The sequence below is a fragment of the Oxyura jamaicensis genome, chromosome 7, assembly GCF_011077185.1.
Source record: "Oxyura jamaicensis isolate SHBP4307 breed ruddy duck chromosome 7, BPBGC_Ojam_1.0, whole genome shotgun sequence".
NCBI lineage: Eukaryota > Metazoa > Chordata > Aves > Anseriformes > Anatidae > Oxyura > Oxyura jamaicensis.
The window spans coordinates 9622185-9678107 of NC_048899.1; the positions used below are offsets into that span (position 1 = coordinate 9622185).

Below are 55923 nucleotides of genomic sequence, written 5' to 3' on the forward strand. Positions count from 1 at the left end.
ACTTGCCTCTCCTCTGTAGCTTTCTCTTAGTAGTCATCAAGGGATCATAGATTCCAGCAGTTATTCATAACTCCACTTCTCTTAGCTCCCACAAACTTACTGGCCAGCCACATTCATTCCTATTGACAGAAGGAAAAGATACATTGCACATAAACATAATGTATATGAAGAGCAGAAATACAGAATAATATTGAGCAACTCCAGTCTATATAAGTGAGATTTTATCCTAAGACAGAAACGAAGATCTGAAAAACGTTTGTTTGGCAACCTTGGTCAAACTGTTCCCTCTCCTGTACTTTGAAAAATAGATGTTCCAGACTTCAGATACCATAAAATTTCTAGTTCCACAGCTACTAACCTGAAGAAATACAGCAAAATACCTATAGTTTCAGAACTGAGAAAGTTCTGAAGTTACAGGATTTAAAGGACAGTTTAACTACCGCAGTAGTGGGAATAAAGGTCTATATAACTGAAGCAGTATCTTGGGCCATAAATGTCCATGCCTCCTCTGAGCAAACACACAAAGCTGTTATGTGGCAGTTTAGGCAATTCAAAACTGACCTATTGTCTCTCTCTGCAATGTCGGCAGGAGGGTAAGCACCCATAATGTCTATACGAAGGATTTACGTCTGTTTATATAGGTCATTTTTTCAATTCCTTTTTGTCTCTCACTGAGACTTTGTTGCTCTTTATGCTTCTCCTTTATCATATTGTATGACTGTCAGACACTAGAAGACTTGAAAATCTTATGTTGTGTATTTTGCCATTTTACTTTTTTCTCAGTGTCAGTTCTGACCTGATTTCATCAGTTTCAAACTGTTAGAACTAGAAATACATGTTATATTTCTAATCCTATCACCTAGAAGCTTGGAACCTCAGCTTTGAAATTGAAAATAACATTATTCTCTAATGCTACTGCTTTGTGAGACATTGCTTGCTAAGATAATTTGAACTTGACAAAAAGACAGCATGGTAAAATATTAAAATCTGATAAGCAAATATCTGTTGCAGACATTTCAGTTTTCTCAAAAAAAAATCAACTAAAAGTCATGGAACACTTCTCCCCATGCCATCAATATCTGCAGTAATTTTACATTGCTAGTCCGTCCTCCAATGATCACAAAGATTTCAATCAAACCATGAGTTCTATCTATTAAAATGTTTCATATACAAATGGCTATTAGGGAAGTATTTGGAATGGTGGGGCTAGAAATGTAGTGCAACTAGTGAAAATAGAAGGCTATTGCACAAAGCGATATAAATAGATGCAAGCCCCACTCATGCAGGGCATGCTAGCTGCCATCATACTGGCTTCTATCTCTGGAGGGAAAATTGTAGGAATGGGCTGGTCCCTCTCAAATCTTCCTACAGTGTAAAAAGAAAAATAATACAAATACCAGCACTCAAAACTTCTCATTCAAATAACTGTTTATCCCACTATTTGTTTGTTGTGCTGAAGGCTACAGTAACAGGTGTTGCTAGAAATGAGACTACAGATGCTGTAGGAGCCTCCTTTTAGACCTATAATGGTACAAGTAAGTGTGAAAAGGATCATTGATCTAACAATTCCTGGATTTCCATGTTCAAAATAGTTTTACTTCTCCAGTCAAGAGAAGCAAATAGAAAAAGAAAAAAAAAAAAAAATCCTTCCGTTCTTCAAAGCTCATTGCAGATACAAGACTCCCACCCAAATGGAAGGAATCTCAGGTAATGACATAATGAAGGCATGGTCTCGGGAGTAGTGTTTCAGAATTCCCTCTTTGCCATTGCAAAAAATCTATACAGCAAGAGCAGAACTGTGCTTTGTTTTTTTCCTAAAGTAGCACTAGCTTCTTTCTTCAGCAAATAAAGAACACATAATGCTGTAAGCATTCCTCAGGTAGGGGGTATGTGCTCCATTTAAGGTTGTTTTACAGTTTGAGCAGAAGAGATCAACCATAAAGGAAATCTATATCAATGGGAAGAGCTTGACTTCCAGGTTGGTTTTTGTTGCTGCTGTTGTTTCTAAATGGTGTGACAATAAGGGAGGTGTTCCATGTTCAATATCTGCTATTTTTAGATGCTTTTCTTCCAGTGAAGCCTTCCTCAAAATTGTATGGAGTTTTCATATTTTTGAGACTTTCATAGTTTCATGGAAAAGATAAAATTTTTGCCTAGAGTAAGTTTAACATGATAGTGACTGTGAGCATGCCTTTTGCTTTCCTTAGAGCTGTAACAGTTCAGTGTAGCTTTGCCTGATTGTATACATTTTGTATTGCTGATGTAGGAGCAGCTTCTAAATGCTTTCTGCTCACTGACAAATGACAATATGTATCAAAGTCTGAGAACTTCAGGTATCACTAGAAAGCTTATTCATACAGATGGGACCTAAGCTTGCCTCACTGCTGCTACACGCTCTCCTGTTCTTGTCTGTCTTCTCTAAGGACACGTTTCAGCAAGACTACCTGAGGCAACCTCATAACTTAGCTCCTGTTGCAAGGAGCGGTCCCCACTCCTAGTTACATGCTCCTCCACTTCCCTGTCTTTGATTATTCAGTGAGCCAACTCACCCCACTGAAATGCGGAAAAAAAACACCACCACCATCACAATAAATAAATATAATTAAAAAAAAAAAAAAAAATGAACTGGCTTTAGCTAGTTTAGCATGCTGGGCTGTCTCACTGAGATACCAGATGCGTTCCAGGACCAGCACGCAAGTACCCGGGATCAATAAGCCAGGAGCATAATGGAAAATAAGAATCACTAGATTTTCTTGATTAGTTGGCAAGTGGTAATGATTAAGAATTGTTCCACAGCACATAAAGCCACCGTAAATCAGAGTGGCCCACACTGCAGCCTCCCAGCCACACATTAGTGCACTTGCACTTTCTTGGGCATCAGCACTGGCATTCATTTGGTCTCACAATGAACTGTTCCATGGAATTAAACTAGCACAAAATTATTATTACTATTCCCCCCCCCCGTAGAGGTAGTGTGTTTATTTATTTATCTTCGGGTTTGGGTCTTCAAACTCTCTCACCATGGATCAGATAAACACAAGTGCTGAAAAAAGGACACCTACTTGTGATTAGACCAGGACCCTAACAGCACAAGCCTGACTAGCAAAAAATGCTGTTAACTAAATAATCTCTTAAGATTGCTCAGATAGGAAAGTCTAAGGAGTTTGAGCCTAAACCCAGAAGTATCCAGTTGCTATACTTTAACTAGAAGCATATTTCTATATTGTTCTAGATAAGGTTTCATGTATTAATGAACCATACCTCTGACGTTTTATAGACTGTTACAGGCTGTTTTCACCTTTCCAATTAAAAGCATAATGAATGTTATGTCTTCCTTAGCATGTCTTTTGCTTTTTTTTTTTTTGGAGCCCAGCTAAAAAGTGATTTCTCTAAAGCTGCTTCTCAACATGAAGCTCAGGACAACTCAAAGCACCACTGGTCATCTCAAACATTTCAGAGGATTTGCCAAATGTGAACAAAATACAGTTATATACATGAGGAATAAGTGACATTTTATTTTGGTAACAGGACTTGAAAACAGCAGAGTATGATTCTTCGGATTTACTGTGTTAGAATATTGAGTCTCTCTCCTTTTTCTGAGATATTCATCCTTGTTTCATTGGTATAAACTTCCTAACAAACCTAAATCTGTTATTTGTATTCCTTAGTAAAAGGAGAAAATTCTAATCTAAGTACAAATTTAAGACTACCAAATAATGACTGTTGTTAGACTTTAAGATTAATCCAGAGATTGCAAAAAATGCAGACCAGTTGTTCTCTTAGAAGGTAAAACAATTGAGAAGACCTTTGATCAATCTTCTCTTGGTTTCTGATCTGCAAAAGGAACTGGTCCAGTCTAACCACTAACTGCAAGTATTTGTGAAATAACGCTTAAGGACATGGTAATTACAAAGGTGGCAGCACCGTGATTCTAGCATTTTATCCAATTCTTGCATTTTCTTATGCCATCAACCCATTTTCAAGCTGTTACAATATGGAATTACAGTCTTATAGCAACAGACAAAAGCCAAATATTTGCTTTATTTTCTCTCTCAGTGGCCTTTGATTCTCTCAAGCAGGAAATATTTGACTCACGTAAGATAGGTGAGACTAGGTTAACTTAGGGCATTTTGTTTCTCTCGTTCAGCAACAGTTCAGGAAAAGATGATAGTGAATTACTCATCATCCATGTCTACTTTTATGTGAAGTATGCTATTCTCTACAGGCACACATAAGCACTCCCACGCCAGCAGACATGTAGTTACGTATGCGAAGCAGCCATAATGTGTGATTGCTTTAAGCTGTACATCATCATAGTACCAGTCACTGGGTATCTGCATTCCTAAAGCCTTGCCAAGAGGAAAAATAAGATAAGATGGTGCCTGATGAAATTCAAACTCCTGAAAAACCATACTATGTTGTTGAACTAGCTACAAGGAAAAGACTTGCTCTGCAAATTAAATGTGTACGTACCTCTCACCAGGGAGTAGCTGGTAATGATGCTCATGAGGTGTAACTAGGCAGCTTAGGAATGCTGTTTCTTGACTTATTTCTAGCTCTATTTTTCTTCTGTTAAAATCCTATCATAGTGCCCTCACTGAATAACTGTCATGAAACGTGTTAGTTGGTGCGGAATGTGGCTGTACAAAGTGAATTGTTTCATTTTTGGAGGCAGTGCAAGATATTGTATCGATCTTTAAACTGCTGTGTGGTCTGGATATAAGCTACATGATAGGCCGCCTATCGTGCTGTGGCAGCTAATCAGCCGATGCACTTGTGCTAGTGATGCCTACACAGGACCACTGAGAAGACCGCAGCACCTTTCTTTGTTATCAGAGAACTGATGGTATTTGCTCTTTAAAGGCAAAAAAATTCTTATAGTGTAACTTTTATTTCATACATCTTTCAAGCTTTTTCCAGAGTAAATAATGGGGGTAAATAGCATCACCATTCCTATCTGCCTTGGGCTTTGAGTCTGTTCTTGTTAATTGTCATTTATACCTAAAAATATTGGAAAGACACACTCTAATGAAAGGTTTGCTCTTTTAGATCCTTTTGAAATACATAACAATTGGTTGTGCTGATGAAACTGAGAAATATTTGAGTTTTAGGGTTCAAGCTTTCTCTTTCATATTCTGCATATGTCTCTACAGCAAATGGAACAGCAAAAACTTACATCAGCATTCTGGACTGTGTGGTTCATTCTTCTCTTCACAAAAGCTACTTTACTACAACGGAATTAAAAAGTACAGGGGGAAAGAAAAAATTTTAAAAGAACTCTGATAAAACGTTGAGGTAACTTTAGCACTCGGGGAGCGACATGGTTGCAGCCCTCCTGAGACCGCCGGCCCCCGTGGCGGTCTCGCTGCTGGAAAGCTGACAGACCGCGGGGCGTTACGCCTCAGCTTCACCGCGCAAAACTCGGCACAGCGGAGAGCTGCCCTGCGCGTTTCACAGACCCCACAGCGGGCGGGCGGGGAGGGGGCGCTGCCGCCCCGCTGCGCCCTGACTGGGCTGACGGGCGCGGCGGGCCTCGCCCCGGGGGGAGGCGGCGGGGCCTCGGCGCGGCCCTGCCCTAACGGCCGCGGGCGGCACTCGCCTTACGCAGCGCGCGCGCAACGGCCCCGGCGCGAGGCAGGACGGCTCCCGCCTCAGCCCGCCTGCCGCGTCCACGTGATCCCGCCCCATGCGGCCAAGATGGCGGCGCCCAGAGCTGTCAACGTGCTGCGGGGCGGAGGTGAGCGCGCCGCCGCGGGGCGGGGAGGGAAGGAGGGGGGCGGGAAGCAGGCGCCGCCCGTTAAACGGAGCTGCGCGCGCCAGCCCGCTGCTGGCTGGCTCGCTGGCTGTCCGGTGGGGAGGCTGACGCCAGTAGGAGAAGCTACCAGAGAGCCGTATCCGCCGGCCCCAGCGCACGGGGCGCGAAGGGCTCGTCCCGCGGGCGGTGGGAGCCCCGCGTACGCAGCTCGGGGCCGCGCGGTGCCGGCGCTGCGTCCCCCGGCAGGGTTGAAGGGTGCCTGCTGGAGGAGAGCCCGGCCGGGCCGGGCCGGCGGCACCGGGAGCGTGGGGCTCGGCGCCGTCCGAAGGGGCAAGGCGGCGAGGAGGGCTCGGCCCGGTGTGCGCTGTACCGGGAGCATGAGGGCTGCTGGCGGGCCGCTCTGCGGCCGCGGGAGTGTGTTACGGCACTGTTCCTGTCAGAAGTTTAGTCTTCGATTAATAAATAAATAAAAATAATAATAACTTGACTGAAATTAATACGTTTCCTGTACTTACCGCCTGAGTCACGTAACTTTTGCGTGCATGTAGAGGCTCTTCAGCTCCTGTCTTCCCTCACAGCGAGGTCCTCCTGAAGGCGCCTTTTCTCCCACAGCCCAGCAGAAGCGATTCAGCCCCGTGTGCTTTACTGCCTTGGTAACACATCAGAGCAATTGTACGCGGTTCTGTACCTCGCTGATAAATGTGTTTTCTTACTGGTGTTACGTTATTTACTTCTCATTCCTTCCCCTCAGTGTTTCCTTGTCTCAGATTAAATAAGACTGGAGGTTATTTGGGGCATACAGTTAAGTGAGTGTTTCTTTTTGGCTTCCGTTGTAAAATCTTAAACGTGTGAATAGAAAGAACCGCATTACAATGGTATCAATGAAAGACTTGTATGAGTTGATTTTTTTTTAAAAAAAAAAAAGACTGTAAATTCTTCATCTTTCAGCCAAAGCACAATATTGTAATTCTTTGCAGCTGACATAAAATTTCAATCCGTTTTCTCATGTTGTTGATAATGATCTTCTGCTGTACTTCTATTTTTTGTTCTGTTCAAGTCTTTTCAAACTTTTGAGAATATAGCGGCCTTTTTTCACAGTTAATCCTGAGTTTTGCAGGGCACAAGAGCCACGTCAATTTTTTCATTGATGAAGGCTCATATTCATAAGGAAATTTCAGTTTGACTGGAATCTTAGAATCTGAGCTTCAGCTGAACACTGGGAAGATCTGTGGCATTTGGCCTTCAGAGTCTCTTATTTGTTTTATTTCTGACACCAGTCAAAACCTTTACGCTTTCACATGTGCCAGTTAGAAACTGAATCACATCTGTAGTATGTAGTACCATAGAATGTCTTTTGTTGTTGTTTTGTTTTGAATCTCAAATTAACTGAAATTTATTGTACAAATTCATACTATTCTTGATTTCTTGCTTCAGCAGTTCTTCATCTGCAGACTTTGTTCTGGATATTGTTGTGGTCATGTGTGACCAGTACAACTGCCTCCAGCTGCATCCACACCTGGAAACTGTGTCTATCATCCAGTTAATAGACCCAAGCCATTTAAATTTGTTAAGCTTTCATCCCTCCCTCCAGACATCAAAACTTACTCAGTTCCCCTAGTGGATGCATATTTCCAGAAGTTGAAAAAGCAAAACTGTCATAGTTCAGACAAGACTGATTAAGCTAAATCCAATTTTCCCTGAATTGGGCAGTTCAGTATAATTTAATTTGCAAATATTGAAAGACAGAAGTAATTTAAATTAGATTTCTGCTCACCTAAGGGAATCTATTCTACCTAAATAGAATGAAAATTACTTTCTGATAGCCCCTTATGTGGTATCTCTTCATACCTCTGATGTTACATTTCTGTAAATGATGAAAAGAAAATTTTCGTAATTATGGAACTGTTTCTAGCACACTTGAAAAGCAGAGATCTTGGAAGTTTGTATACTGTTTAAATACTTTAAATAAGGAATTAAGCTATCATAAAAAAAACTTTAATATGTTTGAAAAAGAGAAGTTGAATGATTGTGCTTGCAGAAAGTTAAAAAGACAGTTTGTGATTTTTTGTTAGGCATATCAGACAATTTATTTGAACAGTCCCTGTCTTGCTAGTGTCAGAATTGCAATACCGTCAGCCTAAGGAGAAGGTACACAACTTGATAAGAGTGTGAGGGGCATAGCAGCGCCAATTGCATTTACCATTTGTAAAAGAAAACTAAGAAATAGACGGAATACAGACATCAAATGGTATGTTGGCCTGTCAGGGTTTGTACTTATAAATGATAGTGATTATATGGTGATTTATGGGCTTGTAAATGGTCTACTACGATAGTCTTAAGTATTACAATAATTGCATTTGTGATGTTCATTGGTAATAAAATAAAGTAGAAGACGTCAAAGAACTGCATGTCTCCAAATAAAATTTCTATGATTTAAGGCATAATAATCTTTTATTGATCTATTAATTTTAGGCAAGTAAATTATTGTAGAGTAGAAGCCCCTAATTGCTTGTAATGAAGTTTCAGGACTTGGAGCCATGGGAAAATAATTGATGAGAAGACATCTCTTGTAAAACAAGTCACTTACTGTGTTAAATACTGATAGAACTGATTTCTTATCTTGCTTCCCTGTCTACCAATGAATGAGTGTTCCATCTACACTGCATGTTATTGCCAGACTTTTAAGATTAAGTTATTGTAGATTGAAGGTGTGTGATACATCTCTCAGATATGTAGTCTGTGTACACAGGCTGTATGTTTGCTTGTGCTTTACCTAGTCTGCATACTTGCAGAAAATTGTGCAAGCATCCTAAACAGGTGCAAATAAGCCTTCATCCCCTGCTCATGTGTAGAAGCAGTAGATTTCTTCTTTGGGCTGTTTTTATGTCCAGTACCAGAGTTATTGTGAGATATTTTTCTTATTTGTATGCATAGCCATTTCAAAATGTTAGTTTTTAAGATTTTTCTGAGAATTTTATTATTTTCACCTCCCTTAGTAACATGAAGAGGAGATACATAAATATATGCTTTTAAATCTTTCCCCCCCAAAAAAGCAGAGAGGGGGGCATAGCTGGAGTATGATTTTGTTGCATTGTGGCTTCAAAGCCATGCAAATCCAAGTTTGCCTAGAACTGCTGAATCTCATTAGAGGTCTTTTTAAATTAGTATCATTTTCAATATTACAATGCATTTTGTTTGGGCCATATAGATCTGTTCAGTTTGCGAGTCTTGTCAATGATGCGTGGCTGAGTGTTGTCTATCCTTCAGAGCTACTCTAGGCAAAATTGAGTATTTCAAAGGAGTAACAACCTCTTCTCCAATAAGATATTTTTAAGAAAATAATCTATTCTGAAGCACCACAGAAATCAGAAATGTTAGCTCAGACCCTGCAGAGAGTGGACTAATAGGAAAAGATGTAGACAAGTAACTGAGGCATTATGAAGCAATTAGTTTACATTCTCTAGATAAAGCGTATATATTTAATTTCACATGTGTTTTTCTGTGTGATCAGATATGGCTTTGCCATTTAATATGGTAAAACAGACAGTCAACTTTCAAAGTATCATTTAATGGTGAACTCTACATGCTAGCATACAGAAACATTCTATAGAGTTAACATCTGAGAGGTGGTTAAATAAATAGATTAATAAAGTACCTGCTGGAAATATCCCATTTCATGGCTTTTTGATTTTAGGAACACCGTCAAGGTCAAATCTGTAACTTCACTGAGTAATATATTTCTGAAACCTCTTTAGTTTCCACCACCTGCAAAGGCAGAGGACTATTTTCCCTCTCTGTCAAATCGAAACATGAATGCCAAGTTTTTGAATTGTCATATGCTACTGAATCAGTCTGTTTCCATCTTTTTGGTAATGAGATTTGAAATAGGAGTAAAATTAAGAAAGCAGCTTACCTTTTCATAAGTGTACCCATAAACTTTAGCATATATGAGATTATTCTCATATTAAGAATGAATCATAAAAAATTTCTCAGCACTGTTGATATTCAAATATAAAAAAAATCTTTTCACCCATATCTTCATCACTGTTAAAATTAGAAATGTACAGTGCAAAAATTTACGAATATTTAGTCCTCATCTATGGTAACTTCTAATACTTTAAAGCTATCTAATTCATTAAAAAAAAAAAAAAAAAAAAAAAGTACAATATACAGATATCAGTCTTGGGGGACTTGACTAAACATTGCCTGGTATTCCAGACTGGTAATGAAATATGTCCGATAAGTCTGAAGGTTTTTTGGCAGATGAGAAAAAGTGATTGAAAACTTTTGTCAGAGAGTTTTCAAGATCAAATGATGCTTGGCTGCACTGTGCAATATATGAGCTGGGCAATTAGCTGGAAGCAAATGTTAATTCACATTTTCCATTAATTTGTAGACAGACTCATGTCTCCAGGATTTAACATTAGCATTATCAGCTGCAAATGATGCACGGTGGAAGTTCAAACCATTTGATCGTAGTACACTTTTAACATTTTCAAATGATCCTGAGGTATTTCCATCCCTGTCTTGCAAATAAGCAGGCAGACAAGGAATTATTCCCATTTCAACAGTGCAGCAATGAGTAACTCTCAGGGAGACATATACTTTCATGGTTTGAGGCATGAGAGAAAAAATATTCCCCTTTCAATAAAGTGTTTAATTGTTCTCTTCTTTCAGCTGAGAGGTAATGTGTTGTTGGCAGCACACAGAGCCTTTGTTCTGACAAGATATATCACTTCTAACTGGGGGTGGATTGGTAGGGCGCGGTTTCCCTGATAGCTTCTTTTTCTCAATCGGCATCAGCCAAGACAATATTCAAAAGGAGCACTGTCCTCTGCAGGTGTCCAGCCGTGGCTGAGAATTGGATCACCTTGTCCACCTCTCCACAGACCAGCCACTGCAGTGGAGGCCATGCGGCCTTAGCCAGTTCCCTGGGCCTTTTGGCCCACAGCTGCAAATGTGGGTGGGAGGGGGAAGAAGGTTGCCGTCGCCATGCAGCAGCTGGCTCACCTAGCAGCAGAAACTTGGAGCTTTCTGCTACAATCAGCTCTGCTGATTTGTGCCCCCTCATGAAGCCATTTGCCCCAGTATGTGGTCATCTTCTCTGTGGAAGGCTACGCATTGGCCTGGTGCCAGAGCGTCACCACTGTGGCTATAGCTAATATCCACACAAAGACAAAATTCATAACTAGTCCCCGAAGAGTGCGTAGTTCCAGCAGTTTTATGAAAGCTTTTTTTGCTCTGTGCACCTTGTGCCTTGGGTGGCCAGGTCCCAGACAGTATCCTGTATCAGCCAGTATTCAGTCTGTGATAAATATATTGGACAGGTACATTTTTAGATACTGGCAGTTGTGTGGTAAGCCCAGCTGTAATCCTGGCAAAATTGAACTGTTTGGGAAATACATGTTAGATGTATCCTTTTCCTTTTTGCAGAGTATCTCTTCTTAACATTGCGCTGGACATTTTCCTAGATGGAAGGGAGCTTCTTTCTCTCTATTTCCATCACAGAGCTCTGAGACTTTTACAGCCTGCAGCAGCTCAGTGCCCTGGTGCAGTGATTTACTGTGAAGGCTGGCGCCCAGCTGTGTTTGTGGGCTACTGACCCTGAAGGAAAATGCCCAGATGTTCTGGGAAGGCCTCTACTAAGAAATTGATGTGGCCCATTACAGGAACTTGGCTTTCAGCTGTGTTTTACACAGTCAGTTTTACAGTACTCAATCTTCAGAGTTAGACATTAGGATGAGCACTCCCTGTTTGCATGCACCACTTCCACTTTGCTTTCCTTGCGTGCCATTTCCTTGCCTGGCTTCAGATATATAAGCAAAGGCTTAAAATAATACTGTGTAGTAGAATGCAAAGTCTGAAACAAAGTTGTGTCTGTGCTTTGTATTTCAATGTTGTCTTGGGACAGGCAAACTTGTTCTGACCTCTTTTGCTCCATCTCTTTCTAAAGCGGTCAGTCTCTTCAGGCTGAAATCTATCCTCAGAACAGAAGTGGTGTTAGCATGTGAGCCTTAGCATTGCTCTGCAGAGATCTAAATGACTGATTCAGCCTTCTCTGCATAGATATAGTGTATCGGTGATATCACAGATACTGCTTCATGAGCTTTAGGGAATCAGTTTAATAAAAAAGATCCAGGCCTCTGAAGTCTGCATCATAAGATCACCCTGACAAGCCTTTTTGCAGGGTTAAACTGCAAGTGAAGTCTGGCTTTTTGGTTCTTGCATGTTCTTTTACTTAAAACATCAGGAACAGTGGTATAGTATATGACAGGTCTCTGGTTGTCTCTGAGCTTGTTTACTGCAATATGTAGCATTTGAAGAGAAAGGATAAAGGACTGAAACATTGCTGAAGAAATTCTGGATCTCAAATTGTGAGTGATACTGTATTTTAAAGCAGATAGCTTCTCTAACTGAAGTAACAGGATGAGATGCCACGTGAGCATATAGTGTAACAGGTTTTGCCTCAGAGAGCTCGCAGCCCAGGTATCTACAGCAGACAAAAGGGACTGAAATTGTTAACAGCAGTTGATGGATGGAGAAACTGTAGTGCCAAGGGAGTAATTTGCGGAGGGTCTTGTGTAAGAGTGTCATTGGGAGAATTAAATGGAGTCTGAAGCCTGCACTAATGCCTGCTATTTCTAAGCTGCCAGGTTAACACATAGTTTAAAAGTGGATGTATATGAAGTGGCTTTCCAGATTTTGATAAAGTAATAAAGCCGAATTTCCCTAAGCAGACCAGAAGATGGATTGAAGATGTACACAAAAATGACATCGCACATAGTAGCTATAAAGGTCTGAAATTCTGTGTTACAAGTGGTTAACAGTTCTGCAGGGGAAACTGAACTATTCTATTCTGATACAACACCAATTATTTCTTGTGTGATTTTTTACATACAGCTATAATTGGAGGATAAGGTTGAGGCTACCCTCAAAAAAAAAAAAAAAAAAAAAAAAAAAAAGTCTGTTTCAGTGAATTGCCCCAACATAGCAACATAGAGCTGTGGTAGTTTCATTTCTTTTTCTGAAGTTTGGGTTTCTGCTGAATTCAAATTGAAGATAGGCTCCTTCTGGTTTTGGATTTACAGCTAAAGCTGCAGTGGAGATCGATGTTGTGAAATCTAAGCTGTGTTTCCTTTCCATTATATTTGTACATATGAGATATGATGCTCTGTTTTGGACAGTTGTGATCCATGAGCAAATTTAAGTGAAAGCTTAGGAATTTTCAACAATGTTCAGACATAATTTTGCAGCTCCATTGCAAGCTGTTATTTTAAAATAGCGACTGATCATGTACACAGTCTGTACAAGGCCTTCTCTGTGCTAAAATTGCCTGTACGATCCCTCATTACAATGATCTCTTCAATTGCCATTTGGGATTGTATATTTTTTCCTCTTTCTCATTCTGCTCTCCTTCTCCCACTCCTGAACAAGCACAGTCCCATAGCCCTTGGAAACTCACACGTGGAGAGACACTCACTCGCTCTTCCTCTCTGTGACAGTTTGGGGTGATGAGGTGCCAGTGCTGGATGGCTTGCAGTGCTTCTGAACACCACACCCCAGTGCTGTTGATCTTGCTATATTTATTAGCATTAAATTTTAATTTGAAAATATTCTGAAGTAATGAAGTGTGAGAGGGAGTAGGATACAGTAAATTTTATTTATTTATTTCTGCTTTGTCTTTTCAAGCTGTGTGCATTTGTCACAGTGGTTCCTTTCCTAAGTATTTCTATTTAAAATCAGAAATGTTTGTTTAAACATACTTGTGTGCTTAGTCTAACTCTCATATTACACAGGTGAAAAAGGACGAGAAAATATATAGGTAGTGGTCTGTGCTCTGTGTGTTCTCTAACTTAGAGTTGCTGCATCCGGTAGAAAGGGGCTGTTTGGCTACAGCAGTGTTTTAATTTCATTTTGTAGTTTTTAGTTACACATTTCTGTAGACTCCATGACCACTCCTGTTACCTGATGGCGCCTATATTTCATCAAGCAGTCTACCTGGATTTAGTCCCAGATGAGTTGTTGTAGCTGATGAACATGATCCCCTCTGCTTGGGAATCCAAGATCTAGAGTACCAGGATTCCCAAGGGAATTGAAGGAAAGCTGTGTTCAAGCATTGACTTCTCTTATTATTTTCTTTGTTGTTTTTACGTAGTATCACCTTATGCTGATGGATAATGTACTTCACCACTAGTAAAATCTGGTTTTACTCTGCTGATGATGAGGGGAAAAGATTCTTTTTAAAATAGAATGAAAACAGGAGCAGCTAAAAGTACAGGCAACAAAAGAAATTATTTTTGCATCTGTTGATTACTGCTTACAAATAAAGTGACAAGTTATTAAACAAAATAACAAAAAATGTTGCAGCATTAGTGCTACTCTGATGTGTTGTGTTTTTTTTTACTACATTGTCATTTTCATGTTTTCAGAGTTTAGTGAATACAATGCATATTGATTTTTTTTCGTACGTCTCTCCTTTAATCTATTTCATTCTGTTAGAAAAGCTGCATTATACAAACATTGCATATAATTTTATCAGCAGAATGTTATCATGGTGGATTTTTTGTATTTAAAAATGTTTTTACTTTTTTTTGAGTGCAGAGAGAGAGTTACTGGTCAATCTAATTAAATTTAATTGCATTTCCTGTATGTTTTATTTTTAGTTTGCTCTTATATATCCTTCATGTCCACGGGAAGCTGTACTTTTGTAATATTTTTTTTTTAAAAAAGAATTATCTTAAAATTCTTCTAAATGTGGCAACTCGTAATTTCTGCTCAATGGTCAAGAGTTGTTTCCTCATTGCTTTGAATTGTATGACCTTGTTTTTTTTTTTTTTTTTTTTTTTTTTTTTTTTTTGTACAATTTTGAAAATTAAGATAGGAGAAGGGTAATTAACAGCTGCTGTGTTGTTCCTATTCTAGTTTTTATGACCAGGTTGATGGGACAAGCAGACAGAACATGTTAGTTATTATTCTACCTACATACACTTCTGCCATTATTCGTTTGTCTTTTACTGCTCACATTTACCTATCTAACTTTATATATACACCATTACTTGGAGAAAAAGGTTTTTTTTCCCTCATATCCTGAGAAAAAATGTGGAAAAATTGGCCTTCAACAAATTCTTGTTCTTCTGTTGTTGTAGCAGTTTGTCTGAAATTTATTTTTCTGAACATGAGCTGTTTACCTGTTTACTGTGGGAGGAACTACAGTGGCTGGAGAACATGTTAAGCTCTAGCATCGTAAATGTGAAAAATGAACAGATAAGGATTCACAGATTTATTTATTTAAATCTAGTGACTAACAAGCATCTGAAATAAAGATGCCTTTACTAAAAATTCAGTGATTCTGTTCCTGTGATAAGGGAATAGAAAGTCTGCTGTAGCACGTGACATGTATTGTATTACAGTTTACATCTCCCAGGCTTCTTTTCTGTTCCAGGTTTGACATTCTTGGTGCTTCTGAGGTTTAAAAAAAGGCATGAATAAAATCATATCGGATATTTTTATGCATCAAAAAGTAGAAGTATAATCATGTGGTAAAATCCCATTAAGATTTTTTTTCCAGTTGCCAGCAAGGGAGAGAGTTACTGCCAACCAAAGTTCATTCAGAGTTTTGAGTCATTAGACTGCCTGAGGCAGGAAGCTGAAGTTGTTTTCTTGTATTGTGGCTGTACCTGGAGGCCACAAATTTAAGTTTTCTGTTGGTCTGTATTGTATGAGTCTCCTGCCACAGAAAATGTGTGGCAGTTTGAGAAATAAGTGAGACACCAAGGCTTTTGCTGAAGTAGAAGCTTTGCCACCTTGCTGTTTGGTGGTGAATCAGCTTCAGAGTCTGCATCATGAGTCTCACTTTGGTGTCTGGACTTCATACGTCCCTGGGTTGATATTTCTTGTGGGAGAAAACAGCCCTAAGGAGCTGGCCAGCATCAGGAATGGTAGGCTCATCTGCTGGCATCCTCTTGTCAGTGAGGCAAGTCCTCCTGCAGCTGTATGGCTGAAGAGTTACAGTCTCAACACAAGACTGTGTTCAAGTTATTTGTAGGACTAGAAGCCAGGAGCTAGGGACTTTGAGGCTGGTGGTGCATGGCCTTGGATAACCAGTGAACTTCCTGTCTCTTTCTCCACCCACAGTACAGATATTTATCTACTTTGCAGGTGCGTTGGTTGAGATTAATGAGTTGTTTGTAAAGCACTTTGAAGATGAAAAGCTCTATAAAAATGCTAAGTATTATTATGTATGAGCTCTTGAGTGTATAATGGCTGTTTGCCTGCCAGTATTTAAAGCAATTTGTAATGCACTAAGTATGAAAGGCACTGTATGAAGTCAAGCTCTAGTTTCCATTTAAGAAAAGTTACTCATACTTTCTGTTCAGCAGTTCAAGTCACACCATTGGTCTTCTGTGTTCTGTAGTGATAAAAAGATTGTAGAAGACTTTTTAAAAGGAACCATGTCAAAACTTTTGAAGTCAGGTCATTATATGGTAAGGGTTTCTTCTCATTCAGTCGTATCTTATGGTGTCTGTATGTCTTGGGTTTTGTTTGTAAAACATGTAGATCATGTAGATTTCTTCCTTCTTCTCTTTTGCCAAATGCTCCTTTTATCCCTTCTTACACTTCTGCCTGGACAGCTGTAACTTTTATCTCCCCGTGTAGGGAACTAGAACACACTGATAATAAACTTTTTTTTTTTTTTTTTTTTTTTTTTACTTAAATAAAGTCTTTTCAGTCTTTGGATATGGGCACAGGAAAAGGAAATATGGAAAGGGTATGAGAGAAAACATCCAAGGTAGTGTTTACAAATGGAACTGTTGGCAAAGGGCTCTATCCATATGATAACATATGATACTACAGAGATTCCTGGACAGAGGAAGTTTGAAATTAGTTTTTAAGTTCCTTTAACATAGTGCATATTAAAAACATATTATTTGAATGGAAAACAATCTGGAAATGTTTTATGACATAGAAACAAAGTATGGAAAGTTCATTTGTTTGTTTTGTTAAATGACTGATTCCCTGGGGAGTTTTCCTTTTAGAGCTGTTGTCCTTTCCAAATCAGTAGATGTCTTTCCCTATATGTCCTAATTTCTAAACAAAGAGGAAAATGTTGGAAAACAAGTGTTCAATAAACTGCTATGCTGCATGGAAGTCTCAGAAAATTGTAATAAAGGACTTTTCAGTGCTCCTTAGAAGTCTTTTGGCAGACTTACACTGTAGAGTGCAGCCTGACAAAATTTTCATGAGGGTTTTTGAAGGTCGTGTTGTAGTCTCTCTAGTTTAGAAGATAAATAACCAGCCACTCTAACCAGCTGTGTAAAGTCTCCAACTTTCACATTTTAAGGATGTTTACTTTCATGTATTTATACTTAAAATACCTGTTTAAAGTGACATTTCAATTTTAGATCAAGCTTATTTTGAACCATGAAGGACTACTGCAGTAATGAACATGATCTATATTTATACATTAACACTTAGGGCATATCAGATGTTCTCAGATTATCTGATTCATGTTGAGATGTACATGAACTTAAATTTAGGTCCTGCATCATGTATTTTTTGGAATTACGAAAGTCAACACACATGGTATAACACTTAAAGAAAATGACAAAGAAATTATTTTTCTCACGTAAATCCAGCTGTTCGGTCCCAGATCTTCTCATTGGAGTTGGAAAAAAAAAACTACAGTGAGCTCCTGACCTCATTCCACAAGTCATAACAATGAGGTACTTTATTTAATACATAATGCAGTCACTCCAGGTCTGTTTGTATGTTGCTTGAGTTCATAGCTCTTGAATGCGCTTGTAAGCTCATCTAGACTTGTTGAGTTGATCTTCTAATAACCAAGTGGACAGTCATCTTGCAAGGCCATCCTAGTTTGACACCAAGATGAGATGTTGCCCGCATTGATTTGAGAATTGAATTACGCTCTTGCATTATGGGTGAAATAGTGGGTGGTGACAAGGCTTAATTTCATTGTCCTGTGCTTTCTGAATTAACACTTGTGAGGTGACTAGGCAGGTCTCATTTCTGAGAGTTGTTTCTGGTTATTGTGTACTGATTAGTATTGGCATACTTCTTATGGCTCAAGACAGAAACCTAAATGAAATGTGTGTTCTTAAAAGAAATAAATCAAGTAGTGGGACTTGTCTAGGTTTATTATTTAAAGATTTGTTAATGCTCTAGCAGACTCTACTAATTCAATAGAAGCTCAAGTCATGAGATTTCTCTTCTGGGAAAACTTAAATCAGTTCCTCAAAAAGATCACGCTGTACCAGCCAGAATTATTTTGCTGGGATGTTTATATCTTCTGGGGTGGCTGAGGTAAAGGCACACATTCTCTCCTGTCACCTCTGGTGCAACAGGTGATGATGATGGGCTACCGATACACTGCACTGTGAGCAGTGGCTGGGGCATGGGCACGCTGCTTCTGCCGACTGTACCATTGCAGTTGTAGCAAACAAGTCAGAGTCAATTTCACTGTAGTTGTTTTGTTAACTGAGTAGGATTCAGGACCCCGATGTTAATAAAGTTGTGATCAGAATCATAAAATCAAAATTCAAGATCATGTTACTTTGCAATAGGCCATGCAAGTAATTTGAAATGGAATTTGCGTTGTCCATGATTCAAGTGTACAGCAGGGATTCTAGCACATAATTTACTGAATTTGCTGATTTGGGGATTATTTTAGAGATAAAAGGAATTGATACCTTCTCCAGTACATATCTCAGGTATGATTCTGTCAATACACATAACTTCTGTTATCACATCCTTTATATATTTTAGCACCCAACTTCCTCACCCAAAAAAAAGGTGTTGGGCCGAAGTCTGTCAAGATCCGGACCAAAGACAGGTTGAATGTGGAAGGTGTCTGGTTCTGTGGCTGGACTGCTGCAGAAAGCTGCGGGAACACCAGTGCTCATTCTCCAGATGAAGCTTTTGTACTCTTTCTGTCCAACTCTCTTTTACAATTGTCAGAATAATTTATAGTGCATCATGAAATACATCTGGATGGAGCAATAATACACTAATTGTTATTGTCTAAAGAAGAGCTTTACTAGCCTGCATTTTAAATTAGAAAGATGGTGGTTTCAGCTGCAGTGGCACTATTGAAGTTAAGACATCAAAATTTCCACGTATAGATCTGTGGTTCTAGCATAGTACTCTCAAGATGGGTGTGCACTGTCACTGGATTTACCAGGGGCTGCCAGGATCACTGACCTTCCTTGATAGCACCAGTGTGTACTATTTGCCACATGCATAGCTCTACTGGTAGACTGTTTTTTATTTATTTCTTCAGTCTTTCCCATGAGCATCATGCAATGCAATATGTGCCTATGTCTCACGTGTGAGAGACAGCTCACAAGGAGATGGCTATACAGCCTTCTCTTTCAGTCATGTTAAGGTTATATATGGCTCTGCCTTTTTACTTAAAGGTAAAAATGCCTTTTTTTGTGTCAATTTGAATGGGAAGTCTTTTGCAAAATTGTTCTTTTCATGCAATTAGTATCTTCACAAATTGTGTCTGATCTGTCAGATTTGCCTCCAGAGCTCCTTCTATCTAAACAAAGTTCTGAATAAATAAATACGAAAGTGAGCTGGGTTCTAGTTGAAACTTTTCCTCTACTGTAAGCAGACAAGTCCAGTCAGAGCAACTGGGAGATCCAGCTGTGGGCTCAAGTTGCTGCCCCCATTAGTCTGTATCTCCAGTGGGCAATACTGTTGTAAAGCTGTATAGTTAAACCACAAACCTGTAGCGACAAGAACAAGAGAGCTAGAGTGGATGTTTGACAAATCATGCAAGAAAATCTAAGCGTTCGGAGTTGAATATGTGAATTAGTAATTGGCTAAGTGGGATGTCCCCATGGAGAATTTCATGGATTGCTGCCCAGCTTTGCAGACAAGGTAGCTAAGCATGCTCTGAAGAAATGCCTGTCATATTTAGCTGGCAAGTTAGATTATCTTCATCTTAGGGAAAGCAAAACATTTACTGCTGCTTATAGATTCACTATCTGTGCAGAAAAAAAAAAAAAAAAGACGTGCAAATCCTTTTCAGTTTAGGAAAAGGATTTGGAGACCTACTCTCTTGAGAAACCCATTGCTTACTTGATCTGTTTTAGAAATTCGGATGGTGGAATAGCCCAATAAAATGTACGCAGTGAGTGAACAGACTGATTAAGATAGTTTAGAACTTAATTATTAATTTGCTTATTTATTTATTTAACGTCTGGTTGTGTGGGAAATAGTAGTCATGGGCAATTCTGTATCCATCTTTAGAGCACCTGATAGAACAGAGAGGTTTTTTTGGGGTAACTTACACCTGTAACATGTGCAGCAGGAGAAGTGACGGGGAGTGAGGTCAGAGTTTTGGGGGTGAGAAAGCATTTCCTAAAGTGCAACTGGACTGCATGTTCCAGTCTTGAGGGAATAACCGAGTGCTGTAGTTTGTGTTACATTGTCTTTGTTTCAGCAAGACAAGCGCTGCTTGTAGTTCCTCCACGAAATCTCTTGTAATAGTAGCTGTGGTGTTGATGGCAGGATATGGAGTAGTGAGGAAACCCAGAGGTCCTTCCTTACCACCCAGTTTTTGGGATCTGAATGTGTGGTTTGCTCATTGGAGAGTAACAGGGCAGATGGGCAGGGCTGGAGTCCATCCTGAAGACATGCATCGGAAATTCACAGATGTTGCATGTCATCTGGCTCAACTCCTCCTGATGTGCATTACATGAGATGGGCACAGGGGAAACAGGTGTGTCAGATCCTGACCTGCATGTAGGTTGTCATTCCAGTGAAATATGCTGAATTCCTTCATGTTCCTGATACCTAGGGAAGGTCATGGACAAAACTGAACCTGTAGTCATTGTTGTGGTTATTATCGTTTAATTTACTGTAAATCAACCACCAAGCTGGTGCCCACAGATGCCTTAGCTCTTACCCAGTTAAGGTGCCTGCTGTACCCAGCTGTTTATTAGATACTGGTGAAACATTTGTCCAGGGACACAAGCATTGCAAATATAGCCTGGTGAGATCCAAATAGTTGTAAACCTCATATTGTGCCACATGTCCCTTAGTTTACTTTAAAAGCTGAAGCTCAGGTCCTACTCCTGTTCATCTATGTCCATGAACTACAAGAGGAAACGTGGCAAAGTCGTGAAGTGAGGAGAGTGGTGGCTGCAAAGCCCCTGGGGTCTCCAGCAGGGCAGGCAAGGGGGCACACCGCCTGTGTGCCCAGAGCGCTGCAGCCCTCTCCCCCAGCCCCATGCTCTGTGCAAACCCAGGGGAAGTTTTTCCTGATGCTTCCTTGAACCATTTCCCTCCTGCTCCTGACAGAAAAAAGCTGACACATCCCAGCATTTGTGTAAAGAGCAAGGGGGGCACCACAGAAAACTTCAAACCATCCTGCTCGTGCTGGAAAGGATGGCTGGTGCCTTCAGGAGGGAGATTCCTGGATGTAGCAGTGCTGTGGGGAAGGGGTGGTGTTGTGTCTGGAGCCAGAAAATGCGCTTCAAAACCACTGCATGGAAAATGCAAAACACCTTATTACCCTTTCTCTACCACAGAATAAAGCTCCTTTCTGTGTCTGACATTCATGAAGGCTTATTAAAGCTCAGCGTCTGTGGGGGAGGCAGTTGCCATCCTGACTCAGGACAGACACCTCCCCCAGGCTGCTGAGAGCACAATGTCAGCAGATCTGAATTTCTGTCCTTTCTGAGGCTTGTCTGTATCCAGCGGAGGAACTACCAAGGCAGCACAGGATGCAACCCAAACCTTCTCCCCTGCTCAGGCTGCCTTTTTGATTCTTCCATGAGGCTTAGCTGACCTCGCTGCGCAGAAGCGCTGAGGCGCGGGGCCCAGTGAGGGGCCACTGGCAGCCCTAGGCAGCTGGGGTGGCCACGGGTCATCCTATGGGGCCTGACCCTCGGGGTGAGCCTAGGCCAGCACTGCCAGCCCCACTACACGTGTTGTCTCTGGCCTCTTGCACTTGTGTGCTTTTCCTTTAGCATGCATGAGCATGGCTTGCCTTCCTGCAGAAGCACTACGTTATTTATAAATAGCCACTCTATTTGCAAGGTGCCATATATGATAAAGAAGGCCTTTGGTTAACGTTATGTGGCTTGAGAACAGAGCCTGTGCTTTGGATGTGCTCTATAAACAACTGGCAACAAGTGGCCTTATCCGGTCTCCTCTGCCTTCAGCGGGAGATCCCTGACAAGTGTGCTAGGCAGGAGGCGCCTCGCTGCCAGCGCCACGTCAGCGGGCCGGCTGCCTGGGCATGCAGCGCGGCCGCCTGTCCCCGTGCCAAGAGTGAATTTTGCCGATCCAGATCGGCTCAGTTTGTCAACACGTGGCTCCTGCTGAGCTCCACGAGAGGAGAATCATTCTTGGCATGGGGAGGCGTGGAGCTGGCCTGGCTGTGCCCGCCAGGGCCTGGCACCTGCCCCAGCAGGAGCCCAGCACCCAGCCTGGCTCCCTCAGCCCTGCGGCTGGGGCTTGTGGCGATGGGCTGGTGGGAAGGGTTGGGGACAGAGGGAGAGATTCCCTGGGTTAGTTTTCAATTTTTTATTTTTTTTTTTTTGTGGCTGTCTGGATGATTAATGTGAATAGGAAAATACTGTTGACCCATTTAAATCACGTTATACGACATCCATTGCTCATCTGCATAATGAAATACACACTGAACATTACAACCTCAGTATAAGAGCCAGTGAACTACAAAAATAATATTTTACTCATTTAGATTATGAAGTAAAATATAGGACATTAGTACTAATCATAGTATTAAATTTTAAGCCATGCAAATTGTAATTGTCAGTGAAAAAGAATTATAAGTAGAAAAGGCTATTAGCATTTCAGCTTTAACAGTTAATTTGAGTAATTTTTTTTTCTTTTCTGCTGTGCAGCTCAGGAAAGTCCGTATGCAAAACATTTAATAATAAGTTCAACAATGTTTGTTTGATATCATTATTTAATTTTGATCATTAAAGATGTGCTAGAAATATTAATTTGTGGTATTAAAATACCGCATTTGTGACATTTTATATTACAAAGGATAAATTGTAATCTTTACTTGAATAAAATCAATTCTGAAAGGCAAATTGTTAAAAACGGAGAGATGAAATAATTTTAAGCATTTATTTAAGTATCAAAGCAAAAACTGAAGCCTTTAAAATATGAATTTCATCAAATATAAACATAATTTTCAGCATTTTAAACTAAATACAAATTTTAAAATACTGAATTTAGGCTGTCAGGTTTCTATGGTTACCTACCTTTCCAGCGGTTTTGTGAGATGTGCAAATAGGCCTATGAGTCACTTGTAATTATTTGTTTTTTGTTTGTTATAGTTGTAATTCTGTGTTCAGTTTGAATCCAATATAGTTCACACCACATGCTTTGGTTTATGTATATTTTAGTGCATATGATTGACAGTGATTGAGCATTTCTTATGGAGTGCTTGTTTTTTTTTTTTGTCATAAGTGATGTATGTTGGTACTTCTGAAAATGTAAACAACTTCTTCCTGTATCAGTGTTTGATAAACAGGGACTTTTATGATAAGAAAGAGGTCTTTGTAAATGTTAAGCAAGGAGATAAATGAAAGGTATTTTAAAAAAATATTTTAAACAGCCCCCAAACATTATACCATACTCTTCCAAATTCAATCCATAATCCTATCATTATAATTCATTCAGTGACCCAGTGTCACATATTTATGAATAAGCTTCCAAGCTATGCATTAAAAGCACATTCTGATGACTGTCAGGTTTAAAAATAAATGCTTTGTCAAGGATACTAGAAGTTATCTGCAGCAAGCTCTTGACTGGAGCCATCTTCCTTGTGCAAGGCATCTTCTTGAAAAAAAAAAAAACATAGATTGTTTCCAACACCACAATAGTACAGTAGAAACAGCTGTAAACTCTTACACCTATCTACTAATATATTTTGAAGTCCAGTGTACAGGATATAATGCCTCAAACTTGTACTCCACTCCAGCAGAGGACACATACATCTTTTCTCAGTAAAAGACTCACTGTCCTAATGAAACTTGCATTTTCAAGTGGAAACAGGATAATGCAAGTAATTAACAAAATTCAGTACAAAGCAAGAAATGCTGCTAGCTGTCATTTTTACCAAATGAGAAGTAATGTAAGCATTTTATTAAGATGTTCATCCAAAAATTGCTAGCAATGTACACTTTTTTTTTTTTCTTTTTTTTTCATTTTGAGATAAGACTGGGTTATGATTCAGGAATCATCATGTATCCTTAGAGATTTGGCTGCAGGTGTTTATTGCATGGGGCCTTGAGTTCTGTGTGGGGAAAAGACTGCTAACTGCCAGTACTCTTCCCGTATATCAAGCTATGGAGAAAATCCTGATACAGTGTTCAGGAGAAGTCCTAAATTTTCTGTGCAAATGTTACTTTTATTTCAGCAGCCTTGCTCATCCACTGAAAAGATTTGTTGAAAACATTTTTTGTGGTGATTCAGACATATTTTTCCCATTTCAGCTGGAAATTTAAGTTATTAAAGTAAGATTATTTTTAACGTGCCACCAGTAGCATTTTGTACTGTATCAGGTATGCACACAGGACATAAACATGCCAGTTGAAAAACAGTTGTTTCACAGAGCACCTGAAAAGATTTTATCCCAGTAGGATTCGGTGAATGTTAAAGCTGTGGGTGGGTGCATATTAACAACAAGATCCTGTATTGTGCGTGTGTGTGAGGACTATTTGAATAGCTTTTTATTTTAATCTGAAACAACTGCTATTTTTTAAACTGACGAACTTGTTCCAACAGTTGTTACTTCCCTACAAAATGAAAATAGTGAGTACAATAACTAACCTGTCAAGCATAAGTAATTCCTCTGATGTTTTACAAAACCTTAAGATAGACAGAAGGTGTTTGAAAGGTGTATTTAAATATGCAGACCTGAGCAGATATCTTTCTAGTTCTAATTTATTGACTTTATGATAAATTAATTTACTCAATATAGCAATGTAGTAACATAAGAGGAATGTTTCTTTTGCTAGTCACAGAAGTTGAAATTTGCCAGATGCTGTGATTTGGAGCCTAAATTCCCCTAACTGTGTGTGAAACTCTTAATATTGCTTTGTCCAGCTTTTGTATCTGACTTGTTTCATTTTGCTGTGATACTGCTTTAGGCAACACTTTCTTTTGTTTTCTACTAGTGTTGTGCTGTTGGAGAGAGATTTGGTAGAAATCACACTGGGATGGAAGACTGTAGTGGAGAGCTACAGTTCTCTGTTTCCAAAGTTAAGTGTTACAGCCCAACCACAGTTTATGTAGCAGACAATTAATTTCCCTTGGTATATGAATTAATATCATTTAGATATAGCTAGATGGTACTCTATTTTTTTAAATCCTGTAATAAAATGACAACGTGCTGTTTAACGACACCAGAATTTTACTCAGTCACTGGCTTGGTGTGACTATGTGTGTACACACAGGAACCCAGGGAAGTGGTTGAAGGGGGTTTTGAGAATATAAAATTAATTTTTCCTTTTCTTCTTGTTTGTTGAAGTTGCACTCGGTTGCTGCTGATAAAAGGTGGCACCAAGCCAACTTCCTGACGGAGCTATGGGGAGGGTCATGGCTTGTCATGACCTGGGCACTATTACTTGAATGTTGTTATTATTGGGATGAAGTACCCTTAGGCTGTCATCCTTCCTGTAAATAGAAGAGTTTCTGATTCTCTGTGGTTTCCCAGTTTACCAACTTGCAGAACAGCTATTTTGTTGGCCATAAGTTTGATTGAATAATGAATTAGAAGAACTGTATTATTCAGAAGGCTCCGATTCATCATTTTAGCGTGCTAGTCTAGAGCATGTAATAACAACAAAAAGCCAAACAAGAATGCATTTCCATATAGTTTATAAATTTACAACCAATTAAAACACTCGTTTGTATTAGTGCATGGCAAACAAATTGCCTGTCTCCACTCTCCATGAAGTAAGGGCAACATTTTAATTAGCAGGGAGTGTCACTGGTCCTGAGCGCCCAGCTCGGCTTTGTTCAGCATCGTGGGGGAATCCCAGTGGCAGCGGCACCAGGGCTTGTGCTGCTGCGCTGGAGCCGGTCAGCATTTGGCCATTGGCTTGCTTTACCGGCTCTCGGGAGGTAATAAGGACAGCAATCCCCTCACTTCCTTTATTAACTAAACAACTTCTATCATCAATATCTAGCTAATTTCAGTAATTGAATAGAACAGTGACAACCTGAATATAATGTTTGCAATATACTGGTCTTGATTTTGGTTGGTCAGGGTATAGTCATAATCATATTGCTGTCGAGGTTTTCACCAATGTGTTGCTGTTATAACTGAAGTCACATCTACCCTGATGAATATTTCATTTCCCCAGTCATGCTATTAAAAACAGAGTGTTTTTACCCTTTCATTTCTGTTTTCTCTTTTCCAGTACCATCGTGACGGCTGTGGCTGTGTCCTGTTTACAAATTGCTGCTAGTCACATTTTCAGTAGTCCTTGTGGGTTTTGCTTTCCCCTAATATGGGCAATTAGGAGGAAATATTTCTCAAGAGCATGGGTTTGCTCTTCTCCCTGTAATGACATAGTCCTGTAATCCAGGAAACAGTGCTGCATGGTGTCCATGTCCATGATTTCCTGATGTGGGAAAAAAGTGTGGAAAGCATCTGGAGAGGAGGAGACCCCCTTTACCAGCTTGTTTCCTGTAAGCGAAATTGGAAGACCTTGTCTGTGCAAATAGATTTCAAAATAGAGTCTGCCCTTTGACTGTCTCCATAATTACACAGCTCTCTCTGTATTTTATTTGGCTGCCAGAGCAGTTAACCCCTGGAAGTAAGGGGCTGATGATGGCGTGACCAGCACGGGTATGCAGACATGACCATGTGAATACACTCTTGTTTAGAGAAGCCTGTCGTTAAGACCTTGTTACAATATACTTTGACCAAATTTTAAAATTATTACATGTTGGGTTGTGTTGATTAAGATATGTTATATCCTTAATGTATAGAGAATGCAGAGGTATTAGTTGCAAAAAAGGGGAAAAAAAGAAAAAGAAAAAAGTTCTTTCGCGGCTTTGATGTAATCAACATCTGTCAACAGAATGAATTTGCTTTTGTTTAATTTCAAGGGCTCTTGTCCTTCTACTTTGCCCAATCAGTTTCAACTTCTGCCTGAGGCATTTCCCTATGTTGTTCTTTTTCTTCTTATTATTATTTTTTTTTTTTTAGAAAATGCACAGGTTATTGCTTGTGAAATGTGAGCTACTCTTCTGTTACACAGGTTACACAGAGTTGGAGAGAACCTTTAATCTTTCCCATTCTATTTTTGAGGCTTATATATACCCCTGCAACACTGGGATTACAAAGTCAGTGTTTTATTAAGACAGCTGTAATTACAGTTACAAATAAAGATCTGCAAAACCACAACCGTTATTTCAGTTTGAAAAATGTGAGCGTTTAGTAATTAACAGTAAAAAGCTGTATAAAATCTTACCTAGTTGCATTGGTTGGATTCCATATATTATTACCTATTGTGTTTTTAGTACCTTACTCTGAACTTCATTGCTCTGAAGTTTCAGAAAAAAAGGAAAAAAAGGAAATTTAACAAGACGCAAAATTATGATATAAGAAGACCCGACAAGCCAAATTAAGGATCTCTAGCATTTTATCCTCTTTATCCTCAAATATCTATATACTAAGAACATCTCCTTGGTCATTATTTTACAGTTTAAAAAATAGATAAAATTACATATTTAAAAATGAGTTATCTGAGCAATGCTTTTGATGTTATTAATTGAGTTAATTGTTCTTATATTATTAAGTAAGATTCACTTTATCAAGAGCAAGTTAGTTTTATTTACTAAATCAGTTAGGTATTAATTCTTGTAATCCTAAATAATGTCACTACTGTACTTCTGTGGACACTTTGATGGATTTTATTATGTAAATTGTTTTAAAATATTCTAATTTTATTTTTTTTTTGGCTGGTTTATCATGTATTCTTATGCTTGTTGTGGCTTAGAACTGTCATGAACTTTAGGCTGTGGTAACATTTTTGCCAATTGTTTGGAAATTTGAAGTCCGTCGTAAATAAGTACCAAAAAATTGTTTGCTAACAATCACATTTGATGATTCACATAGATGAACTTTTTTTTGCATGGCCACCTCGTACCTCATTGAAAACATAGCTGGTAAATTGCTGTAACTGTTGAACAAAAAGCATTAAGAAAAGTGCTCAAATGAGAGTTCATTTCCAACATCTCTCTTTAAAAATACTTCTTGACCAGAGGAAAATCACATTTAAATGACTAAAATCAACTTAATTAAGGGTCATTAATAGAGATACAGATAAAAAACTCTCTGCTCTGAGAGTGAAATGGGAGCATTTCATTATATAGTGTAGCATGCATGAACAGATAACAATTAAAATAGACCTAGAGTAAAAGGCTAATAAATATAGGGCACATTTGTGCTGCAAAATCAGTCACTTAAAATGCTCCCACCCATCATCATACTCGAATTCTGTATTCAGCCCCTTTGGCTGGCTCGTTTAAAAGGAAAAGAAAGTGTAATTTCCACAAAAGATAAATCCATCTGGCAATTCACAAAAGCTCGCAGTGCACATTTATATTATTAATACAAATTAAAGCATAGAAGGTGTGCTGAGGAATCCAGCAGCTCCAGCAGAAGGCGCGTGCATGCAGACTGCACAGGGTGATTCACCATGGAGTCAGGGGAGCAGTTGTCTGTAATTTTCTGCGCTCGGAGCATCGTATCTGCTGATGTAATTTCAGTAACACCGATAATAATTTTCATTATTGCGGTTGCTAATAAATATTCTGTTATTCATGGCAAGTGGCACGGCCTTGCTGTGGAGGGAGAAAAGAAAGGCGCAGATGGGCAGCTTTGCATCCTGCTTGTGCTGGTGTGTGTTACGGGGCTACCCGGCTCTCTGATGGCTGCAATTCCACTGGAAGCCGCATAAATCCTGCCTTTATGAGCCATCTCCTTGTAATTAATATACACAGAAAGCGTAACAAAAAGGATGCGCTTGAGCGTCGGTGTTGTGGAAGTGAATCGGATGCTGACAAAAGCTGTGCTAGCTAGAAGGGCTGGGGAGCAAGCCCCAGCAATCTGAACAAGGCTTGGAGCTTACAGCCAGTTGTTCCTGTCTCCGGTGATTGATGATGTTGCTATATCAAATTAGCTGTGAATATGGGAGCTTAAAAAATAGAAGAAGCTGTGGAGACATTAGGAAGGCCTTCTTAAGGAAGGAAGTGTGTGGATGGAGTCCAGATTTTCATTATAAAACAGTAACTTCATTATGTTTTAATGCCATTTTATTTTTACTTTGAAGGAGAATGTTTTCTCTTATAATTTTTTTATATTTCAAATAAAGCTTTAGTTGTCCTGTGTTTGTAATTCTTACGATGTGCTTTAGGAGTCAGATTATAGTAGTACAGTGATATTTATTTCCTTGTCGCATTTCACCTGTTCGAGTAGTAGATATTTTGTGTGTGTCTGGTTTATAATGAGTAGTTAGTGGAATAACAACAGGCTACACTACCTTATTATCCTGTTATCTTGTGACAACACTTACAGTGTGTCTTTGGGGGAACAGAGGTAAAAATTTTATTCCAAATAAAAAGGCATCCCTTCTGAATGCGGGATAGTCGATAGGCGCGCACGCACGGATCTAAATAGGTTTGATGCATCTGAGAGCGCGTATTCGGGACGTTTGAAGTTCTATTGTAGAATAATTGACAGGCACACTTGCACCTTTTTTTTCCACCGATTGAAATCGCAGCGGTAGGACAGGTGCAGCGGCAGCATGCCGATCATCAGGGACAGCGTTTGAAACACACGGTCACGTACTGGTGTCTGTGTGGACTTCAGCTGACCACGTCCGTGACTGTGGGGTTTCAGTGCGCTTATCGCAGCTGTATGGAGCTGAGCGTAAATACGTTCAGCCGCGGTAAGAGCCAGGTACTTCTGCACTTTGTAAAAGTAAAGCGCTACTTCTGAAGAGCCAGAAGTTGCTGCCTGTGCAGATTCTGTGTTTCTAGCTTCCAGAAACGTTTGCAAACCGGACAGTGAGTTTGCAAGATGCTTCAGGCTCTGTGGATGGGTGTCTGTGCTCTGTAGGGTAGATGGCCTAGATTTTTTATTTTTTTTTAACTGGACAAGAATGTTTTCTTGTGAAGATGACCCTAGGAAAGCCATAGATGAGGAGGTTGGTGATTAGATGAGTATTTACACAGCCTCAAACCAATCCAGCCCCCTGTTAAGGGCACAGCTCCAGCTCCACAGAGGCACTCTCTTCCCTCTGGAAGATGGCAACTTTCCGTAGTACCCAGGTTATACTGGGAGCTAGGTCGGAGCCTCGCCCACCAACTCCACCTCGTTACTCATAAACAATTTAAAACAACAGTAAAAATCTGCTTGCATTGAGTAAAAGTCTCTACAACCTCGCAGGTGTTGCACGAATTGAGATTCTGTTAGCCAAACTTAGCACTGCTCAGTGTGCAAAGAGACAGCCACAAACCCTTCTAAAGCAAACCTCATTCAACAACTGCATTCAGTTTCTTGGGGCTCCAGAATAATTTTGTAGTTCAAATCTCCTGTATATCATGGCATGTTGTAAAAGGAACATCTGTAAGCCCAGCATGCATGTGCAAGGCTATTATTTGCATCTGGACATGATAAATGTATCCAAAGAGAGGAAGGAAGTTTACAGTAAAATAAAATTGTACAAGTTATGGAAGAAACTCTTTTAGAAATCATTTTACGTAGTTAAAAATATACAGTAGATTAATTTTTTAAATTCTGTGATGAAAAGTTTATTTACTTCCATCTAAACAAAACCACTTTCCTTTTACTAATGAGTAATTATTCATATTGGTTACTTGCCAGAGAAGATTGCTCATGTATTTGTCTACACATGACCTTTTTCAAAAGTAGCTTAACTATTATGTGGAATTTATTCCAAGGTAATTAAAATAAATAAATAAACAAATTTAAAATATAGATTTTTTGCGCATTGAAAAAAATGTGCTGTTTTATCAGTGTTTAATTGGGCAGTGTAAAGAATCCTCTCAAATGTAGTGTACTTCCCTATTTTGATGCTAGCATCATCTTTTGTGATGCATTATTTTGTTTTTGTTGTCTTTCTGACAACAGTTGGGCACTAGTGCCCATTTTTCTTAGCAAAATGTATCATTGCCCAAAAACCAAATTTGGGCAATGAATACTCTGAGGAACTATCATTCCAAATTCCCATGTGACTTAGGTGGAAATCTGATTTGAATATTCCAAGTCGATTACAAACTTCAATGCCCTCAATTGCCCTTGGCCAAGATTAAAAATCTCTTGATGTTTGTTCTGTTCCCGGCCAGGCAGGAGGTGACTACAGACTGAACCCCGTTCTTTGAATCTTCATGCAAATGACGAGAGCAATATTAACTTGGTTATGCTCAAATATGTCACCAATTCATCAAGAATACAGATCAAAATTTCTGAAATCAACACAAAATTATTTTTTTCTCTCCTGATTACTTGCGGTTGTCCCTTATTTGCCCTTTCCCCAAGCCTTGTGCAGTGCCCCTTCTAGCCATGCAAATTGCTACAAACAGGCTGGGGTGTCAGTCCTGGTTTGGGGAGTTTACCCACACTGCTTTTTAATGCATCAAACCAAATTATATATAGTGTTTTGTAAAGCTTTGATGTATTGCTTTGGGAGGTTTTTTTGTTCTCATTGCTTCTTGGTGTTAATGCTCTAATGGTACAAGATTTGAACAACTTCTTGAACTACCTTTGGCTGCTGCATGTGTTGTGCAATTTCTATTACATGGTGTCTTTCTTCTTTCATACTTAGATTTTATACCATAGTGGTAGGAAAAAAAATGTTAACCAATTTTAACTTTTCTGTTAACAGGTTCTGTGACTGGCTGCCACAGAATTTTTTCTTTGTACAATTGTATCTACCTGCACAGGCAGTCAAGCAATCAACAACGAAGATGCTTCTTTTTTCAGGGACAAAGAAATACTGCTTATAGTATAGTTTTGCCAGCCACAGTTTCTCCAGCTCACCCAGTTCCCAAGGTACTGCAATTTCTATTATCTAATCAGTTTTTCAGTCAATACAGGGATTGGCTGCGCACGTGTTCAAGTGCATTCGTTGTCCAACAGCTGGGGCTTTGGATACAGTCCTGTGGTATGATCAGGTATTTAAAATAGGAGCACTGGTGAGAGAAGTTTTCAGCTCCCTACCATGTAAAACAGAGTGACATATCTAGCTATTAGGGAGTTTAAACCTGGGGTTTGTTAAGTTACTGTAGTATAAACACGGAATATTATAATCATCTGTCAACACTTAACGCTTCTGGGTCCAGGTTCTCCTTTTGGACAAGTATAGACAGCCCTACCAGAAATCATTAGGAATCATTCATGATCATCTGAGTCCTTTTCTGTATAATTCTCTCACAAGCTAATTACAAAAATATTTATCCCTTCCTGAACGTTTTGTTAATTGGTTACATCAGATTTAGGATAAGAGCATACAGTACCTGCTGGTAGCTGCCACAGAGTCCCACTGCTACTTTTAAACTGTTCTTTACTGTCTCTCAGTATTTTTTTTTTTCCAACATATATTTTTGTTTTTTATCTACATTGGAGCCAAAATAACTTTTTTTTTTTTTTTTTTTTTTTTTTTTTTATTTTAATTTTTTTTTTTTTTTTTGGTTTCCTTTAAAAAAAAAAAAAAAAAAAAAAACTTATTTACTGTATACAGTTCAACTGTTTAGTATCTTTCCTTTTAGCCAAAAAATTACCCTTTCTAAACCATGCTTTTCAGGATGATTATTAGTTCTTTTATCTTATTTTCCATGTGATTATAGATTTCTTATGCAAAATACAGAATACTTCCATGGGCCTAAAGTACAAAACCCATGTTGTATAGGAAAGCAGGTAAGGGTGCTGAATGTAGGGCTCTCACACCTAAAGACTGTAGAAGCTTGCTGTGCAGGGAAAGAAAGCCTACAGTTTTCTGCTTTATATGTTTTCAAAGGTTTAAAAATTATAGAACTTTTTTTTCTGTATTTAGATGCTTCTTTTAGGATAAAGAGGAAGAAATACATTATCATACTGAATAATAGTGTTCACAGACTACAGTGCTCAGACTGTCAAAAATCAGTCCAGTTTTTCAATTCTGAAAACTTGAGGACAAGGTTATCACTTTATACAGAGTGTGCCAGAAATCATATTAAAATGACATGCTGGTGTTTTTTTTTTCCAAGATCTTGGTGTGAAACTGTATACATAGACATTTGTACATCCACTGCTTTGGGCTTTTTCCTTAACAGATCTCACAGGTCAGCAGGGTCAGGTCTCAGCAGTTTACAAGATCAGTGCCCTCCAAAGGGATGGTGGGGGTGCTGTAGTGTATGGAGTTGGCAATCCAGCAAATGTGTTTGTTTGTTTGTTTGTTTCTTCTAAATTAAATCCCAGACTATTGCAAATGCTGTAAGGGCTGATACTCCGTTATTTGGAATGGAATGGAAGTCTGAAATTCTGTTGATGTGAGTTCGCTAAAGATAAAGTTGCACTCTCTCAGAGTAGAAGCGACGAAATACCAGTGGGAATAACAATAGCCTCCCTATTGAAAGTCCCACTAGAGTTAATAGGCTACACCACTCTTCTTCGCTCCTACACTGGGATGTTGTATGGTCTTGTTGTATACAGCCTAACTGGCTACTTTACTTTCTGCCCTGCCAGCTTGATTCTGTATGTTGTGAATCAACGCAAAGCCCAGCTGTGGTGGGTGAAGCGACTCACACCCCACAGGTGAAACAGCCCAGCACCCACTGAGACAAAGCATGGTTCCCTCACAGTGTGAGATGTTACCGTTGTTACTAGTTTGCTGTGTTTATGTACTCATCATAAAATTATTGTGGATTTTTTTAAAAAAAATCACCTCTGTGTAATTTCTGAGAATTTTCTGCATGAACAGAAAATAAATTTATTACACTTTCCTTGTCACAGCAAATTGGGATACCCTCACGTAGTATTATAGATGGATAGGTTTGCACATAAGCATGAAAACTAGATTAATAAGTAAAAACTCTAAATTAAAATAAATTAAATCCTAAGGTTCTTACTCAAAATACAATCTCATGAAAGTTAATAGAAGTTTTGTCTGAGCAAGAAACTAAGGAATTGATCAGTTTTATTATTGAACCTAATTCTGTCTGTTTTCCAGTCAGTTGTGGTCTTTAGATGCCTTCTGTATGAGATGTGTCACTGTTTGCAAAAGAAAAAGGTTTTAAGTCTTCCACAGTTTTAGAACTTGAGACTGTGCTGAAAGTGGGATGCAGTATCCGGGACTTCAGTACAGGGAGTTTAACAGACTGCCTAAGTCAGTAGTAACAGGCAATGTTAAGTTCAAAAGGGCAGTGGAAGAAATACTGAGGCAGCCTTGAGGGTTTGCCCTGATGGCTTAGGAAGGTCGATACTACGACAGAAAGGGCAAGCTGCCATGAAGCAGGAGGCAGTATCTGAGAAAATGATCCCATTGTCATGCTCAGTTTTCTGATCTTCATTTTCAATCCTTTTTCTCCAAGCACATAAAGAAGCCAGACTATGTGACGACAGGCATTGTACCAGACTGGGGAGACGACATAGAAATTAAGAATGAAGATCAGATTCAAGGGCTTCGTCAAGCTTGTCAGTTGGCCCGTCGTGTCCTGCTTCTGGCTGGAAAGGGCTTAAAGGTAATGATTGTGTAAGTCCCAAAACAGCTTGGATGTCTTTTATGCTTTCACATACTTGTGTGTTTTTTTCCTACTTTTTGTTTGTTTGTTTATTTACCGTCCTTAATGTGCATCCAACCTGAAGTTAGATACTGATAAAAGAAGATTTATTAACTTTTGATTCCATCCATGGTATATCTGCTTAGTTATTTCAGTATTTTAGACCTATGTGGTACTTAGAGCTGCTGGCTCAAGTGTGTCTGTAATCTCCCTCTGTTTGGATATGCCAAATCAAACGAGTTTCTCATAAGGCCCATGATACATTTTTTCCTGTAATTTCATGGCCTGTCTTCCTATACGTTCTGCTTTTTGGCTCTGTATGTGTGCAAGGCCCAGGGGCTGGGCTGCTGCCTCTGTTACCGTCCATCCTTCAGCTCCTTGCTGTCCCATGGGGTCAGCACAACACAAATCTTCGAACTGCTGTTGGAAAAAACAGCTGCCAGGCTCCATACAATTTTCCAGAGTGCATTGCTAATAAAGCCTCATGGTTTCCAGTAATGTTTCTACAGTATGGTTTTTGGGATACCACCCAAGTAAAAATGTATGGGGAGGAGCCTACTACAAGTTTTTGCAGATGAAGGAGTGCTTTTTTACCTTGCCTTGGTATTTCATGCAATAGCATACTGAATAGGGTAAAATGGGTTGAGTAGCTATGAGATGCAGAGATGGGAACTGTAAGTCAACGCCATTGACATAAAAGGGGAAAAAAATATCGCTTTACCATGCGTTTTTCTTTCAGTTCTCATCATGCTGTCCCAGAGGTTTAATTCTGGAGCTGGGGTGGCCAATAGCAAAACTGCCTGAGGCTTTTAATCTTATATATGCTCATGCATGTTTTAACTTTTTACGTGCAATTATTTCCCGGTACAGTGAAACTTAGTTGTGTTAAGTTAAGGACACATACCTGTTTCTGAAGAACCAGGACCTTACCTCAAGAGTGCAGTGTGGATTATGAACGAGAACAGTTTTTCACTAAAACTCTTTGGTTGTTATCATGCAGCAAATACATCTGTATGTAGCACAGGCTAGCTTATGATGCAGTTGATGACATGTGCCCATATGGTATATAATAGCAAAATGCTACATACATGTAACAAAGGTTGTAGGGAAGGAAATTGTGTAAGAAAAGTGGTCACCAGGAGCTGGGGCTGTGGGGCTGGGAGGGAAGGAGCCAGCACAGAGAGCTGAGACCACTGCCCCGGCCAGCCTCAGCCCATTTCAGGGGTGTGGGAGCTTCATTTTGCACTAGTTTTTGGCTATGGCTGCTCTGAATGGAGGGATGTTGCAAGGCCTTCTCTCGTCAACAGGGAGTGTTTTCTACGTGCAACAAGTTTGTTCTTCTGCCAACCCTACTCTTTAATTTAAACCTCTTCCTGCTTTCCTTGAGCCTATCCCCTTCACGCAGTAATAGAGCCATTACAGCTTTCAGTGCGCCAGATGAAATAAACCAAGCTCTTTTAGGCTATCCTTGTAAGGTAGGCTCTGCATTCCTATTTTATCTGAAGAGCCCCATCCCTCCACTTGTTCTTGTGGTCCTCCTAAACCTGCCTTGCACATAGCCCTTGAAAAGAGCTCTTGTCCATGCTTTTTCTAACAGCAGTAACATCCACCAGTATGACAAAGGTGGCATTATAACATCTGGATGCAGGAGAACAATGTTTGGACTGAGCGTATGTTTTTGCTGTTACCATTTATTGCCTTTTGGACTTAAAACCACCACATGATATTATACATGATAGCACTTCATAGGTTTGGAGGAAAGATTTGGGACTAAACAGAAAAATCTATGACATGGAAGTATTTTGTTGGATTCCATCACATTGCCCTGTCCCACGTAAGGGATGAGGTGTGCAGTAGGTGTCTCCCCAAAACTGCCAAGCTAGCAAAAGATTGTTTAAAAGCAAAACAGGTACCACTAAAGCAAGATTTATTCATAGGACATAAGCCCCCCATGCAGAGAGCACAGAGCTGTCCACTGAGCATCCAAAAGCCATGCTGAATTCCCAGGGCAGAGGCAGCACCCACTGTGGTACATAACTCTTCAGTCTGCCTACATGCTGAAGGTGATAGATGGGTGAGCGAAGGCAGGAGCAACAAACCTGTGTTTATCCAGAACCAGTGGCTGCAGCATCCGATACAGACAGTGTACAGGGCTGTGGCTGCCATCCCAGCCACCACAGCTGCTGCAAGGCAGGGGAGCTGCACAGAAACCCCAAATCCTGTCTTGGGTAGGGTTGTCGCTCCTCATATGCTTTTGTGCTGAACAAGGTGCAAGCTGAGCAAATAGACATGGTTTTATGCTCAGTGCACTACACAACTGCACTCTGTTGTATTCACTGTGCGTGATCGCTGAATATTTCAACATATGGTTATGTATGCCTTCTGCACCACAGCCTACCTATGTTCCACGTGTTGCTAAAAAGTCCTCAAAAATCATAGCCGCTATAGCGTGTGTGTACGAAGTATGATTTTCAAAGGCTCAAAACTCATTCAAATCAAAATCAATTTGCACAGGAACCCTCAAAGGCACTTCTTCTCAATGAGGGAGGTTTCCCTACCAAATTTCAAATCCCAGCTCTAACCATTTCGGAGACAGAATCTATCCAAAAGAAAAGCTACAAGAATGTTATTTTAAGCATGTGCGTTTTCCACTCCACAGATACTCAGAAAATGGCTGAATGATTTATGAGTTTTTTAAATATATAAAATCATGAGAAAAAGATGAATCTAGAAAATGTCAAGCATAAAAGTGAACATTCCTAAAAATGATGAATAAGTGCCTGTAGATTCACTACGATTGCTCAGGCTGTGGAAACTTTAAGTAAAATATCTTCAAGATATGAACCCAAATATTTAAATCTTTTACAAAATTAAAGAATACTTGGAGAACGATTTCATAAAATGCACAAGTGCATAATGATATATGTACTGCACAGTTAGAAGAATTAATATCCTTTATTTTACAAATAAAAGGGGAAAGTAATGTGTTTTAGAGGACTGGAAGCATTAAAACCAGACATTTCTATAGCAGCTACTGAAACAAGATGCCATGGAAAATTGGTGTCTTTGAGAAAGCAAACGTGGAAAAACGGACGGAAAGGAAGTAGATCGTATTTTAGGTTTTCTAGGAACCTTTGAATGCTTGTTTCTACTGCATGCTTGATTTAAAATCTTTTTCTCTTAAAGGAAGAAAAAAAAAAAGTAGTCCAATATATCAATAAAGTATATCAGACAGTTTAGTGTTTTGTATCAAAGCAGTGAATTTGAAACATCCAAGGTTTCATCGAAACGTTTGGCTGCAATCACATTCAGTAAATATGAGAAACTATCTTTGCTTTTTTAGCAGAATGTTATGTTTGATATTTTAGGTTGGCATGACAACTGAAGAAATAGATTCCATTGTTCATCATGAAATAATCAGACAGAATGCCTATCCTTCACCTCTGGGCTATGGAGGTTTTCCAAAGTCTGTTTGTACTTCTGTAAACAACGTGGTATGTCATGGTATTCCTGACAGGTATTTCCCCAATAATATACATTTTACCACCAGGGATGAAAATGTTAAACTGAAATTAATAAATTGTGTTTAATATTGAACATATTTCAGCTTAACTACATGTCATATGTAAATGTATTGCAGATGCATATTATGTTACCACACAATGCTGATAGATGTTATAGAAATGTATGTGAAGTAGAACAACAATAATATTGTCCTGCTTGTCCAAGTACTTAAAAAAAACAACAACAACAACAAAAAAGCACATAATGCCTTTAGAGTTTAGTGTGTGGGAAAAAATAGAACCGAGAATAATTCTGATTTCTTTTTTCTTCAGCAAAATAAGTACAGGGTAGGGAATAAATATATTTGAATTTATGTTTTTTTTTTTTTACTATTTGCAATACATTCAGCTACTCACAAAGTAAAATACGAACCCTAGTGAGAGAAAAAGAATAAATATAATGGTAGATTTTTCAGATGTTGATATGTTTTTCTGCCAGTTGTTTCTCATTATTTTATATTCAGCTACACTTGTTCTCTACGTAGTGAGAGCTGAACATTAAAAATGGTTATTCTGTTTGCCTCTGCCTTCCTCCGTCACAAAATACCTACCCCCTGATTTTTATGTATGTGTCATTAGGTGTTTATTCTTATATTCCCTTTGTTGGGAACTGTCTGTCACCATTATTTTTTTCTTTTCTGTTTATGTTTCAGTCGACCTCTTCAGGATGGAGATATTATCAACATTGATGTCACGGTGAGTAATTCATATAAAAAATAGTCTTTGATCAACTTTAGAGTCCCTGGTAGCAACAGGAAGAATAGTGGATCGGAGATGGGGAGCGCACAGATGGATGTGCTGTTTACTTCTAAGGCAAGGCACAAGCAGCTGGTTTCCTTTTTTGTTTTTAACTGTGTGTTTATTCCAGCTAGACCCAGGCCTGACTTGAATTTAGGACTGGAATCAGATGCACTGAGATCAATGTTGGCCTAAGTGAAATGTCAACCCAATCCTGCTATGTGTCATGTTTTTGAGAAGGTGTAATTGTTATTGATCCACTGTGTAGTTAATGCAGAGCACCGCAGTACTGGGCAGCAGCTGAAGATAGATATGTATGAGATGAGCTAACATGAAGAAAGCCAGCATTTTTCCTTCACTCTGCCAAGATTGATCTTCCTCTTCCTGCTGATTTTGAGTGGGGCCTGTCATTATCTTACTCTGTCATTAGAGGCTACATTGGCCTGTGTATGTCAGTCTATTTGGACAGCAACTCTTTTGCTAGCAGTGTTCCCTACATTTATTAAAATCCCCGAAGGTAGTGTTGTGTTCCATTTCTGGTATAAAAGCCCTGAACCTTTTGCGCAGAAACAGAAATAGTGTGATATAACCGTGACTTAATATTTCCAGAGAATGGCCAATTATAGCTACTTAAATAAACACTGGCTGGATTTTTGTAGGAGCAAGAAAATACTGAAACTGGGAACCTAATTCTGTTTCATTTAGAAAGCAAAAAGCATTCATGTCTTGCAGAAGCTTTTTTTCTTTTTTATTGTAGATGTTTTTATTTTCCCAATGTGAATTTATTTCTAATATGGGCACAGATGTCTTTTGAATTCTACCATTATTTTGCAATATGGGAGTAACCTAGGAACAAGATTTTTTAATCATTAAAAAAATTCTTGGTAATTTGATACTATTTTCCATGGGCCCAAATTTCATACTGGCAGAAGCAAAGAAATCTCAAGTGGACTTACCTCTGAGCATGGAATTCAAGCTTTTTAAAATATTTTTTCTATGAACATTAGGGTCAGTGACCTTTTTCTGTGGTATACTCATGTCTGATCCAGAACTGTGTTTCCTTTTTTCTTTTTTTTTTTTTTTTTAATTCTACTAATTTCTTCCCCATCTCCATACTTTTTAATTGTAGAATTATGACTGCCAGTTTTACACAGAGTGATCTACCATTTTTAAAGTATGTTTTGGGCCTCATTTTTTTACTGTGTTGAATTGACGTAGTTTTACTTAATTTGCTAGATTAAATCAGCTTGCCACAGCTAAGGATTTAACATCTGATTTCTTTGTAACTCATTAAGGTACTTTTAAATATTTTTAGCTTAATCTCTCAGGATAATAATAACTCCTTAGATTATTATTTAAAAAAAAAAAAAAAAAAGGGTAAATTCACATCACAGATCCTTTCCCTGATATTCTAAGTGAGACATTTTTATATTAATGTAGTCTGCACATCTTGTTCCCCCTGGTTTACAAATAATGTATGACTAAATGTTAGTGGTCTTTTTGAAAATATATTCTTATTTGTTTTCTGTTTACCCTCAAAAAATAAAATAAATCTTGAAGTTTCTGTAAATGTGAAGATTCCTGCAAGGGCAGGAATTGCTGATTATCTTTGTAAAGACATTTTTAACATTTGAAACTGAACTGTGTTGTGTTTGATAACTGTTCAGTTCCAAACTATCTAAGGAAGAAATATTACTTTACAGTGTTGCTAATTGATCTTTTAGTTTATTTTAATGACCAAAATTGGGATGTTTCACAGGGGAAGAGAGTAAAAATCAAAGTAAATGTGCCACAACAAATTGCTTATAATTGTGTACAGGTTCTATAAAATGATTAAATAATATTCTGGTTATTAACTATAAACACTTCACACAATGTACAAATTATTTAAAGAAAAAAATCAATTTTTGCACAATTAAGATGGTAGAATTTCACAGATGAAACACAAATTTTATTGGCTAGATTCAAGTAGCCTTTAGAATGTATTTAAGTGTAGAAACAGAAGCATTATGCATCAGAGAATCCACAGCACAGTGCAATTTTCAGCCAGCCATTACCAGGTAACATTTCTTACAACTTGAATCTTTCATTGACTTTTAAGGAATTAGTGCTGCGGTTGTAGTTTATTAATGTCAAAAATACATAATTGTGGTTGATAGCCTGCAGTAAATACTATTAATTTTAAGCTCTACTGTGTTTTAAATCTGTATTTGTTTTTCCAGGATGATGATGTGTAATGTTTTTGTTTGTTTGTTTAAGTGCCGTACTTGCTAGAGCTAAAAATGAACTAGTTCAACTTAAATATGAACTGGCTAGCATAAAATCTGCCCATCAGGCATTAAATTGTAAAAGCAGATTTAGCGATAGCCTCAGCTGACAGAGGGAGGTGTACAACAGGGAGACGGCAAAGTTGGATTCTCGCTGACATTCATCTTCCTGTACAATGCTGTTCACTGGGAACTGCTTGCATTTTCTTTAAATCTCTCCCCCAACACAAACCTGGCCTTGGGATAAACTGTCTGTAGCCATTTTTTTAATTATTATTTTTTTTTCAGTTTGGAATTGACCAAAAGGAATGTGAGTCTGTGTCTTTCACAAATTGCTCTCAAGTGGCAAAAGTTCAGTGCTTCAAGCTTTGTGAATCATTAGTCCCTGGAGGATAGTTGCCCACTGTTTGGGGAAAAAAAAATGTTTTAGAAGATCAAAACTGTGCACCATTATAATTTGTCTTTTGGTAGGGAAATTTGGCTTGCTCTCACAGTTGTGTGCCTGCCTGCCATACTGCAGAGCTGCAAAAACCGTTTCTGCGCCGCACAGCAGAGCTCTGCATGGCTTTCCTGTGCCCCAGAGGGAACTTCAGGAGAGCTGAGGCTTGAAGCCTATGAAATCTCAAAAACAAAGCAAAACAAAACAAAAAAGCATGTCATTAATTCAACAGGGCACTGCGTTTGCTGCCTGAGCATAACCCCCAAACCCCTCGGGGGACATTCCCTGCAGAGGGACGGGTCTCCCAGCCAGATGCTGGTGGGTCTCCTGCGCCCAGCATAAAGCTCAGCACCTCACCCCAGCAGGACACCGATGGGACCCCAACACCAGGGACCCTTCAGGACACCGGGTGGTCCCCAAGGCCCCCTCCAGCCCACACATGGCACGAAAACGTCTTCTCACTTGCGGCCCCCCTGGCATCACGGCCCGAAGCTGAGCTGTGTCGCCTATGTCACCTCCTGGTGCTCTGCTAGGCAGCGCTGCACAACTTTTTCATTTGTTGAGTTTTTAATTGGCAACCCTTACGCACCTTGCAGTCTTTCACGTTTTTTTTTTTTTTTTTTTTTTTTTTCTTTCCAATGTTTAACTTTTCTGGTCTCATTCTCGCAAATGCAGCCTACCAGTGACCTATCTGTTGCAACACATAGCTCATTCCTAGAAAGAACAGATTTAATTCAGGAGGTAATCTGCTTCTGGATGCAAAATGAGAAAATGTCTTTACATTTCTGCATGTGTTTAGGTGTATTACAATGGCTACCATGGTGACACTTCTGAAACCTTTTTGGTGGGCAATGTGGATAAATCTGGTCAAAAGTTAGTGGAGGTTGCCAGGAAATGTAGAGATGAAGCAATTGCAGCTTGCAGACCAGGGGCTCCCTTCTCTGTAATTGGAAACACAATCAGGTAAGCCTTATATTGACAAGTAAAGGGAGGGCTGGCAAGTGGGACAAAGGTTATTGGTGGTTTGGTATAAAGCTGATGACATGTTTTATGATTCAAAACCATCATTTCAGTCTGATATCAGTATGTGAACTGCCAAGCTATAATGTTGTTCCTTGGGTAAGAGAGATTTTTTTTTAAAAGTGAATTACACCAGGGTCAGCAAAGATAACTGTGGAAAGAGTCAAAGATATTCATAAGGTAGATTTATATTAACAGATGTAATTTGTGGTGAGTTTTTGTGTCTTTCTATTTGTGTGTGAAACTATATCACATCTGTCTAACAATGTAAGAAGGTTAGAAACCATTGTTTTCATTGTATAGCAATAATGATTGTTACAAAGGAATTAGTCAACATAAATAAGTCTCTTTGTTTAAAAAGTACAAAAATATTTAACTCGAGAGCTTCTTATCTTACAAAGAGCAGTGTATACTAACGTCAGAGGGAAGAAAGAGCTCACATTAAGAGATTTTTCCCTATTTTGCATCTGTTCTAGCTGTTACATAAATGCATTCATGACTTTTCTTCTGGCAGTTTTGAATAAAAATATGGCTTAATTTTTTGAAGATACCTATAGATTATTTTAAAATGTTTGAAAAAAAAAAGACATATATTGTATACATTTCATTAAGCAATACTTCAGCGGACTGTTAATGGTCCCAACATACTATTGAATACATTGCGATTACTTAAAAGCTGCAAGGCTTAGTCACCTTGAAAGGATGCTGCTTTTTTCTTTGTAAATCTTCAAATACTTTAAGGAAAAAAGAGAGCGGCAAAATATCAGTTAGATGTATTTATAGCTTTAAAAATATTGTAACAGAGTCTGAATCAAACTTTAGTAAAACCTCTTTGGGTTATATCTGAGAAGCTTTTATTGAAGACTTTGTATAAAATTGTGTTTTTGACAGTTTTAAATTATAGGCTAACTAGCCTGGAGAAAAAGGATAGTGTCTTTCTGTTCTTTCATAGGAAATGTTGAATCAGACCCCTACTGGGAAAAGAAATTTAATGCATATCTCACTATCTTACTGTCCATGAATATAATAGAAGTGAATTCAAAATGTAGTTTTATTTTTGCAAATGGGATGAGTCGATAGATGCACCTCATATTTTTGAACACCTAGGGTTCAACAAATTTACTGGTGGTGCTCTTGCATTTTAACAAAATTTATTCTTGAGTAGAAGGGGGCACAGAACACTAGATTCTTATTCAAGCATTCTATCGAGCTCTGCATTCATGGCTGTGTCTAAAGGGCATGTCAGCCTTTGATTCTCTCTGAGAGGTAATTATCCTTTTCCTGTCACGGAACAACAAATGATAGCTAACTACAGAGGCACATTTGCAGTAGTCACATTCATCAACTGCAGAAAAAAAATTCAATTTAATTGTGCAACACAGCTGCACATAGGCTTTTTGAGCATTTCTGTTGTTCTCCCTGTCTTGCTATTCCTCCCTCCAGATCTATTTTTTAAACTTTTTTTCTGGTTATTTTTTTCCCCCTTTTTGTCTCTTCTTCCATTTTTACTCTCTGTACTTTCTTGTTAAAGTAATTTTCCTTTGTGGCTCTCATTCTTTTTTCCCCATTGAAGGCTATGAATGTAGAAAATTATCACAATTACTCATATAATTGAGCCTCTTTGTAGCAAGTGCAACTCCAGTAGCCTTTCTCCATCATGAAAATGGTTTCATTATAGGGTTTTTCATATTCTCTGACACCATCTACACAGAGGAACAGGCGTGCAGATGAGATGTACTAGGAACAGGGTAGATCAGTAAGGTCACAGTAGGAATAATTAGCTCTGCTATGGAAAGAGCATCTAGGCCTTTTACTGCTACATAAATGTACTGTCCATGGCTTTTAGTCACAAAAAAACTTACTAACAAATGGAGCTCCCGCCTACTACTTTGAAAAAAAGATTTGTATCAACACTACAATTTTCCATCATTAAGACTAATAACACAGAGCCTAGTATACATCAAGGGGAATAAAAAGAAAAATCTCACATTCAAGTGGCGGCTGGGTGCTGACCTTTGTTCCCTTTTTTTGTGTTCAACTTAACTCTTTACAAAAAAGAGCCACACGCCACACCAACATGCAGGTGAACTCCAGCTAGTGCTAGCAAAGCATGGCATTCAATTGGAAAATCTGATAAATCTCCATGCAGGATAATGCATTTCATTACAGATTCACTACATTAATTCTAGCTGTATTAAAAAAAAAAAAAAAAAAAAAAAAAAAAAAAAAAAAACGAATTGAATCTGACATTGGATTTTTGCTGTGTTGCTACGGAGGTCAGTTTACTTGCAAAGTGTAAATATATAGTCAGCGCCCCCTTTGAAAAGCAGATTAATCAAAGCTAGTAGATGTCCAAAACTACATATGAAATAGCAGGTCATTAACTTTATTTTTCAAGACTTTATCGTGTAGACAATTTAAATGTGCTGATGTGTTTAGAACTACTTCAACACTGCCTCTGCTGAAAGATTGCCTTGGTTGAGTGAAGTTGTATGTTTCTGGTTATTCATCTTTCTACATCTGCATACATACATACAAAAATATGTAGAAATCTTCCGTTTCAGGAGACTTAGAGATCATAAATACCTGAGAACGTTTAGGCCCATTGGAATGGAGATCTGTCTAGGTATCTTTCAGTAGTATTCTCTATAAAGGTGCTCAAGTGGTATGCAGAACATATCTTAGACACAAATAATCAGAGTATTTGCTTTCTGTAAATGGCTTGTGAATAATTATATCACAGAGGTAAGCTTGCATTTAGTATTGTAACATATTCTTTGTTACTGAAGCTTGATAGCTGAAAGCAAGTATTTCATGGGCAGCGGTTCCTTGTTACATCGGCTAGAAGCCGCAAATAAAAGATTACATGGATTCATGAGTAACTCTGCTTAGAAAAATGTGAATCTTTGCTAACCTGTTCCTATTGAAGATGGTGGCAAAACTGTCTATCAACTCCACTGGGAACAGAATTGGGCCCTGTGTTCCCATTTCCTTCTAACACTAATGACATTTCTCTTTCAGACAGAAACAAATCTGGTTTGAAATCTACTTTTTAGCCATTGCGTTTAGATACGTGCAAGTGTTGTGAGTGTATAGAGCTAAAAAACATAAGCGCGATATTGTTAAATAAACCAATTTCCAACTCCTAGGAAAAAATAGTAGTGAGGAAAGTATTAATAAATGGTTTAAAATGTTTAACTCGTAAGTATATGTTTTGATATTAATTTAGAACAATATAAAGCAGAATTTAAAAAAAAAAATCTGTTTCTATCAGATTATGCACATTTAAACAATAAGTGGCTCAGGCAAAATAAGTCATTTTAATGTCATCTGTGATAGATTTTCCTTGACAGCTACTGTAAATTACAATTACACTGCTTCTCTCTGCACTTGAAAGTAAGCATTGCAATAAATTATCTTTTATTTCAATCCATCATGTCTGCTTTCAGAAACAGAGAACCTCAAATAAAAGTTCAGCACTATTGTAAGAAAAATACAGTAATTTGTGTTCCAGTTTGAAACTAAAATGTACCTTTCTTTCAAAAAACAATTGTTGGCTTTCAAAAATATTACTAATTATACCGCAACATTTATTGTCATTATAGGGAATCCCTGAACTTGTGCATTCCCTCAGTCTAGGATTACTATTTAAGAGAAAAATACTTTAATATTTTCCCCATATAAATTTGTAATTTCTCAAATTAGTTAATATGGTGCTGTTGAAAATAAATATTTTTATCATAAGCAAATCTAGTTCAGGCTGATGCCATTTTCAAGAATGTTAGAAAACAAAATAAAAAAAAAAATAAGCCATTCAATGATTCAATGGCCATTTTGTTAACAATATATTTAAGAAAAGCATGAATACTTTTAATTTAAATAAAAAGAGGCATTCATACATGTCCCTGAACAAGAAATTATGTCAGATCTGTTCTCTCTTCCAGTGTTTCCCCAGTGTGCCCCCTGCCCAGTGGTGCAGGGCAGATTTTTTTGGTAACTTTGGCCTCTGGTGTCGTGCAGCTGAGCATCGGTGATAAAGTTTGGTCTCTGGGGAGAGATGCAGGCAGTGAGTGGGAAGCAGCTGTAGCTGGGAATCGGTTCCCCAGGATGTTCAGCCCAAGTCCGTGCCATTCTGGCTGATCAGCCAACTCTTCCACTCTGGCACCAGAGGGCACAGGGAGGTATTAGGTATTGCTCCAGGCTGCAAGCAGGATTTGGTTTATTTTGTTTCCTCAGTGAGGGCTTAGATTTTTGGGCCAGACCTGCCTTGAGGAAAAAGCAACAGAATCTGGTAAAAAGAAAATAAAGTGTAGGTTTGGGTTGTTTGATTACTTTTTGTCCCGGAGTGGGAGTCCCAGTCCTGAGACTGAGTGTATGGTGTTTTCCTCTGAAGCTGGGACGCCCGTTGTCCCCTAGGTGCTCCCAGAGGCTATCTGAGGCTCTCTCGGGAGGCACAGGGCCAACCCCATAACGAAATTATTTCAAGCACCTTTTCAGCAAGAGGGATTTATCCCATTCACCCAAAAACTCTCAAGGGATGCTCCAGAACATCGAGGAGAGCTTTGTAGAGGAGCAGTCCTGCCTGTTGCTGCTTTGTTGCATTTCCCTGTTGGGCTGCTGGCAGGAAGGCAGAGAGTCTCCACGCTCATCCCTCCTTTCGCAGGGAATTAGCTGTTGTCTGGCAGCAGTCAGGAAGGAACTGACACCCAGCTCTGCTGTCCACTCTCAGAAGCATGACAGCACTGCCTGGGAGGCGCTGCCCGTGGGTTTTAGGCAGACGCCTGCCCTCAGTGACCTTCCTTTACCAGCTCGGCCACCGCTGGTTCATCCTGACACCAAGCACGTTGCCGCCTGCAGAAGAGGAGCAATGCTGCAGGGACTCTTGACTCTGCAGCCGCTGGGCTGTAACGCATGGCAGCAAAACATAAAATCAAGTACTGAGCTCATTAAATGATTATGCTTTTAATCCTGCTCAATTCACCTCTGCCCAAGCACGCAACATGGCTCGAAGAATAAAACGTGTGATGGTAAATGTTATCAACGGATATTTTTGACAGCGATTGTGCTGAAGAATCCTTGTCCTCCCTTTATGCTGTTGGTGCAGTGTGGCTCTACTGCCCAGCTTCCACCACGGGCAGTGGTGGGACTGGGATGTGCCCACAGACGAGGGGCCCTGCAGCCCGGTTCGTCAGCCCCACGCAGCCCAGCCAGCTCCTGCCACCCTCCTTCGCGTCTTTCCCACTTGTAGCCAGGACTCCTCCAGCACCCTGTTTTCATGGAGAAGGAAAAATCAACTTCTGAAGTTGCCTTCTGGGAAAAGCTGAAGAGAAAGGCCACCGTTGACAGATCCCAAGCCAAGCGGTGAGGCAGCAAGACCAAAACATTGAGCTGTTGTTGGCAGCAAATTGCCAATTTAGGCAAAACTGCTCCACTCTGTGACATCCACGCTTTTTAACCAGATTCCACAGCCTAGGAACTCCAGTGGCCAGAGGAATGACCAAGATCAGCAGTTCAGTTCACACTTCCCAGACCTGTCTTTCAGCATCCTCCCTGCAAGCATCTACGGTCTACGTGAACGTTCGTGCTTACAGAATTACCCTTGCAAGTCACAGCTGGCGTTAGCAGCCTTCTTTTATGGAAGCTGCATGTGTTTCACTGTACCTTCACATGGATGTGACAGCTCACTAGGATTTTTTAAATACTCCAAAGTGAAGCTAGTAGTTGTGGAGTGCTTTGAAATTCCCTGTACAGTGCTTCCGAAGCACATGCAGATATTAAAACCAGATTGAACGTGGCTGAGTTTCATGCCTGCAGCTTATTTTCTCCACAGGTTTTCTGTGTGTCACTCCAGGGTCGTTGGTCACGTTTACGATTTATATGAAGAAGGCCAAAGCTCCGTACATAGACACATTTAGGTGGGGAGGCGGAGGAGCGCGTGTGGCTGGCAGTGCGGGTGTCACAGAAGGTAACCACCTGAGTACTGATACCAGCCAAGTTGTTTTCGAGCTCTTTGGCAAGAAAGCAGCAGAATTTGACACTAAAACTCACAAGAACCATTTCTTACACCACTGGAGGAGGGGATGTGGTCGTAGCAGTGCCTCGCATGCCCGGGTGCCCCACGAACAGCTGCCCCTGCTGCCACTCTGCAGCCAGGGGTGGTCACAGGGCCTGGCGGCGGTCAGGGGTGCCCTGGGCGGGCATCAGCGGAGCTGAACAGCTGCTGGTATCATTTAGGCTCTTGCAAAAATACTTGCAGAAGGAGGCAAAGGAAAAGCTTACCCTGCGGTGCATGTACGGCTTCTCCCGTCTCTTCAGAGAATCGCTTCCCCCGTATGGGAACCATTATCTGCATTGCTCTGGGCTTGGTCACCGGAGATCTTCCATTTCATTTTGTGTATGTTTCAGAGTAATCTGACTTTCTAATTCCTCTTCCTTGGCCTTCAGCACTGTCCTAACCAGTCCAGGTCTCTGACCCAGACCTGTCTGGCATGACAGAGGCACAGCAGAAAGACTTTTCCATCACTAGTAGGACTTTTCACTGCATAAGCCTTCATGATTTTTTTTCCACGTAAATTGTGTCTAAGGTGAAACTCTGGACCTTGAGTATAACCAAATGAAGCCCAATTTCTAGCTTTACTAATAACAACTAAACCTGAAATTTCCATTCTTCTCCAGAAGTAATGAAAGAAATGTGATGAGTCTTTGTATCAGGGTGATGGGTAGGTAAAAGCTACTATACGAATCCTGTTAAAATGTGCTCTTAAGGCCTGGACACAGCAGCACTGTCAACTGTTGACCTGGCTCCCCTTTCTCACTCCTGCCCCGTGGTGGAGGCGCTCCGTGCCCTTCAGCCGCAGCGGCTGCCTCCAGGGACAGTGACAGGCGGGTGCCGGCACGAGCACTGAGGAGGCCACACGGCCTTGTGTGCAGGCGATGGCTACGTGAGGAGACAGCTGGCACCTTTATTTGATTTTCTCATCTTTCCTGCTCTTCATTGGCCTGTAGTCACACTCTGAGGAGCGTTTGCTTGGCCATAGCTATAGGCAAACTGGAAGTGTTAAGTGCCTGCCTTGATTTAAAATGAACAAATGAGGCTTTTGATCTCACAGACAACATCTCTTCAGACCAAGTGTCTTCCTGCCTTGCTCCTGTGCTCCAGTTTGCTTTTAGAAACCATGTGGGGATGATACACAGGAGCAGCTTCCTTGTCACTTTGAATGCATCTCCAAGCCCCCCAGATCTCCACACGTTTCCATGTTGGATCTGGCCAGCCCTGCTGCCTCAGCAGCCTCCAGTCAGCACCTAACAGGGCCCTGGCAAGAGGCCTGCAAGTATCGGGCAGCCCCGCAGCCAGAGGTCACCCCACTTGCCTCCAGGTCCTCCAGCTTGTAGGGATCAGGATAGGATTTTGCTTTCCCAGCAAGGGCAAGGCACAGTGCTGGGCCCTGTTCCTGCAGGCAGGAACGTGTCGCTCGGAGATGTTCCTTACTGAGACAGGCCATGAGGAGAGGGCAGAGCTCCCAGGCAGAACCCAGATGCCGTAGCTGTTATAATTTGCTTTTGGTACTGTCGTGGTGGGTTCGTTAGAAATACATTGTGAATTGGAGTGAACAGATCTGGAGTTGGAATACATTTCAGCACTGAGTGTTTTAGTATTTTGCAAGGTAACAGGTTTGCCTTCTACCTCCCCCACCAGCAGCAGGACCCTCCTCGCCCCCACAACCCAGTGCAGGCTGCAGGCACACGACCCAGCGGGGGCTCTGCAGGCAGGGAGGTCTCGGTGGAGGCTGTGCTCAGCCCTGCTCAGCCCGCAGGCATGTTAACTCTGAAATCTAATGATGGTTTACTGCCACTAGCTCTGATGACCACTCTTTCAGAGTGGGCACAAAGTGTCAACCCTACACGAGTGTGACACCCTGGCACTGGTGTGCTGTCAGGAGCCAGGGCATGCTCCCTCACAGTGTCCCTTTTGCCCCCACAGCTTGGTGGCGCAGCGCGGTGGCTTCCAGGTCTGCCCCTTCTTCGTCGGCCACGGCATCGGGTCATACTTCCATGGGCACCCCGAGGTGTGGCACCATGGTAAGTGGGCCCTGGCACTGTGTGGGGCTGGCTGTGGGCGGCATGGCACCTGCACACCCAGATGGGCTCTGAGGCAAGCGCTGGCTGCTCTCACCAGTATATATCTGTGTGTGTGTGTATAAATGCGTTTTTACTTTCTTTTCTAGCCAATGACAGTGACTTGTTAATGGAAGAGGGAATGGCGTTCACAATAGGTTAGTAAATGTATTCTGTGTTTGTCTGTAATAAGCACGCACACAACGACCCAGCTCCGAGCTATTTCTTTATTTGAATATAGAAATGTCCAGTCGGACGTGGGGGTGCGGGCGGCACCGACCCCTCAGGCAGCAGATTAAAGCCTTACTCTTAAAATGCTGTAAGGAAGCGCTGGGCTGAGACGGCTTCCGAGCGCCGAGATTTGGAGAAGGGAAAAAAACCTTGGCGTGAATCTTAGTGAAGAGCTCGACCCCGGGGGTGTCTGTCGGCTGCCTCCAGCCTGCCGCAGCCGCTGCCGGGCTGGGGGCAGCGCGGAGCTGCCAGGCACAGCCCGGCCCCGCAGCCGCCAGGCACGGGGCTGCCGGGGGGAAAGCCGCTCTTCCTCCCCGCGAGGCTAAATGGCGCGGCAATTAGAGGGAAATCAGAAAATTGTTGTTTTGCTGCTTTAATGAACATTTTAAGGCTGTTTAAAAAATTCCGATATTTCAAACTATCTGCTGTTTATAAGCGTGGTTGGCGCTTTGGTTATTATCCACGGGGTCTTAATTAAAGCTTGATTAAAATTCCTCGCTTTTACAAAAGAGGAGTGGGCAAACCCCTACCTTAACGTTTCGTCTTCCTCCTCGGTTCCCGTGGCAGTGGCAGCTCAGAGCCGGCCAGGGGCCGGGACCCGCCGAAGGGCAGCTGCCTGCTGGGCCCCTGCCTCGCCCCGCGGCTCGCAGGGAGCGCGACTAACTTGAGAAAACAGGGATTTGTTTGTTGGTTTGTTTGTTTTTTCCATGTTACAGAGCCGATAATAATGGAAGGCTCCCCCGAATTTGAGATCCTGGAGGATAAATGGACCGCGATTTCTGTAGACAATAAAAGGTGCCTGATTTGGGTTTTTTTATCTCCCCCAAGCCCCCGAGCTGGTCACTGGCAGCCCAAAGCCGCCTGAGTTTGCCGGGCACGGTGGTGGCCGTGTTTGCCCCCTCATAACCGCTGCGTGTGCCCTGCAGGTCAGCGCAGTTTGAGCATACCGTCGTGGTTACCTCAGAGGGAGCAGAAATCCTTTCTAAGGTGGCGGAAGAAGCCTAAAGATGGAGCAAGGAGCAGAGGGACTCGTTGTGCTTGCGGGATTGCCACTGTCACCGGGGACAGAGATAAGATTTTTGTAATTTCTTTGGGGAACGGGTGCCGCCTAAGTCGCTGCAGGGGGCAGAAAAAGCAGCCCGAGGGGCTTCCTCTGGACACGGTCCTCTCTGTGTGTTACCTGGTGAGTATTTAATAAAAGCCTGATGGCGTGTTTGTGACCCTGGAGGCAGCCACGCACAGCCTGCGGGGGCTTGGGTTGTCTGGGGTGAGGGCAGCGAGCGGGTCCCCCTCCTCCACGTCCCGTGTGGGGCACACACAGGACTTCACAGCTGAGCTGTAGCTCAGTTTGGCCTCACCGCGGCAACAAGGGCTAACACTGCTCGGATGGACAGGAAAGTTTCCCGGGGGCTGGCCCGGGGGCTGCAGCCTCTCCCCAGCAGCTGCCCCCTGCCCGCGGCTGCCCTCCCGGCGTGGCACACGGACCGATGGCTGCCCCGCTTGGAGAATTGGCCGGAGTGGGGGTTAACGGGGGGACACTGCGCGACTTCGGCGTGTGGCAGCGCGGCGGAGGAAGGATGGGGCCCGTGGGGGCGGCCCTCGGGGAACGCCCGGCCCCGGCGCTCGCTGCGGGCCCGACGGGGCGGGAGGGCGGCTCTGGGCTGCGGGGGGAGGCCGCCTCGTCGCCCCGTCGGGCCGGACGTGTCCGGCGGTGACACTTACCGGCTGCAGGACCCGCTCCTGCCTCGGCCACGAGTAGGCGGCACTCGGGAGCGCGCCCGGCCCGCGGTCCTGTCGCCGCCGAGCCGGGGCCACCCGGGAGCGCGCCTGGCGGGACTGGGCCGGGCCGGGCCGGGCTAGAAGTGAGCCGGCGTCTTCCCGCTTCTCCGCGCTGTTTGCTTTCACCCGAGTACAGCGAGCTGTCAGCTCGAATCGTTTCTAACAGCATCTTTTCAGGAAGCAGGACCCCCTCCCCCCCCCCCCCCCCCCAGGCCGTTTCTAATACCGCAGGGCAGCTCGCTCGTCCCTTAGATTAGTTTGGAAGGCCTTAAAACCTGTAAAAATAAACGATGCATCAAACAAGTTTACAAACGCGCAGAGGTTACACGGCGTGCCGTCGGGCCGGCAAGGCGAGGGACGCCCGGCACTGCCCGGGGAGGCGGGTCGGCTTTCCCAAAATCCCGAGCAGTTTGGGGCCCCGCGTGGCCCGGACACAGACCCCGGGGGGCACCGCAGGTGCTAAGCGAGAGCCCAAGCGGCTTTACCCGGCCCAGCGGGGCCGCCGCAGCTTCACGCTCCGTCCTCTCCTGTCCCGTCTGGTCCTGTCCCGTCGTGTCCCGTCTGGTACCGTCCCGTCCCGTCTGGTCCCGTCCCGTCGCGGAGGATGCCGCCGGGCCGCCGTTCGCGGAGGCTGCCTGCGGGTAATCCCGGCATTTGCGGCACCCCTTTGTAACCCTAATTGCAAACTAAACAAGAGAAGCGCTCGGCCTCTTTTCAGGCGGGAAGCGTTACCGGGAGAGCCCGAGGGGTGCCACGACGGGGAGGCCGCCCCCCGCCCGCTCTCCGGGACTCGCTCGCAGCCCCCGCTCCCCCTCCCCTGGGACGGCGGCAGCCCCGCTCCGCGGGACGGGAGGCGAGGGGGGGCTCCGGGCGGTGGCGGCTCCGCTCCGACGGCTGCCTGCGCCCTGCCCGCCCGTCCTCGGGGCGCGGTGGAGCGGGGACCCCCGGCCCCGGGCTTGGGGACGACGAAGGCGACGGCGCGCCCGTCCCCTCCGCGGCCAAGCGCGCAGCCCCGCCTCGGACGGTCACTTACATCGCCGGGGGCAGAGCCGCTTGCCGGAGGAGTCCGTGTGGGGATACACCGCTCCTGCCCCTTCGCGCACCAATCCGCAGCTATTTTGTGGAAATGAACTTAACGCGTCGCGAGCGAAAAAAATAAAAAAATAAAAAGCGGGGGGGCGGGGGGGGGGGAGCAAAAGAGGCGTTGGGAAGTGGGCAATTAAAACCGACCGCCCCAATAATAAAAAAAAAAAAAAACCCAAAAAAAAAAAAAAAAAAAAAAAAAAAGGAGCAGAAGGGCTCGCTCCTGCCAGCTCGGCGCAGCCACCAGCCGGCTGCCGCGAGGCAGGGCCGGGGCCGGGGGTGCCCCGTGCCGCCGTGCCGGGAGCCCCGGAGCCCCGACGGCGGGCGGGGAAGAGAAGTCGGCGCTGCCACCTCCGGCGACCTCAGCCAGGCGATTTGTTTTGAGTGTTGGTTTTTATTGGTGTTCGCCCTTTGCCAAAACATGCTCGATTGCAGAGATTTGGTGCCGCGGTAAATGCGCGCCCCAGACAGCCTAGGTGTAACCGGGAAAGTTCAGCCCAGGCCAGATCAAATCCCAGGCTGTTTAATGCTGAAAGGCTGCATGTTGCTATTAGTGTTAAATATATGGCTAATTATGCGTATGAAAATTAAACATCAGTGTTATGCTAATGGGGCCGCCTTCAGCTGTGGATCAGAGCACTTGAGACTAGCATTTAATCAAATGAATCAGTAACTAATACATCTGCACGTGTGAACTTTCACGAGATCATTTTCCTGTTACAGCCACACCGCCGAATTATGAAAGAAATAATTATCAACACTTTCTAATTATCTAACAAAGTAATTTGGGATTCATCGGGGGCTTTCTGGGGAGGATCTCCCAAGTCCCACCTCATTCCCCGCTCACGCGCGCGGAAGTTTCCATTTCAAGCTCAGTGCCGCCGCTCGGGGCGAGCTTTGCTTCCTTGCATTTGTTTTCCCGGAGCTTTTTTTTCTCTCTCTCTTTTTTTTTTTTTTTTCCCTCCCTTCACCCCCCCTCCCCCCAGACGAACAATGACGGCCCGGCGAGCCGGAGGACCCCGGCAAGGAAGGAGCGCGGAGCCGCTGCCCCGATCCCCGGCCTCGCTTCGCCCGTGGGGCCCGGTGCCGGGTGTCCGAGCGGGCCAGGGAGGGTGGGAGCACCCCGGCGGCCCCTCCCGGGCCGGCCCCGCGCCCCTCCGCGCCGGGGGGCGGAGGAGAAGGGCGGGGGGAGGTGCCACGGCCCCCGCCTGGCCCGGTATCGCCGGAGCCGCTCTCCGGGGCCGTCCGGCCGTCGGGGCCCGCGAGCGGCGGCGGGGCCGCGGGGGCCGTCGGGGCGTGCGGCCGGCGCTCGGGGCCGCGCGGCGCTGCGAGTCCGGCTCTCGGCGCTCACCGGGGTCCAGGCGAGCCCCGAGCGGCTCGGACCAATCCAAAGCGATTATGCAAGACGGCGGACCAATCAGCTCCGCCGGCTCATGAATATTCATAGGCTTGGCTGAGTCAAAGCTTTTAGGCGAGTTTGTGTAGATCTCCAGCATCATGCTTAGACTTTTCAAAGAGACAAACTCCATTTTCTTATGAATGGAAAGTGAAAAACCCTGTTCCGCTTAAATTGGGTTCTTTCCTGTCCTGAGAAACACAACAGACCCCAAAAAGGCAAGCTGAAGAGAGAACACACACACAGACCAAGCGACAAGAAATGACCATGACTACCATGCCAGAGAGTCTAAATAGCCCCGTCTCAGGGAAGGCTGTCTTTATGGAGTTTGGGCCGCCCAGCCAGCAAATGTCTCCTTCTCCCATGTCCCACGGACACTATTCCATGCACTGTTTACACTCCGCGGGCCACTCTCAGCCTGACAGCTCGTACAGCACAGCTTCGTCCTTCTCCCGACCGCTGGGCTACCCCTATGTCAACTCGGTCAGCAGCCACTCGACCAACCCCTACATCAGTTCAGTGCAGTCCTACCCCAACAGCTCCAGCCTGACTCAGACCCGGTTAGAGGAGACAGGTAGGTGCACTCGGCTTGGGGCGGGGGGGGCAGGGAAGGCAGGGAGGGAGGGAGGATGCTTGGATAAAAAAAAAAAAAAAAAAAAAAAAAAAACAAAATCTAGGGGGGGGGGGGATAAAAATAAAAATAAAAAATGTTAGGCAGGAGAGGCGTGGTG

General features: G+C 41.7%; 2 protein-coding genes across 3 annotated transcripts in view; both read left to right on the forward strand.

Moving 5' to 3' along the window:
* The first annotated feature begins 5616 nt into the window (after positions 1-5616).
* On the forward strand, positions 5617-52161 carry METAP1D (methionyl aminopeptidase type 1D, mitochondrial). 2 transcript variants are annotated; one of them, XM_035331939.1, is made up of 10 exons: positions 5617-5737; positions 31690-31856; positions 34373-34522; positions 37930-38078; positions 38778-38820; positions 42368-42531; positions 50570-50667; positions 50814-50861; positions 51651-51729; positions 51861-52161. In XM_035331939.1, the coding sequence occupies exons 1-10, from the start codon at positions 5698-5700 to the stop codon at positions 51937-51939; spliced, it is 1017 nt and encodes a 338-aa protein (XP_035187830.1). In that variant the 5' UTR covers positions 5617-5697; the 3' UTR covers positions 51940-52161. The 2 variants fall into 2 exon arrangements, with proteins under 2 accessions (XP_035187830.1, XP_035187828.1); XM_035331937.1 differs by lacking the exon at positions 5617-5737 and adding an exon at positions 26198-26461.
* Positions 52162-55085: 2924 nt separating this feature from the next.
* The window catches only part of DLX1 (distal-less homeobox 1), a 2354-nt gene continuing 1516 nt past the window's right edge, over positions 55086-55923 (forward strand). The window contains exon 1 of the mRNA XM_035331940.1: positions 55086-55766. Within this exon, the coding sequence (XP_035187831.1) occupies positions 55454-55766 (313 nt within the window). The 5' untranslated portion in view covers positions 55086-55453. The remainder of the gene's footprint in view (positions 55767-55923) is intronic.

Coding starts and splice junctions, on each gene's coding strand:
- METAP1D (XM_035331937.1), top strand. CDS start 26,398: ATGTGGGAAAAAAGTGTGGAAAGCATCTGGAGAGGAGGAGACCCCCTT. Junction 50,668..50,813: donor CCCCGAGGTGTGGCACCATG/GTAAGTGGGCCC, acceptor TTTCTTTTCTAG/CCAATGACAGTGACTTGTTA. Junction 50,862..51,650: donor GGGAATGGCGTTCACAATAG/GTTAGTAAATGT, acceptor TCCATGTTACAG/AGCCGATAATAATGGAAGGC.